This window comes from Vulpes vulpes, chromosome 12 (genome assembly GCF_048418805.1).
Source record: "Vulpes vulpes isolate BD-2025 chromosome 12, VulVul3, whole genome shotgun sequence".
Taxonomy (NCBI): domain Eukaryota; kingdom Metazoa; phylum Chordata; class Mammalia; order Carnivora; family Canidae; genus Vulpes; species Vulpes vulpes.
In genome coordinates this window covers 140,677,631-140,730,011 of record NC_132791.1, presented here as the reverse complement: position 1 = coordinate 140,730,011, position 52,381 = coordinate 140,677,631, and the positions used below count along the sequence as shown (strand labels likewise).

Sequence of the window (52,381 nt, the reverse complement as noted above, 5' to 3'; positions counted from 1 at the left end):
AGAAACAGATAGAATAAAAAAATAAATAACAAAATGATAGATACACCTAAATATGTAATTATGTTAACTATAAGTAGATTAAACACTCCAATTAAATACAAAGATTGCCATATAGATAAAAATAAGACCAAAATATGTAATGCTTATAAGAGATACATTTTAAATATATGGACACAGAAAAGTTTAAAGAATAAAAAAGAGCTATTCCATGTGGATTTGTTTTCTACTGCTACATAACACATTAATGCAAACAACAGCTTACAACAACAACTATTTATTAGCTTAGTGTTCTGTAGATCAGAAGTTCAAGTATAGCATAATGGATTCTCCACTCAGGTTTCAAAGTTTGAAATCAAGGAGTCAAATGAGTTGAGTGTGTATGGAGACTGGAGAAGAATCAATTTCCAAACTCACTCAACTTGTTAGCAAAATTCAGTTCCTTGAAGTTATAGGACTGAGGTATCTTTTCATGGTAGCTATCAGCCACAAAACGCTTGCTGTTCCTAAAGAATGGCCACATTCCTTGTAACATACCCGTCTATCTTTAAAGCCAGCAATGTAGAATTTTTCTCATATTGAATTCCCACATATCAAAACTCTTTCACCGGGAAGAGCCCTATGCTTTTTAAGGTCTCACCTGATTAGGTCAGTCCCACTCAGGGTAATTTCTTTATCTTTGAGTCAACTGATTTGGGACCTTAATTATATCTGCAAAATCTTTTCACAAAAATCACCTAGATTGGTGTTTAACTGAATAACTGGGAACTGCTTGTATATGAGGGGCTGGGCATCTGGGGATCATTTTAAAATCCTGTCTACCATACCATGAAATCACTAATCAAAACTATATTAATATCAAAAAAGTAGAATTTATAACAAAGAATTACTAGGGATAGAGATGGATACACTAGGGTAAACTCAAGAATGTATAACAATGCTAAGTTTATATGTAGTGAATACTATAACTTCAAAATATATAAGTCAAACATTGATAGAAATAAAAGAGATGAGTTCCCAATCAGAGATCTGAAGACAACATTCTTAGTAGTTGATAGAACAAGCAGAAAAAGTCAGAATATAGAGTTGAAGAACACTACTTTTTTAAGATTTAAAAAAAATTATTTATTCATGAGAGACATACAGGGAGAGGCAGAGACATAGGCAGAGGAAGAAGCAGGTTCCTCACAGGGAGCCCAATGTGGGACTCGATCCCAGGATCCCAGGATCAAGCCCTGAGCCAAAGGCAGACGCTCAACCACTGAGCCACCCAGGTGTCCTAAGTTGAAGAACACTACTAACCACCTTAATCTAACTAGTATTTATAGAACATTACACCTAACTGCAGGAGTTTCAAGTGAAAACTCTTATTTCCACACAATTTTCATGTGATCATCGAGCATTTACCAAAATAGATCACAGGCTGGGCCAGAAAGTATCAACAAATTTCCAGTGATTGAAGTAATACAGTGCGTTCCTTAGTCATGGTGGAATTAAACTAGAAATCCAAAGTAGATAAATAAATAATCCACAAATTCTTTAAAATTAAACAATATATTTATAAATAACCCAATTGTAAAGGCAGAAGTTGCATTGAATCTTAGGAAATATTTTTTAAAAATATATTATTTTATTTATTCATGAGAGACACACACAGAGAGAGAGCAGAGACACAGGCAGAGGGAGAGGCAGTCTCCCCGCTGGGAGTCTGATGCAGGTCTTGATCCCAGGACCTCGGGATCATGACCTGAACCAAAGGCAGGGGCTCAACCACTGAGCCACTGAGGCACCCCATAGGAAATCTTTTTAACTGAAGGATAATAAAAATACAACACAGCAAAATTTGTGCACAGAAAAATTAACTCAAAATCAATCATAGTCCTATGTATAAAATCTAAGTGATACAACTTCTAGAAGAAAACATAGGAAAGAAAACTTAAGGACCTTAGAGTAGGTGAATATTTCTTACATAGGATCCAAGAAACATGACCTATAAAAAAGAAAGCTAATATCCTCCAATATAAAAAATATCTGATCTTCAAAAGACAACACTAACAAAAATTAAAAAGAGAAGCTAAAGACTGGGAGAAAATATTTGCGACACATACATCTCATACAGGACTTGTATCTAAACTACAGAATGATAATAAATATAACAATATTATTATTATAACAACAACTTAATTTAAATGGGAAAAAGGTTGGGGCACCTAGGTGGCTCAGTTGGTTGAGCAACTGACTCTTGATTTCAGCTCAGGTCATGAGCTCAAGGTTGTGAGGTTAAGCCTGGTGTCGGGCTCTGCACTGGGCATAGAGCCTGCTTGCAAATCTCTCTCTTCCTCTCTCTGCCCCTTCCCTCCCTGCCTCCAAAAAAAGGGGGGGGGGGCAAAAGTTTAAACAAATACTTCACAAGAGAGAGATATCTGTTAACCACATGAAAGATGTTCAACACAATTAAATCAGAAAAATGCAAACTAAAACCACCATGAAGTAGTACTAGGGACATTAGAATCAGTAAAATTAAAGAATGACAATGCCACAAGTTGCAAGACTAGGAGTAACTGAAACACACATACATTGTTGGTGGCTTGCAAAATGCTACCAAGCACCGGGGAAAACAACTTGGTGGTTTCTTATAAAGATATACATGCATTTACCATATGACCCAGTAATTTCAAACCTAGGTATTTATACAATAAAAATGAAAATATTTACACAAAAACTTATGCATGAATGTTCATAGCAGGTTTATTCATAACAGTCTCAACAAACTGGAAATAGACCAAATGTTCATCAATGGACACATAAATAAATAGTGATATATTAATACAATAGGTTGCAACATAATACACACAATAAATAAATCTCAAAATTTAAGCTGAGAGAAAGAAGGTAGGCACAGAACAGTATATACAATGTAATTCCACTGGTAAAAATTCTAGAAAAGACAATTCTCACATACAGTGACAGAAAGTAGATTAATGGTTTCTTGGAGTCAGAGGTGAGGAAAATTGTCTGGGAATGGATACAGGACATTTTTGGAGTGATGAAAATGTTATACTTCTTGATTTTAGCAGTAATTATATTAGATTGTATATTTACCCAAACACATAAAAAATGTAAAGTTAAATTTAGTGCAACTTATTGTATGTAAATCATGTCTGAATAAAGGTGATAAAAACCCCTACTGGATGCAGTTTGATGGGTTCTTATGAGAAATTCAGACTGTTAAATGAAAATATTAGCCAAAAACAAAGGTTGAAAAAAAATCAGTTATCTAAGATTTAATTTCAAGAAGCTAGAAAAAAACCCCAATGGATTAAATTCAAATAAAGTAGATAGAAACAGTCTTTCATGTGTTTATTTTTTAAAAGATTTTATTTTTTCATGAGAGACAGAGAGAGGCAGAGACACAGGCAGAGGGAGAAGCAGGTTCTCTCTGGGGAGCCCAATGTTGGACTAGGTCCCAGGATCCTGGGATCACGACCTGAGCCAAAGGCAGATGCTTGACCACTGAGCCACCCAGGTGCCCTCTTTCAGGTGTTTAGTGGTCACTTCTAACTCTTTTGTGAAATATTTGTTCAAAATTTTTGCTCATTTAAATTAGGTTGCTGTTATTATAAAAGAGCATGAACCAGTGAAAAGGAAATCAGCTATATAGTAAAGAAGTGCCCTTTTGAAAAGATTAATCAAGTGTTAAATCCTGAAAATGCCTAATCAAGAAAACAGAGGCTACACAAATTATCAATACTGAGACAGAAAAGAGAATATTGCTTTAAATTCTACAGATATTAAAAACACAACAAGCAGATACAAATAATTTAAAGGTAATATTTAGATATTTCAATGAAATGATATGGATAAATGAAAAATACTAAAACTGACAAAAGAGATAGAAAATATCAATAGTTCTAGGTCTATCAAAGTAATTGAATCTATTATTTAAAATTTTCCTACATAGAAAACTCCTAGCTCAGATAGTTTTACTGGTGATTTTCATAGAAAACACTTATGGAAAAATAATACCAATAATGCATAATCTTAGACAAACTCTTCTGAGGGAGAAAAAGGGGAAGTGATTCTCAGTTAATTTTAAAAGACCAGCATTATTCTGATAATAATCCCTGAAAAGGCTACTACAAGAATGGAAACATACAAAACAACATGGACACAGACATAAAATCCTATATAAACATTTAAAAATGGAAGTCAATAATATATTAAAAAGATAATATGCAATGCCTAAATGGAATCTATTCTAGGAGTGGAAGGCTGCCTTAATTTTCAAAAATCAATCCTTCAGATGAGCTTCAGAACATTATGCTACATGAAATAAGCCAGTCACCAAAGAACAAATATTTATATAAGGTACCTAACAAATTCACAAATAAAGAAAATAGAACAGTAGTTCTCAGGGGCTGAGGGGAGAGGGGATGGGAAGTTATTGTTTAATGGGTATTGAGTTTCAGCTTAGAAAGATGAAAAGGGTTTTGGAGATGGATGGTGGTGATGGTTGCACAACAATATCCATGTATTTATAAATTTATTTTTTTATTGGTGTTCAATTTGCCAACGTATAGAATAATACCCAGTGCTCATCCCGTCAAGTGCCCACCTCAGTACCCATCACCCAGTCACCCCCACCCTGCCCACCTCCCCTTCCACCACCCCTAGTTCGTTTCTCAGAGTTAGGAGTCTTTCATGTTTTGTCTCCCTTTCTGAATATCCATGTATTTAATTTCACTGAACTGCACACTTAAAAATGGTTGACAGGATAAATTTTATGTTATGTGTATTTTACCACAATTTTTTAAGTGAAAAAAATCAATTCATATAATTCAACCACATTAACAGAATGAGAAAAGCCATATATATGGTCATCTCAATAGATGCAAAATATGTATTTGGTGAAATTCAACACCTTTTCATTATAACAAATCTCAGCAAAGTAGGATTTGAGGAAAACTTTCTTAATCTGTTAGAGATTACCTACAAACAAAATTACACCTCATATCACACCTAATGGTAAAATATTTAGGGTTTTCTTTTAGATTCTGGGGAAAAGGTAAGGATGTCTACAATCACTACCTCTGGAGGTCTTTGCCAGTGCAAAAATGCGAGGAAAAAATGGTATAAAAATTGGAAAGGATGAAGTAAAGAATTTTACTTTTTTGAAGATGACATTTTGTATACAAAGTCCAATAAAATAAACTATTATAATTAACAAGTGAATTTATCAAGGCCAATGGATAGGTCAGTTTGTATTATAAAGTTTGTTCATTTCTTTGGGTATGATATATATCCATTATATGTTAATATATAATACTATAGTAGAATACATATATTATACCCTAGAAAATATAAAATATGTGTATAATTTAATACAGTTGGCCCCTGAACAATGTGGTTGTTAGGGGTACTGATGTTCCCCAGTAAAAAACCTACACATAACTTTTAACTCCCCAAGAACTTAACTAATAATAGTCTTTTATTGACCAGAAGCTTTGCTGATAAGATAAACTGTCATTTAACACATATTTTATATATTATATGCATTACATACTATATTCTTATAATAAAGCTAGATAGAGAAAATAAAGTGTTAATAAAATCATAAGGAAAAGAAAATACATTTTAGAGAACTGTACGATAATTATTGATACTCTAAGTTTACATAGTCTGTTTACAAGATGAATTATCTGTCAGTACCTACATCATTACTGTCTTATGATACAAAATACTGTGGTGCTATATATATTACTTAACAGTAGATCTCAGCAATGAAAAGATACTGTGAAAAAATGTACATTTATTTACAGGTATTACACATCACTCATTGAAAACAAAAAAAGGAGCAATATGATTGCTTTATGGTAGCCTAGTCTATATACCAATGAATAAATTGTTATAACATTTTTATGGCATACTATATTACAGTCATATTCATAATGCAGTATTGGAAACATTGTTAAATTTTTTGAAAAATTACTTACCTATGATGATAAACTGATAGGCAGTTTCTCCAGCAGGACTTTATCATTTCAGGAGTGATGGCTTCCACAGCTTTTTCCATAACAATAATGGCATCTTCAGTGGTGTAATTGTTCCAGACTTTTTTGATAATCTGTCAGGGCTCTCCCATCGATTTGATCATTCTTTCCATAGAGTACTATGTGAAGTGAGAGTTAAAGGTCCTTATGACCCTGTGATCTAGAGGCTGAATTAGAGATACTGTGTGGGGCAAACAGACCACTTTGACACATTCGGTGTTGAACTCATGAGGTTCTGGGTGGCCAGGGACATTGTCCAGAACTTTAAAAGGCAGTTCCTTACTTGCAAGGTATTTCCTGACTTCAGGGACAAAGCATTGTTGGAACCAATGGAAACAAAGTTTCTAAAAAACAGCGGAGCGGTTGGGGGTGGTGGTGGCTGTGGGGCATAGTTGGCAGTTCTTGTTGTCTAGGCCTTCTTGTATAGCCCAAAAGACTGGCAGCTGTTAAATAGCTTTTCAAGAGTTAGCAGCTTTATTTTTTTACTGGCAGCTGTTAAATAGCTTTTCAAGAGTTAGCAGCTTTATTTTTTTTTTAATTTTTATTTATTTATGATAGTCACACACACACAGAGAGAGGGGCAGAGACACAGGCAGAGGGAGAAGCAGGCTCCATGCACCAGGAGCCCGACGGGGATTCGATCCTGGGTCCGCAGGATCGCGCCCTGGACCAAAGGCCGGCGCCAAACCACTGCGCCACCCAGGGATCCTGAGTTAGCAGCTTTATAGAGAAGGGCAGCCTGAGACCAAAACCCCAACTACATTTGCACAAAATGGTAGCTAGCTTTATCCCTTGATGCCTTACATTTTGGTACTTTCTGCTCTTTCTAATAAACGTCCTTTGTGGCATTTTTTTTTTTCTTCTGGAATGAGGCACTTTTGTCTGCACTAAAACCTTTTTCAGACTGATAGTCTTTCTTCTTAATGATTTCCTTAATGGTGTCTGGGAACTAATTTGCTACCTCACAGTGAGCAGAAGCTGCTTCTGTTGACATTTTAAAAGCCAAACCTCTAAAATTATCAAACCAGACACTGGTGGCATTAAATCCTCCAGCTTTAGATACTTCATCTTCTTTTTCTTTTACAGTTGCCATATAGACTTCACTTTTTCTCAAATCATATTAGTCTATAGGTATGCCTTACTTATAACAGTTCTGCACCTGCATAAAAGCTGCATTTTCAGTATGATAAAACAGTAGTTCATAAAGTGCAAAATTTTCATGCCTGCTCATTTAGTTAGCTGCAGTAATGGCTTCCTATTTTTTTTTTAAACAATGATCTTTATACTGGATTCATTTATCTTGAAATGGCAGGCAACAACTATAGACCTCAATCTATGGTACATATCAAGCAATTCAACTTTTTTTTTTTTTAAGATTTTATTGATTTATTCATGAGAGACACAGAGAGACTGGCAGAGACACAGGCAGAGGGAGAAGCAGGCTCCTTATGGGGAGCCCAATGCAGAACTTGATCCCAAGACCCTGGGATCATGCCCTGAGCCAAAGGCAGATGCTCAACCACTGAACTACCCAAGCGTCCCAACTATAATTTTTCTTATATTATCACAAATCCTCTGCTCCTAGGGAGCACTTCCATCATCATTAGTGGCATTTCATATGGATCCTGTGGTGTTATTTGAGGTTTATAGTATTTCATTAAACATGAAAAATATGTTAACTGTTGATGGATGACTTTTTACTGTAATATACAATTTATCAGAGATGAACTGCTCCTTGATGATCAGTGTCACACAGTGTTTTAAGTGGACACAACACTTGAACTTAAGGCAAAAGCAACATGGCTACAAAATTATTATAGTACAGTATGTACTACAGTTAATTTTCATTTACTGCTGCATCTTTGTTTACATTTGTCTCAAGTGCAAATGGTGTCACGTATGCTCTGCTTGCTTGCATGCATAAGTTTTGACAAATTTTAACTTTTTATAATAGGTTTGTGTATGTCTTACGGTAGTGATAGACTATTATCTACATAAATTTTGTGCATTCATGATATACTTTCCCTAAATTTTCAATATTTCTAGCCTACGTGGTTCAGTTTTTCAAATTGTTGCAAATCTTCAGTAAGTTTTCCAATGTATTTATTGAAAAAAATCCGTGTATAAGTGGATCTGTACAGTTCAAACCTGTGTTGCTCAAGGATCAACTGTATATATTTGAAATATATTTGAAATTCAAATAAATTGAATATGTTGGTAGAAATCAGTAAACTAAATTAATAGCATTTATAACATCAAAACACTAAATACATAGGACTAACTTAACAAAAATGTTAAAAATTTCTACATTCAAAAAATACAAAAATTCCTGATTAAAAGATGTATCTAAATGAAAAGATGTAGCATGCTCATAGGCTGGATGTCTAATATTGTTAAAGTGTTCATTATTCCAAAATTATATATTTGATGTAATGCCCATTAAAATCTCAACTTTTTCAGTATGGAAGAATTGAAAAAAAAAGATTAAAAAATATATGTGAAAATGTCAAGGACCTAAAATTGCAGTGACAATTTTGAACAAGAAAATTAGATGATGCATACCACCAGATGCCAAGACTTACTATAAATCTGTTTACACTAAGAACATTTGGTGTTAAATGGGATAACAGAATAGTTTAGAAATACAGTCCCACATATTATCATCTGACTTATCATAAGAATATCACTGCAACACAAGGGAGAGGGGAGAAAATGGTCTTTTCAATTAATGATGTCAAATACATTATGTATTTGTATGGAAAATATTAATTTAACCTCTACCCCACACCACACATAAAAATTAACTTTACATGGATTATAGACCTAAAAGTGAAAAGTAAAACAGTGGACATACAGAAGAGAATGTAGGAAAATATCTTTATGACTTTGGATTAGGAAAAAAATTTCTTAAACTGAGCACAGAAAACACTAATCATAAAAGTTGACCAGTTGTTCTTCATTAAAATTAAAGGTTTCTATTCATCAAAGGATATCACGAGAGAGTGAAAAGGCAAGCTGGAGATGGAGAGGTGATGTTTACAACACAAGTATCTAAAAAATACCTTGCACCCAGAATACAGAAAGAATACTATAAATGAACAAAGAGTTTCCAATGAAAAAAACATGGACCAAAGTCTCGAAAAGGCACTTCTCAAAAGAGGATATTCAAAAAGCCAATAAGCACCTAAAAGGAGATTCAGTATCATTAGCCACAAAGGAAATTAAAATTAAACCTATAACGAGATATTGCTACACACCAGAATCAGGTTTTTTCGCCTTTCCTCTCCATTGAAATTGCTCTAGTAAAGGTGGTCTCTGTCATCTCCATCCCCTAACCCTGTGGACACTCTTCAGTTATGTCATTTGAACTTGCTGACCATGCTCCTCTTGAAATGCTTGGCTTTAAGGCAGGGAAGAGAGTTTTATATATAGTGAGGGTTAGGAGGTAGAAAGGAGCAGATAATAGAGTAGGCATCAAATCATGTCAACTCTTTAACAGCAGAGTCTCTTACGGGTAGTATTTCATGGTTTAACTCTCAAACTTTCCAATCAGAAACTGGTATATTACATCCAAAGGAGGAAACTCTCTTGGTAATAGTTCATATATTCCACTATTAAAATTCAACCAGAAATGGTCATTTTAAAGCATCAAATTATTAACTTGTAATGGGAGGTAGCTTGTATCTTTTTCCAATATCCCTATCCCAATATTAAATAGATACATATATTCTAACATTATGGGAGGGGTACTGGATTCTCTTTTCTTCAGCCTCCACTGAAACATAGCTCATTGTCTTGTCCTTTTTGGATATCAGGTCCATGGTCTGTTAGGGTTTTCTGGTATCAGGGCTGCAGCCTCTAGGTTCTCATTTCTGTTCTAGGACTCTTAGTATTTCCAGAACTTCAGACTTCATTTATGGACTTGGGTATCTTTGGCTGTCTCCCCTATAATCAATCCATCATGCAACATTCTGTGAGGCTGTACATGGAACTTTTCACCATTGTGACCTTTTTCTCAGTGCCATGTTGAAGGTGGAATTTCTCTTGAGGCTTACAAGGTTCTGGTCTATATCCTGGACACAAGTTCCAGACACCCTTGGATACTCTGAAATTACTTCCTTCTCCAAATGAAACCAAGAGGGTGGGGGGGAATGAGGTGCTGGATAACTTCTTTGGAATCATCAGAACCATCAGAACCAATTCCCATGCTCTTAGATTCCCATGACTGTCCCTACCCTGACAATATATCAGGGTAATTCTTGGTACATAACAGGTATCCAGTAAATTATTTCCACAAGTAAAATAGGCTTTTCCTGTTTATGTAAATATCACATGCTCATTGGAAAAAAACTTTTGAAATACAGAAAAGTGCAGAAGTCAGACAAAAAATACTGGATACTCCACCAACTCTAAAACAATCATTAACTTTTTGAAGACCATCCTTTCATTCATGGTTCTCAAAAGTCTAAACAAATAGTTTTACATAGAGTTTTGTATCATACATGCTGCACTTACATTAAAAAAAATTCCAGTCTTTCCCCCCACTTCTCTCTCTACTCCTCTTTTCCCTCTCTTAAGGTAACCAATAACAACAGCCTGGTATATATTCTTCTGGTATATATACTTGTTTCCATGCTCATCACAGACGCACATATATACATAAGTGGGTGTGATCATCAACAAAAATGAAATCTTGTACACATAAAGTTCTGTAATAAAGCAATTGGTTATCAAAAATTGTTAAGATACCTTGAGATCAATAGTGTAAATATAACTAATTTTAAAAATTACTCTCATGCTGTTCCAGAGTGGCTATATCACAACTTATTCAACCATTATCCCATTATTTGGCATTCACTTTATTTCCACTTGATTTTCAACTTTGCCTCTGTAAATGACACTTCAACAAAACTCCTTATTGTGTGTATTTTTGTGTACTGATGATGTTATTTCTGTGGGGGCAGATTCCCAAAGTGAGACTGCTAGGCCAAAGTATTTTAATTTTAAAGTTAAAAAATTTTAAATATATACTACTGAATTGCTGGTGGAAATACAAGTTGATATAAATAACCTTTTTATGAGTTTTTTAAAAAAATAAGAGTTGATATAACCTTTTTATAAGAGGTTTTCCCCAAATCCACTAGCAAAAGATCACTTCATTTCTGCCAACTCCATGAAGTGGAAGTTACATCTTATTGGTTGTTTTAATTTGCATTTCCCTTAGTACTACTTAGGTTCATAACATTTTCAGAGATGAATGGCCATTTACTCTTCTATGATTAGCCATCTAGTCCAGACAGATTAGACTTTAATATAAAAAATAACCAAAATCTTAGAAACAAATTTAGGAGATTATTGTATAGCCTAGGGATTAAGGAGAGCCTTTTAACTAAAAGAGCAAATTAACAATCTAAAAAGGAAAATATATAAATATCTCATTATGAAAAATTAAAATGTTAATTTTCTTTTACTATAGAAAAAAGCATAAAGACAATCACTAGATTAAAAAATTGGCAACACACATGACAAAGGATTAATATTTCAAATATATAAAAAGCACCTCCAGATTTATAAGAAAGACAAACCAATAGAAAACAGGCAAAAAATATATAGGTAATTCTTTGAAGATAACTTTTTAAGTGAATAAAGTACGAAATCTGGATGAAGACTTTCATTTGTCTATTATTTTTCTCTATCGTGAATTTTATTAGAACTAACATTTATATGACTGTATGCTTTACCACATTCTTATATTTCTAAAGTATCTTTTCCAAAAAAATTTGAGAGTATGAGAGTACGAGCAGGGGGAGGGGCAGAGGGAGAAGCTGACTCCATGCTGAGCAGGGAGCCTGCTCTGGGGCTCAATCCCAGGACCCCGGGATCATGACCTGAGCCAAAGGCAGATGCTTAACTGACTGAGCTATCCAGGTGCTCCCTCTCAAGTATCTCTTAAGTGTGTATTTTCTGGTGAATTACACATGAAGGTTTTCCCACATTCATAAAAGACACAGTTTATGATTCCTCCTGTGGAGTTAGCATCTGGATGAATGATTTATTAATCTTTATATTAGCTGAGTTTCTCTTTGATGTATTCTTTGATGTACTGTAAGGCTTGAGCTACTCCTAAAGGCTTTTCCACATTCATTACATTTATAGGGTTTTTCTCCAGTATGCATCCTCAGATGTACAGTAAAGTCTGAGTTGGTTCTGAAGGCTTTTCCACATTCTTCACATTTATAGGGCCTTTCCCCAGTATGAATTCTCTGATGTAGAGTTAGCTGCGATAGAGTGATACAACCTTTGCCACATTCCTTACATGTATAGGGTTTTTCTCCAGTATGTGTTCTCCAATGCACTGTAAGGTATGAACCCCTCCTAAAGGCTTTTCCACAGACATCACATTTATAGGGTTTCTCTCCACTATGAATCTTCTGATGTTCTGTGACATGTACCATCTGGCTAAATGCTTTCCCACAGTCATTACATTTAAATGGTTTTTCTCCAGTATGTGTTCTCTGATGGGTATTAAAGCCTGAGTTACTTGTGAAAACCTTCCCACACTCATTACATTTATAAGGTTTTTCTCCAGTATGCCTTCTTTGATGTACAGTAAGTTGTGATGTATTAGTGAAAGCTCTCTCACATTCATTACACTTATACGGTTTTTCTCCAGTATGGGTCCTTTGATGTACAATAAGGTATGACTTAGTCCTGAAAGATTTTTCACAATCATAGCATTTATAAGGTTTCACTCCAGTATGAATTTTCTGATGCTCTTTGAGATTTACCATTTTGGTAAATGCCCTCTCACAGTCAGTACATTTATATGGTTTCTCTCCAGTATGAATCCTCTGATGTACAGTTAAGTGTGACTTTATTCTGAAAGATTCCCCACATTCATTACATAGGTAAGGTTTCTCTTCAGTATGAATTCGCTGATGTATAATTAGGGATGAAGAACGCATGAAGGCCTTTCCACATTCATTACATTTATAAGGTTTCTCCCCTGTATGCATTCTGTGGTGTACAGTAAGGCATGAATAATTAATGAATGCTTTCCCACATTCATTACACTTATAGGGTTTTTCCCCTGTATGAATTCTTTGATGTTCTGTGAAATTTGCTATACGATTGAATGCTTTCCCACATTCATTACATTCATAGGGTTTTTCTCCAGTATGAGTTCTTATATGTACAATAAGGCTTGAATTACTTCTATAGGCTTTCCCACATTCATTACACCTAAAGGGTTTCTCTCCAGTATGAATTCTCTGATGGACATTAAAAATTGTGGTATTCTTGAAAGATTTCCCACACTCATTGCATTTATATGGTTTCTCTTCAGTATGGGTCTTCTGATGTACACTAAGATATGACTTATTCCTGAAGGCTTTCCCACAATCATTACATTTGTAGGGTTTCTCTCCATTGTGAGTTTCCTGATGTCTTGCAAGTTTTGACTTATCACTGAAGGCTTTCCCACATTCACTACATTTATAGGGTTTCTCTCCGGTTTGAATTCTCTGGTGTTGATTAAGGCGAGCACACTGGCTAAAAGATTTTCCACAGACATTGCATTGATAAGGTTTCTCCTTAGTATGAATTCTCTGATGCACCATAAGTGATGAAGAAGCAATAAAAGCTTTTCCACATTCATTACATTTATAGGGTTTTTCTCCAGTGTGAATTTTTTTATGTTGACTAAGATATGAAGGCTGGCTGAACATCTTCCCACATTCATTACATTCATAAGGTTTTTCCTTAGTGTGAGTTCTCTGATGTTGAATGAGTAATGATCTATAACGAAAGGACTTTTCACAAGTGCTACATTTATAGGGTTTTTCTCTATTATTGTATTTTTTCCCTAAAGTAAGTTCTGAAGTAGGCCTTACGGCTTTGCTGCTCTCTGTATCCTTGCAAATTTTCTTCCCCAGATGGGGATCTGTAATCAAATCTAAATTCTCAGTGAAATCGTCATGTGTTTGGCATTTGCTGTGGAGTTCTTCTGTGATAACTCCTGCTTCAGGAAAAAGAATAGATTCAAATCTAAAGCCTCTTTGACCAGAGGGAATTTTCTTGTGAGTAACTATTCTTTGATTCAAATGATTTTCCTGACTATTTTGCAATCTCAATATCCTTTCATTCCATTTCCATAATCCTCCTATTCTGGAGTTCCACAGACCATTCTCTGTGAGCTTATCTATTATAGTCTCTTGTGATACATTTTCAGAAATATCCTCTGTTGATACAGCATTCTTGGTTGCAGGTATGGTCTCCAATTCTGGTGGGGAAAGAGATAAATCAAATCAAATGATTTCTATTTCCTAAGTTAGGAAGATCTCAGTAAACAGGATAGTAAAAGGGAAACCTCAGCTGATAATGAATATAAAGTTTTAACTGCTTGCAAACTTGGCCTTATTTTCTAAGAAGAAAGTGGTAGGGTTGAGGGAGGCTGATTGAACCAAGAATCAAAGTAGTAAATTCAGAGAAAAAAAAATCATTTATAGTAACCCTCCTAGAACCCAAGTATCTCAAATACTTTTCTCATCCCCTTTACAGTTAATATTTTTTTCCAGACCACTCTTCATAAGTTGTGACTCCTTCCTTGCTTCTCATTTACTCTACAAACCAGGCATTTGTTCCCAACCATACTTTCTATTTGTTCTCATTCTTTGCTAGATTTTTGTATGAGGGCTTTCTCAAATTTCCCTGTCAGATCAGCTTACTGAAGTCTTTGTATATACTTTTATTTTAAAAAGATTTTATTTACTTATTCATGAGAGACAGAGAGAGAGAGACAGAGAGAGGCACAGGTAGAGGGAGAAGCAGGCTCCATGCAGGAAGCCTGACGTGGAACTTGATCCCGGGTCTCCAGGATCAGGCCCGAGGCTGAAGGTGGCGCTTAACCACTGAGCCACCCTGGCTGCCCTGTACTTTTTAATCAAACGTTTATGGAAAAAAATTTTGATTTTTCAGAAAGTACGTTGAACAGCATATTAGTCAAAATTAGTATTTAGTTACTAATATTTCAAATAGTGATTATCAATGATAGTTTTGCAACCTTTTTATGTTTTTTTCTGTACATTTTTTTATTGGAGTTCGATTTACCAACACACAGTATAACACCCAGTGCTCATCCTGTCCAGTGCCCCTCTTGGTACCCGTCACCCAGTCCCCCCGTCCACCTCCCTTTCCACTAATCCCTGTTCGTTTCCCAGAGTTAGGAGTCTCTCATTGACTTACTTCACTCAGCATAATACCCTCCAGTTCTATCCACGCTGAAACACACGGTGGGTATTCGTCATTTACAACCTTTTTATGTCTTAACATTCCTGAAGGTCATGATCTCACAAGATTGAACCCTTTGTTGAACTCCATGCTGAGTATGGACTCTGCTTAAATTTCTCTCTTCCTCTCCCCTCCCTCCTGCACTCTCTTTCTCTCTCTGTCAAATAAATCATTTTAAAAGAGAGAGAGAAAAAAGAAAAGAAAAAACTCAAGAGAAAAAAAAAAACATAATAGAAACAGACCTAAAAGGTATCCAGATAGTTGAGGTCTTAGACATAAGCTTAAAATAATCATGATTAGTACTCAAGAAAATAAGACCAATAATTTCACCAAATAATTGAAAAGTGTAAAATAACTAAATGGTAATTCTAAACTGGAAAGTAAGAACTCAAAAACTAAAAGCACAGTAGGTATGACACGGGAGTGTCAACAGAATGGAAAATAGGTCAGTAGAAAATATGCATATGAAGTACACAATAATGAAAAACTTGAAAAATTATTTAAAAATATTAAAGACATATAGGATAGCATGAAAAGGTCTATCACAGATGTAAAAGTCCCAGAAGTCTAGAAAGAGAAGTGAGACAGAATGAGATGAAATCAAATTCAAAGACATAACACCAAGCATTTTCCAAAACAGATAAAAAATACCAAGCCACATATGTAGGAGCCAAATGAATTCCAAGTAGGAGAAATACAAAGTAAATATAGAAGAAACTAAAAGATTTCCATCAAGGAGCAACAATCAGATCACAGGTTGCAAACTACAGCCAAATCTGTTCTACTACATGTTTTTGTATTACCAGTGAGAATAAGAATATACATTTTTAAATGGTTGAAAAATATACTAAAAGGCTAATACGTTGTGACATACTAAAATTATATGGACTTCAAATTTTATTGTCCATAAAGGTTTTAGTGGAATATAATCACATTCTTTGGGGACGCCTGGGTGGCTTGGTGGTTAAGTGTCTGCCTTTGGCCCAGGGAGTGATCTTGGAGTCTTAGGATCGAGTCCCACATCAGGCTCCCTGCATGGAGCCTGCTTCTCCCTCTGCCTATGTCTCTGCCTTTCTCTCTGTCTCTCATGAATAAGTAAATAAAATCTTAAAAAAAACCACATTCGTTGGCTAGTATTTTGTCTTTGGATGCTTTTGTGCTTATAATTGCTAGATGGAATAGTTGTGACAGACCTACCATGTTTCCACAAAGCCAAAAATATCTACTTATCTTACCTTTTACAGAAAAGATTTTCTGACTCCTGAATTAAACAGATGGTTGACTTGTCAACAGATTTGATGTAAGACAAAAAACAAAGGAATGATACTTTTGAAATACTGAAAGAATATAACACAAACCTAGAAGTCAAACTTGCCAAAATATTATTCAAAAATGAAGATTAAAAATATTTTTAGATGAAAAGAAAAATGGAGAGAATATGATACTGGCAGATGCAAATAATGTTAAATATTAGAGGGTATTCTTTAAGCAGAAGAAAAATAATCCTAAGGAGAAGCTTAGAAAATAAGAAAAAAATGAAGAGAAAGTTTGGGCAAAAAAATCTAAATGAATGTTGACTGCATAGAACATAGTCTAAGAGATATGACATACAGATAGGATTAAAATACGTAATTCAACAGATAGGATTAAAATACATAATTTCAACAACATATAAATTAGGTTCAATAAGTTGTTCTAAGATCCTAGTGTTGTTTGGGAAAAGAGAAAATCTAAGACTGCTGTATCAATGATGAATGCTTTATTTATTTTTTTTTTTAATTTTTATTTATTTATGATAGTCACAGAGAGAGAGAGAGGGGCAGAGACACAGGTAGAGGGAGAAGCAGGGTCCATGCACTGGGAGCCCAACGTGGGATTCGATCCCGGGTCTCCAGGATCGCGCCCTGGGCCAAAGGCAGGCGCCAAACCGCTGCGCCACCCAGGGATCCCTGATGAATGCTTTAATCGCAAAGTTAACCACTATGCAAATAATTTTAGAAATTTATGATTACCAAGTGATTAGAGGGGGACACAAAAAAATAAAAGATAATAAAACTAAATGCATGAATGGGGAAGAAGAAAACATGGAACAGGCAAGACACTTTCAAAGTTAGATGACAGATTTAAACATTATGTTACTATATTATGTAAATATGCACTAAATACTCTGAAAGATATGGACTGTCTCTCAGGTTATTTAGAAGTAATTTTGTACCATCTGGGTTACGAACAAAATCTGTTTAAAACAAAAATCTAACAACTGTTTAAAGCAAAAATCTAATAATAATATGCTACTTATAAGAGAAAAAAGATACAAGGATATATAAAAGATGACAGTGAACAGAACTAAAATGAGGTGCCATATAAACAATAACTTAAAGGTGCTACAGTGTTACTAGTACAAGGCAGAATAGACTTTAGGGCAAAAGCCATGGGACGCCTGGGTGGCTTAGCGGCTGAGCGTCTGCCTTTGGCCCAGGGCATGATCGTGGAGTCCTGGGGTCTAGCCCCACATCAAACTACCTGCATGGAGCCTGCTTCTCTCTCTGCCTATGTCTCTGCCTCTCTCTCTCTGTATCTTATAAATAAATAAATAAAATCTTAAAAAAAAATAAGGCAAAAACCATTATGGAGATGAAGAAGACACTTCAGAGGAATAAAAGGTACAATTCAACAGAAAGATATAACTTTGTATTTACCTAATAACACAGCCTCAAAATACATAAAGCAAAAATGAAAGTAACGAAAACAAGGAACAGACCAATCTACAGTCTTACTGCAAAACATTAAAAAATATTTTTCAATAACTGACAGAATAAGCTGACAATAAGTATATATTTTAACAACCTAAAGAGCTTGATACATCTAGGGTGCCTGGGTGGCTCAATCAGCTAAGCCTCTGACTCTTGATCTTGGCTCAAGTCATGATCTTGGGGTCGTGATACTGAGCCCTGCATAGGGCTCCATGCCAGGTGCAGTCTGCTTGCAATTCTTTCCTTCTTCCTCCATTCCTCCCCGTGCTTGCATGGTCTCTCTCAAATAAATAAATAAAGAAAACCTTAAAACAAAAACTTGATATATGTAAAACTGCACTCTATAATATTTATAGGATACACAAGTGCACACAAAATGTCTTCAAAAATTGTCCATGTGGTGAAGCAAAGTTTAAATTTATAAAGACTGAAATCATACACAGCATCTCTGACCACAGGAAAAATTAAGATGGCAAGATTACTAGAAAATCCCCAGATGGTACAGAATTAAGAAAAATACTTCTAAATAACATGAGGGACAAAGACATCATGATGGAAATTATCAAATGCTTTGAACTCAATAATTTTGAAGTTGTTACATAAAAAAAAGTGAGATACAGGTTTATTTTTTGCTTATTGTTGTTATTTATTTATTTATTTTTGGTCATTTATGGGGTGTGATGTGGTCTAGATTGCTTTGAATGAGTTATAAAAAAAGAATGGCTGAAAATCAAGTGATATAACTTCCTGATATCCAACTCAGGAAGTTAAAAAAGATCAGCAAATTAAATGGTAAAAAAGGTTAAAAAGAAAATAAAGAGAAGAAAGTAATGATATAGAAATCAAAGGTAAAAAAAGGTCATTTATTTTACTTTTTAAGATTTTATTTATTTATTTATTTATTCATTCATTCATTCATTCATTCATGAAAGACAGAGAGAGAGAGAGAGAGAGAGAGAGAGAGAGAGAGGCAGAGACATAGGCAGAGGGAAAAGCAAGCTCCATGCAGGGAGCCCGATGTGGGACTCTATCCTGGGACTCCAAGACCGCGCCCTGCGCCAAAGGCAGGTGCTAAACCGCTGAGCCACCCAGGTCCCCAAAAAAGATTCTTTAAAAGCTAAATAAGATTGACAAGCCCTAGGCAAGACTGATTAAAAAGAGAGAAAAAAAATCAACGGAGGAATGAAAACAGAGACATCACTTCAGATCCATACAGACACTTAAAAGAGAGGATAGGTAGTATGCCATTAATTTAAATTTTAGATAAAATGGATCAATTGCCAGATAAACATAATTTACTAAACTGAAACGACAAAAAATATTAATAGTCTTATAACAACAGAAAGAACAGAAGCTATAAACAAGTTCCAAAATAAAAGCATAAGGCCAACATGGCTTCTACAGTGAAATCTATGTATCTTAAAATATGTATCTTTCCCTCTCTCACAACTCTTTCTTCTCCTCAATATAAACTGATGGCTTTGCTTCATATTTTACTTTCAATTCAGAAGCTATTATAATAGAATGCCTTGATCTTCCCACCATTGACCTATTATCTGCACCCGCGTTCTCCACCTTTCCTAGGGTTATAGCGAAGTGGCCTCTCTCCTTATCAATGGTGAATCTTTCCTTTTCCTTTCTTGAGTTTATTCCGTTTAACCTTCTTACACACTTTAGTTTTAGCTCTTCAGTGATCCCATCAATATGCCATAAAAACTCCCATTTCAAATATAAAACAAAAGAGTTTTGTTCTTCATTGCATACTTTCCTGTAGCTACTGCCCCATTTGTCTTTCCCTCTTCATGGGGGTGGGGAGCCTTCTCTAAAGAGTCCTCTAAAACTGTCTCCAATGCCTACTTTTCATTCACTCTCTTAAAAATATATAATATTTTCAACATTCAATGTTAATGAAAAGGACTGAAGATGATACAAATGAATTTAAACATACTTCATGTTCATGGACTGGAAGAACCAATATTGTTAAAATGTTCATACTGCCCAATCTACAGATTCAATGTAATTCCTATCAAAATACCAACAACATATTTCATAGAATTAGAACAAATAGTCCTAAAATTTGTATGGAACCACAGAAGACCCCAAATAGCCAAAGCAATCTTAAAGAAGAACAGGGATGCCTGGGTTGCTCAGTCAGTTAAGTGTCTGACTCTTGATTTCAACTGTCATGATCTCCATCCTCTTTCTTAAAAAAAAAAAAAAAAAAAAGGCAAGAGAACAAAGCTGGGAGTTTCACAACTCAGATTTCATGATATATTACAATGTGGCAATAATCAAAACAGTATGGCACTGGCTCAAAAATAGACATAGATCGGGCAACCTGGGTGGCTCAGCGGTTTAGCGCCACCTTCGACCCGGGGCATGACCCTGGGGACCCAGGATCGGGTTCCGCATCGGGCTCCCTCCATGCAGCCTGCTTCTCCCTCTGCCTGTGTCTCTGCCTCTCTCTCTCTCTCTGTGTCTCTCATGAATAAATAAATAAAATATTTTAAAAAATGGGTAGAAGACATGAAAAGACATTCTTCTGAAGACATACAGAATGGCCAACAGAGACAGGGTAAGATGGTAAACATTACTACTTATCAGGGAAATGCAAATTAAAACCACAATGAGGTATCACCTCACACCTGTCAGAAAGGCTGAAATAAAAATACAAAAAATTAAAAATGTTGGTGAGTATGTGAAGTAAAAGGAACCCTCGTGCACTGTTGGTGGGAACGTAAATTGGTGCAGCCATTGAGGAAAACTATAGAGACTCCTCAAAAAATTAAAAACAATTATCATATGATCCAGTAATTCCATTTCTGGGTATTTACCCAAATAAAACAAAAACACTAATTTGAAAAGATACATGTACCCCTATGTTTATTGCAGCATAATTTACAATAGCTGAGATATAGAAGCCACCTAAGTGTCCAGTGACAGGTGAATGGATAAAGAGGTGGTATGTATATACAGGAGAATATTACTTGGCCACAATCAAGAATGAAATCTTGCCATTTGCAACAACATGGATGGCACTGGAGGGTCTTATGCTAAGTGAAATAAGTCTGTCTGAATGTAATATAGGAAACAAAGCAAATGAACAAAGAAAAAAAGATTAAAAAACCCCTGGACTCTTAAATAGAACAAACTGGTGGTAATCAGTGAGGAGGTAGGTGAAGGATGGGTGAAATAGGTGAGGGGGATTAAGAGTACACTTATCTTTTTTTTTTTTAAAGATTTATGCATGTTTGAATGAAAGACTAATTATGAGGATCATGTCCTCAAGAAAGCAAAGTAGGATGGAATGGGAATTAAAAGTAGAGAATAGAGAGAGGAGAAGCAACAGGAGAAGGAAAACAGATGAGAGAGCAAGGGAGGGAGTGAATTTTTCTGAGATAGTTTTGAACAAGGATACTCCTCAAAATATTTCAGATGTTTTGCTCCATCCATAACCTATGAACTTGAAATAAATCCAGTCCTCTTGGTTCTTATTAACTCACCTGGATAAGGGGTTCTTGCAAGTTCTCTTACTACCACCCATGGTCCTTTTCCATCCTCCAAATGAGATATCATGTCTGGTTTGGAAACTGCAAGGCCTGTGCAGATAAAAATCAGTAAGACTTGACTGTGTCTGAGTAAGAACTATTGCCAAATTCAGTCTCAGCTTTTAATCTTCTGTGCAGAGTGGCTATTTTTGGGAAGCTCTAGAGATGCATTGTCTAATACAGTTGTCAACAGCCCAATGAGGCTATTTAAATTAGTTAAAACTTTATAAAACTTAAAATTCAGTTCTTCAGTTGGACTAGCCAGATTTCAAGTTGTCAGTAGCCTCAAGGGGCTAGTGCCTGCCATATTGGACAGCATAGATACAGAACGTTCACAGTACAGCAGAACATTCTATTGTATGGTGGTGTTACAGACGATTACAGAGAAGCTCAACACTATGACTGCAGGTCTTCTAGGATAATAGATCATCGGAATAATCTGAGTTTAGAAAGAAAATGAACACATTTGTCCTTTTCTTTCTGGAGGTACTTATAACTCCCATTTGTAAAAGTGATCAGAAAAAACTTTAGTCCTAAATGTGGTGGACTGTTAACAATCTCCAAGATTCCAATGAAATATGTATTTCTTACTCTACAATGGGTGGGCCACTTAATTAAGAGCAAGGGATAGCATGACTCCCAACAACATACACCTAAAAAGAGATTTTAATGCCTGAACTCTAACCCCAAGCTCAGTTAAGTACTTTAGAGGCTCTAGATCTTCAGCAAACCTGCTCAAATGGATAGATATATGGACACAAGTTATTCTTACCCAGGGAGGCAAGATTCCTATAATTCTCTAGCATCACGTCCTTGTGTAGGTTCCTCTGTGAAGGGTCCATCAACCTCCACTCTTCTAAAGTGAAGTCTATAGCCACATCTTTAAATGTCACAGAATCCTAAAATAAATACACTGTGATCACCCAGGGACTATATACAATGAGACCTGTTGGGCAGAATAATACTTATAAAGCTGGAGGAATACTCCAGAAATCAGAATCATCAAATGACCACAGAAGTCAATCAGTTCAACTCTTTATGGATGAATGAATCCCTCCAGTGATAAGAACTTAAAACCATAAGAGAAAGCCTATTCCATTTCCTGAGTTTTACTTGAAGTAGGATTTTCTTTTCAGACTAATTCAAATCTGGCTTTCTCTAACTTTGAAATATTGGTCTTCCTATATTATCAGGAGTCAAAGAGCATGGTTTATTCCTTCGCTAGAAAGTCTTAACATTTGGTAACAGCTAGTAGTTTCTACCCAAATCATCCTTTCTCCCTCAAACTGGCTTATCTATAATATCTGCTCTTCCTCAGTTCCAAATCTACAGAATATGACTTAATAGAAAATACAGTTTATCCTTCAGATTGTAGATAAAGGATATTGTAATCTCTGTCTTTGAGCAAGAAAAATAAGAAATCATAGGGACTTTGGAGAACTTCTTTGGTCAAGATATGAATTATATATGAGCTTGTATAATAAAATGTAAGAATGAGCCATAAATTTTTTTAGTGGTTACCTGTTAGAGGAAAGAGGGAGTAGAGAGAAAGGAGAAGACTGGAATTAGAAGCTAGACTCTTTTGGATATTTCTTATTTTGTGGATTTTAGTTTTGAGCCATGTAAATATGTTATAAAAGAAAAATTAAAATAAAAAGTCATCCCTAAAAATTAAAAGGAAAATGAAACCAAGTTTAAGCATAGGCATTCATCAAAGATGAAATATTTTAAGTGACTTTATAACATAATAATTTTGTGTATTTTCTTTGTGAAACATGCCCCAAAAAGAAAGAGAACTGCAAAAAACCAAAAACTATGTTTTCAATGAATTTTCATACTGTTGGTGGTAGTGATAAAAATGCTATTTTGTAACTGCTGTGCATGTAGTGTTTGATAAGGCAAATTAAGTATATCAATGCCACTGAGATCAAATAAATGTGGCAGGAAGAATAAGATATAAATAAGATATAAATGCAATATTGGTGAGATTATGTAATAACTCCACAGATCCAAATTTGAATTGGAAGTATCAGTATAAACTCATTAATTATTTAAGGGAAAAAAATGAATTTTCTAGTTTCATCCATGGAAAAGGCCAAAAAAGAAAAACAATAATTAGTAAGGTAACACTATGCAAGCTAGACTATAGCCTCTAATTATTACTTTTCACTAAAAGGAATCAGGGCCTGGAACATTCTGTGATACCAAAAGGCAAGGAAGCTATCAAAGACTACTAAGATCATACCTAAGACATAAGAGACAACTTAAAGAGGCTCCCACTAGTTAATAATAATGGGACAATTTGAACATCAGTGAGGATAATAAATACAATGGGTTTCAGAAACACACATTTAAATTCATGATTTCATAATACTACTATAAAAATACTCATTGATTTTTTTTTTAAGAGGATGCCTGGAAACTAGTAAATAAACAGAGTTAACCTTTTGTCCTTTTCCTATGTAAAATATATAGGGCTTGTATAGTAATCAAGTGTCATCACATAGTTAATGAGAGATTTCTCTTTAAGGAAGGATTCCAGCTAATGCATGAAAAGAACTTAAAAAATTAGAATATCATCATTTTGCAATCTCTAATGAATTAAAGAGTCATCAATAGCTGCTAATATATCAAAGAGGCCTCAACTAGGCATTATGTGCCTTCTGGTGGTACACATCAGATACATAAAATACTACTGCCAAAAACAAGTGAAATAATATTATTTAGCCTAATATATGTGCAATATTATAATGTGAACATACACTAAATGTAAAAATTATTAATGAGGCACTATCTTTTGTACTAAGTCTTTGAAATATGATGTGCATTTTAAATTTACAGTGCATCTCAGTTTGGACTATAGTTACATATCCAGTGCTCAAGAGCCATATGTAGCTAGTGGCTACTATATTGGACAACACAGCTTGAAACTACAAATAACTTGGTTTCTTCAATGAATTATTACAAGGGGAAAAAAAGAGGGAGGGGGAAAACTTTAGCTTAAAAGTGACCTAAGAGACAATACTAACTAATCGTAACATAAGAATCAACTAGTGAAACAAATACCAAGTCAACATTTGTTGATATTAAGACTTTCCACTGATTTTTTAGCTGAAACCATGGCAATATATTTTACATCAAAAAATATGTTATAGATATATAATGAGATATTTATAGATGAAATAATATAATGTCTTATACAGATTCAAAATAATTAATGAGAGAGTGTAAGATTACAAATGAAATATGATTGGGACTCCTGGGTGGCTCAGCAGTTGAGCATCTATCTGCCTTTGGCTCAGGGTGTGATCCTGGAATTCCGGGATCAAGTCTCACATTGGGCCCCCTGCATGGAGCCTGCTTCTCCCTCTGCCTGTGTCTTTGCCTCTCTGTGTCTCTCATGAATAAATAAATAAAATCTTAAAAAAAACCTAAATGAAATATGATTATCCAGGGGCTGATAACTGCTGAATATAGGCATTAGGTACAAAGGGATTCATAAAACTACTCTTTCCTTTTGTATACCTATAGTGCATATTTATCAGGTATGATCTAACAGCTTGTTATGTAATGACAAGGTGCTAATAAGAAAAGTGAGGCATCTTCCACATCTTGCCCAAGTTCTCAGAAAAGGTAAAGTGTAGGTTCAAATTCAGCTTGGTTCCAGAATTCAAACTCATAATCACTAACTCTATGACTTAGTAAACTAAAAATCCTAGTTAGCTGACTAGGCAGGCAAAGGTCTCAAGTTATATTATATTTGGCTAAGATTTGCTCTATAGCATAAGAGACAGATTTCCTCTGGGGTGTTTTCCTGCCATATAGATACGAATGCTTGTCAGATCGCTTAAACCTTTTTATCTATTTGTACCTGAAAGTTCATGAAGCAAACTTTCATTCTGCTAAGAATAAAATATGGCTAATATGGGAGATAATGACAGTACATAAACTTTACTGTTAATCACTTCTCATGTCACTCATATTATAATGAAGTTACTGGGTTTTATTTTCTTTTTCCATCAAGAGCTAAGTCCCAGGAAAAACATAAGAAGGCTGTCAGCTCTTACCTTTGGCTTACCTTGAAGGTCTGTGCAAGCAAGAGTTATGAACTGCCTACTTAAGGCTAGGAATAGAAGGTATGCCCACCACATACAAAAACCTCTTGGCAAATGCTAGAAGACTTGCCGGTTTAAGGCATTTAAGGGAATCTTTTTTTTTTTTTTTTTTAAGATTTTATTTATTTATTCATGAGAGACACACAGAGAGAGGCAGAGAGAGAAAGAAGCAGGCTTCCTGTGGGGAGCCTGATGCAGGACTTGATCCCAGGACCCTGTGATCACATCCTGAGCTGAAGGCAGATGCTAAACTGCTGAGCCACCGAGACGTCCCTTAAGGGAATCTATGTCCAGTCATTAATCACTATGTTGACCAAGCAGAGATTTCAGAGAATGTATATAACAAAGAATACAAATGTGATTGAATTAGTCCAGAAAAGTCACTAAATAAACAAAGCACAGCAGTAGCAGCAAGAACAAACCTTGGGGAATGTTGAATCTGATTTCCAGAGTTGCCGCATTGTTTTATTTAAAATATTTGTCCTGAGAAAAAGTTTCAACATACATAAAGAAACAAGAAAGCATGGGACAGAGTTAAAAACAGTCAATGAAAAGTGTCCTTAAGGAAGTCAAGAAGTTGTATTTACTAAATGAGTACATTAAATGAGTATTACAAACATATTCAAAAACCTAAAGAAAAACAAATCTAAAGAATGAGACAAAATTGTGAAAATGGTATCTCACTAAATAGAAATTCCATAGTTTTTCATAATTGAAAAAAAATCCACTAGAGAGCTTTAGTGAAACAGCAATTGAGCAGCAGTATATTCTGAATGTTTGTGTCTGCTTTTCCTCCACCCCATGCACCCATGCATATGCTGAAATCATAATGCCCAATGCGATGACATTAGGCAGTGGGGCCTCTGGGTGATGCTTAAGTCATGAGGGTGCCCTCATGAATGGGATTAGTGCCTTATAAAAGTGGCTCCAGAGAGATCCCTAGCTCCTTCTGCTGACAATACAATGAGACTGTGACCCAGAAGAGAGCCTTTATCTGGCCACACTGGCACCCTGGTTTCAGACATCCAGTCTCTAGAAATATGATAAGTAAATTTCTGTTGTTTACAAGCCACCCAGTCTGTTGCATTTGTCTAAAGAAGTCCAAATAGACTAAAATAAGCAGGCAAAAAAAAAAAATGGTGAACTTTAAAATAGATAAAATGAGATTATCTAGACTGAGGAACACAGCAAAAAAAGAATGAAAAAAGTTAACATAATGGCAAAGATCTGTGGGACAATGAGAATAACAATATATGCATAATGGGAGTCCAGAAAGGAGAGGGGAGAAAGAGGCAGATAGAATATTTAAATAAGTAATGGCTGGGGCATCTGAGTGGCTTAGTCTGTTGAGTGCCTTCAGCTCAGCTTGTGATCCGAGGATCCTGGGACACAGCCCAGGATTGCACTTCTTGCTCAGTGGGGAGCATGTTTTCACCTCGCCCTCTGCCCCTCCTCCCCCACTCATGGTCTCTCGCTCTCTCTCTCTCAAATAAATAAAAAAAAAAAAAATTTAAATTATGGCCAAAAAACTCCTCAAATTTGATGATCATTAATTGAGAAGAAGCTCAAGGAACACCAAGTAAAATAAAATCAGAGACACATGCCTAGATATGTCATAGTCAAATGAATGAAAAACAAAGTGAATCTTGAAAGCAGCAAAACAAATGGGACACCTTATATACAAGGGATCCTCAGTAACAATGTCAGTTGACTTCTAATCAGAAATCAATAAAGTTAGAAGGTTGTGTTATGACATATTCAGAATGCTGAAAGAAAAAGTTAACAAAGAATTCTATAGTCAGAAAAACTATCCTTCAAAAATGATATACAAAAAATGAGAGAGTTCATTGTTAGCACATCTGGCCCACAGTAAATTCTAAACATTATCTTTCAAGTAAAATGAAAGGACATTAGACAGTAACACAAGTCCACATAAAGAACTAACAAACACCAGTAAACATAACTTTGCAGATAACAATATAAATGTATTTTTATCTATATAATTTTTCTTTTACCTTATTTTATTTTTTTAAAAGATTTACTTACTTGAGAGAGCACGGATGTGGGGGAAGGAGAGGTTGAGGGAGGGAGAAAGAGAATCTTAAGCAGACTCCCCACTGAGCATGCCATCTCACAACCCTCAGATCATGACCTAAGCTGAAATCCAGAGTTGGACCTTAACCAACTGAGCCACCTAGGCACCTTTCTTCTTATTTCAAAAGACAATTGCACGGGCAGCCCAGGTTGCTCAGCAGTTTGGTGCTGCCTTCAGCCTAGGGTGTGGTCCTAGAGACTGGGATCAAGTCCCACATCAGGCTCCCTTCATGGAGCCTGCTTGTCCCTCTGCCTGTGTCTGTGCCTCTCTCTCTCTCTCTCTCTCTCTCTCTCTCTCTCTCTCTCCTGTCTTTCATGAATAAATGGATAAAATCTTTAAAAAAAAAGACAACTGCATACAACATTAATCATAAAATTGTGTTAATGGCCTTATAAGGTATAATTTGTTTTTGATTTCTTTAAAAAGATTTATTTATTTGAGAGAGAGTGTGCATGTACATGCATGCAGAGGTGGGAGAAGGCAGGGGAAAGAGCAGATGGAGAGGGAGAAAGAAACTCAAGTAGATCCATGCTGATCACAGAGCCTGACCAGGGCCTGGATCTTACGACTTTGAGATCACTATCTGAGCCAAAACAGTCAGATGCTTAATCAACTGTACCATCTAGGTGCCCCTGTTTTTAATTTTTTTTTAAAGATTTTATTTGTAAATAGTTGCTGTACCCAATGTGGGGCTTGAACTCACAACTCTGAGATCAAGAGTCACATGCTCTATTGAGCCCAACAGCACGGATAATTTGTATGACATACAAATTTGTATAATTTGTATGACAATAAGAGTATATAGGAGATCGAGGGAATGAAGCTATATTGGAGCAAAGACTTATATACTATTAAAGTTAAATTGTCATTAATCTGAAATACAGGGATCCCTGGGTGGCGCAGCGGTTTGGCGCCTGCCTTTGGCCCAGGGCGCGATCCCGGAGACCCGGGATCGAATCCCACGTTGGGCTCCCGGTGCATGGAGCCTGCTTCTCCCTCTGCCTGTGTCTCTGCCTCTCTCTCTCTCTCTCTGTGTGACTATCATAAATAAATAAAAATTAAAAAAAAATCTGAAATACATAGTTTTATGTCAAGATGTTAATTGTAATCCCCAGGGAAAGAATTAAGATAAAAACAAACAAGTATTAAAAAAGATAAAGGGATACTACAAAATATCTAACACAAAACAAAACAATAAAGGAAAAGGAAATTTTAAAAAGCTATAAGACATAGAGAAAATAGCAAAAAGGAGGACATCAAATCCTACCTTATCTGTCATTAAATTAAAAGTAATAAACCAAACACTCTAATCAAAAGGCAGAGATTGGCAGAAGAGAGTTTTCTTAAAGTGATACAAATAAATGCTATCTACAGAAGACACACTTTAAAGCCAAAGACACAAATAGGTTGAATGTAAAATATAGAAAAAACATACTATGTAAACAGTACACAAAAGAGAGCTAGATTAGCTGTATTACTAACAGACAAAATAGACAAAAATTATTCTTAGAAGCAAACAAAGGTATTTTTAATGATAAACTGTTAATTTATCAGTAAGACAGAAAAAAACTTAAACATATATTCACTTAAAAGAATCTCAAAATACAAGAACCAAAATTTATAGAATTGAAGAAACAAAAAGATAATTCAAAAATAGAGACTTCAATACTGGATAGAACAACAAGGCAGACGATCAACAAGGAAACATGATTTGAACAGACATCTCTAGAACATGGAGGTACCCAGTAATAGCAGAACATATATTCTTAAGTGTACATGGAATATTCTCTAAGATTGACCGTATGTGAGGCCACAAAACAAATCTTAATAAATTTTAAAAGACTAGGATCATACAAAGTATCACTTCTGATCACAACAAAATGAAACTACAAATCACTAAGAAAAAAACTAGAAAATTCAAAAATATGTAAGAATTAAACAACAGACTCTTATAAAACTAATGAGTCAAAGAAATCATTAGGTAATTTAGAAAATACTTTAAGACAAATGAAAATAAATCACTCTATCAAAACTTGTGGGAAAAAAAAAAACTTGTGGGAGACGGTAAAAGCACTGCTCAGTTAGAAATGTAGAGCTGTGAATGCCTATGTTAAAAAAAAGAAAGATATTGGGGCAGCCCCGGTGGCTCGGCGATTTAGCGCCGCCTTCGGCCCAGGGTGTGATCCTAGAGATCGGGATCAAGTCCTACCTCGGGCTCCCTGCACGAAGCCTGCTTCTCCCTCTGCCTGTGCCTCTGCCTCTCTCTCTCTCAATCTCTCTCTCTCTCCGTATCTCTCATGAATAAACAAATTCTTAGAAAAAAAAGAAAAAAGAAAAAAAAAGGAAGATATCAAATCAGTAATCTAAATTTATACCTTATGGAAGCAGGTACTGTACTACACCCGTTCTGTGAAAACTATACAACTTTGATGAAAAAAAAAACTGAAGACAACACAAAGAAATGGAAAGACATTCCATGTTTATGGACTGGATGAACAAATACTGTTAAATATCTATACTACCCAAAGCAATGTACAGATTAATGCAATCCTTGTTGAAATACCAAAAGCATTTTTCACAGAACTAGAAAAAAGAATTCTAAAATTTGTATGGACCCACAGAAGACTTGGAATAGCCAAAGAAATCTTGAAAAAGAAAAACAAAATGAGGTATCACAATTCCAGACTTCAAGTTATGTTACAAAACTATGGTAACCAAAACACTATGGTACTGGTGTAAATACAGACACATAGATCAATAGAACAGAATAGAAAACATAGAAATAACCCCACAATTACATGGTCAACTAATCTTCAACAAAAGAGGAAAGAAGATACAATGGAAAAAAAGTGTCTTTAATAAAGGGTGTTGGGATAACTGGACAGCTACTTGCAGATGAATGAAACTGGACGACTACTCACACCATATAGAAAAATAAACTCAAAATGGATTAAAGATCTAAATGTGAGACCTGAAATAATAAAAATCTCAGAAGAGAGCACAGGCAGTAATTTCTCTGACACTGGCTACAGTAACATTTTTCTAGATAGATCTCCTGAGTCAAGGGAAATAAAAGTGAAAATAAACTATTGGGGCTACATCAAAATAAAAAGCTTCTGCAAAGAGAAGGAAACAACCAACAACCTAAAAGACAACCTACTGAATGGGAGAAGATATGTGTAAATGACCTATCTGATAAAGCATTAATATTTAAAATATATAAAGAACTAACAACTCAACACCCAAAAATCAAATAATCCAATTTAAAAATAGGCAGAATAGGATCACAAACCTCACGTCTGGGTGGCTCAGTGGTTGAGCATCTGCCTTTGGCTCAGGTCGTGATCCCGGAATTTTGGGATCAAGTCCCACATCGGGCTCCTTGCATGAAGTCTGTTCCTCCCTCTGCCTGTGTCTCTGTCTCTGTGTGTCTCTCATGAATAAATAAATAAAATCTTAAAAAAATAAAAATAAAAATGGGCAGAATACATGAATAGACATTTCTCTAAAGAAGACAGATAGCGGGCAGCCCGGGTGGCTCAGTGGTTTAGTGTCCCCTTCAGTCCAGGGCCTGATCCTAGAGACCCAGGATCGAGTCCCATGTCAGGCTCCCTGCATGGAGCCTGCTTCTTCCTCTGCTTGTGTCTCTGCCTCTCTCTCTGTGTGTCTCTCATGAATAAATACATAAAATATTTAAAAGAAAAGACAGAAAAAAAAAAAGACAGATGGCTTGGGATCTAACCGCTCAGCGGTCTTTCGCCCAGGGTGTGATCCTGGAGTCCCAGGATCGAGTCACACATTGGGCTTCCTGTATGAAGTCTGCTTCTCCCTCTGTCTGTGTCTCTGCCTCTCTCATGAATAAATAAATAAAATCTTAAAAAAAAAAAAGAAGACAGATGGCCAACAGACTCATTAAAAGATGCTCAATACCATTCATCATTAGAGAAATGCAAATCAAAATTACAATAAGATATCACCTTGACCTGTCAGAATGGCTAAAATAAAAAATACAAAAAACAACTGCTGGTGAAGATGTGGAGAAAAAGGAATATTCGTGTACTGTTGGGAATCCAAACTGGTGCAGCCAGTGTGAAAAACACTATAGAAGTTTTTCAAAAAGTTAAAAATAGAACTACCTATGACCCAGGAATTATACTACTGGTTATTTACCAAACATATATGCACTCCTATGATTACTGCAGCATTATTTACAATAGGTAAATTATGGAAGCAACCCAAGTGTCCATCAAAAGATTACTGGACAAAGAATATCTGGTGTATATATACATACAATGGAATGTCATTCAGTCATAAAAAATGAAATCTTGCCATTTGCAACAACATGGATGTATCTAGAGAGTAAAATGCTGAGCGAAATAAGTCAGTTAGAGAAGGACAAATACCATACAATTTCACTCATTATGTGGAATTTAAGAAACAAAACAATTGATCAAAAGAAAAAAGAGAAAGAGACAAACCAAGAAACAGATTCTTAACTATAGAAAACAAACTGATGGTTAGCAGAGGGGAGCTGGGTGGGAGATAAGGGAATCGGTGATGGAGCATAAGAGTACAATTATCCTGATGAGCACTGAGTAATGTACAGAATTGTTGAATCACTCTATTGAACACCTGAAGCTAACATAACATTGTATATACTATACTGGAACTAAAATAAAAAATACAAAATAAATATGTACCTTAAGGAGAACTAGAAAAGGAGGAGTGAATTAAAATTTTTCTAAAGCAAAAGGAAATAACAAATATTAAAATGAAAATAAAATACAGAATAGAAAAACAATAGAGAAAATCAACAAATGCAAAAGTTGATTTCTTGAAAAGATTACCAAATTATAAACCCTTAGCTAGAAAAGAGAAAAGACTCAAATTGCTAAAATCAGGAATGAAAAAGGAGACATTACCACTGACCTTACAGAAATAAAAGGATTATAAGAGAATACTAGGAACAACTGTAAGCCAACAAGTTAGAAAATCTAGGCAAAATGGGCAGATTCCTAGAAAGACACAAACTACCAAAACTGACTCAAGATGACATAGAAAATATGAATAGATCTATAACAACCTCCGCTCCAATAAAAACCCAGGTTCAGATGTCTTCACTGAATTCCAGCAAACATTTCAAGAAGAGTTAATACCAATCTTTCATTAACTCTTCCAAAAAATAAAAGGAAACAATTCTTAACTCATTCTCTGAGGCCACTATTATGAAAGCAAGATAGATGTAAAATTTAAGGAAAAGTCAGACAAATTAATTCAGTCTGATTCAATTTGAATTCAGCAACAAAGAAAACATAATATATGCCACAGCCAAATGGGATTTATCCCAGGAATACAAAGTTCACTTAATATCTTAAAATTAATCAAAGCTATATACCATATTAATAGAATAATGAACAAGACCCACACAATTATCTTAACAGACTAAAAAAAAAATTATGTGACAACCCAACAAACAAGAAATAGAAGTAAACTTCATCAACATGATAATGACCATCTATAAAAACACAAATCTAGCATCATACTTAATGGTGAATGGCCATATGCATTCTTCTTATGATCACAAACCTCACAAAATGTCCTCTCTCCTCACTTCCATTCAACACTGTACTACTATGAGTTTTAGCAAGAGATACTAGAGAAAGAAAACAAATAGAAGGTATCTAGATGGGAAAAGAAGTAAATTTCTATTTGGAAATGACAAAATCTCTATTTACAGATGATATTATCTTGCATACAGAAAACCCTGAAGAATCCACACACATGCAAGTGTAAAAAAACCACAATCCCTTCTACAATGAAACCAGTTCAGCAAGGTTTAGGCCACAAGATCAATATACGTAAGTCGACTATTTCTATACATTAGCAATGAACATTCCAAAAAAAAAAAATAAGGAAAAAATCCATTTAAATTAGCAAAAAATACATTTAAAGAATAAAACACTTAGAAATAAATTTAACAAAAGATATTCAAGATACATAGAGAAAAAATGATAAAACATCACTGAAAGAAACTAAAGAATAACTAAATAAGACATTCTATATTCTTCGGATTAGAAAACTTAATATTAACGCAGTAATTCTTCCCAAATTGATCAACAGTTTCAACACAAGCCCTATGAAAATTCTGCCCTTTTTTGTAGACATAGAAATGTTAAATATTACCATTAAAACATTGGTTCTACTCAAATCAAAATTAAACAAAACTAGGGGCACCTGGGTAGCTCAGTTAAGGACCCAACTCTTGATCTCAGCTCAAGTCTTGATCTCAGGGTTGTGAGTTCAAGCCCATGCTAGGCATGGAGACTACTTAAAAAAAAAAAATTAAACAAAACTGAGCTCAGTACTTATAAACAGGATGCAGAATTTAAGAAAGAGCCAGACAGAATTAATCTTCTGCCAAGGACTTTCTGTCAGAACAAAAATAAATCACATGAATTATTCATCATGTCAAAAATAATGGTACTTTCCTACAGTTCATGATTCAAAGTCTGAAACTATTATTTTCACCTTAAAATTTTAAGTCTAAACTGTCATATGTTAAAGGACAATTTTAAGAATGACTGGCTCAACATTAAATTTCAAAAAAACTATATAAAATTATGTGTAAGACTGAGTCTCAGAATGTATTTTCTTATAAAAGCAAAAAGAAAAGCCCAGCTTTACACAAAATATTTTTGGAATAAAACCAACTTCCAAAGTGTAATTTTAAGAAACTTAAAACATAATTCTTAAAAAAAAAAAAGCTGAACTTCAACATACTCTTTTTTTTTAAAAACCATAATTATCTACAAGAGAGGAGGCAAGAATATAAATGGGGGAAAAGATAGTTTCTTCAACAAATGGTGTTGGGAAAACTTGACAGCTCCATGCAAAAGAATAAAACTGGATCACTTTCTTATACCATACACAAAAAAAGTAACAATGAATTAGAGAGCTAAATGTAAGACCTGAAACCATAAAACACCTAAAAGAAATCATATGCAGTAAACTCTTGGACATTGGCCTTAGCAACAGTTTTCCAGATATGTCTCCTCAGGCAAGGAAAACAAAAGCAAAAATAAACAACTGGAAACTTAAGCGCTTTTATACGATGGAAGAAACCATCAACAACACAAAAATGGGAGAAGGTATTTGCAAATGGTATAACTGATAAGGGGTTAATATCCAAAATATAAAAACGCACACAATGCAACAACAACAACAACAACAAAAAAAACAAATAATCCAATTGAAAAGTGGGCAGAGGACCTGAATATACATTTTGCCACAGAGGACATATGGATGGCCAACAGATAAATGAAGGGATGCTTATCGTTAATTATCAAAGAAATGCAAACCAAACCACAATGAGAAATTTATAGTTGTCAGACTGGCCAAAATAAAAAAAGAAAAGAAATAGCAAGAATTGGCAAAGGTATGGAAAAAAGGGGACACTTGGGCACTGCCAATGAGAATGCAAGCAGGTGCAGCTGCAATGGAAATCATATGGAGTTCCTCAAAAAATTAAAAATAGAATTATCATATGACTTAGTAATTCCACTGCTGGCTATTTAACCAAAGAAAATGAAAATACTAATTCAAAAAGATATACACACTCCTGATTATTGCAGCATTATTTACAATAGCCAAGATATAGAAGCAACACACGTATCAATAGGTGAATGCATAAAGAAGAGATATACTACATATACTACTCATTCAAAAAAAGGAAAAAAAATCTTGTAATTCATGGTAACATTGATGGATCTAGAGGGTATTATCCTAAATGAAATAAATGAAAGACAAATACCATATGATTTCACTTATATGTGAAATCTAAAAAATAAAACATGAACAAACAAAAAGCAAAATCAAACTTCATAACTGGTGGTTGCTTGGGAGGGAGGGGGATGAGTGAAATAGGTGAAGGGGATTAGGATGGAGAAACTTCTTATTATAAAATAAATAAGTCTTCTAATTATAAAATAAAATAAGATAAAAAGTATAGCATCGGGAGTATAGTCAATAATATTGTAATAACTTTTTTTTAAAGATTTTATTTATTTATTCATGAGAGACACACACAGAGAGAGAGGCAGAGACACAGAGAGAGAGAGGCAGAGACACAGGCAGAGGGAGAAGCAGGCTCCATGCAGGGAGCCCGATGTGGGACTCAATTCCGGGACTCTAGGATCACACCGTGAGCCAAAGGCAGACGCTCAACCGCTGAGCCACCCAGGCGTCCCAATATTGTAATAACTAAACTTACTGTGGTGAACACTGTAATGTATAGAGCTGTCCAATTACTATGCTATACACCTGAAACTAATGTAACCTTGTATGTCAATTATATTTCAAAAACTCTTTAAACCACAATTCTAAAAGTTATTGTCAACACATGCAGAAGATTTGTTTAAGTCATTAATGGGAGATTAACTGCTTGACAAAGTTGGTTCAAGGGAGATTGAAAAACAGCTGTCTATTGATAGCAGAAAAAGGAATGCCAGAATAATACATGTCTAATATGACACTGAAAAGGCATACATTTATCTCTTGCCTTATTTCTAAGTTTTAGATATTTTTTCTTAACATAATTCATAAATTTCTAACTTTGATATTTTATGGACAAATCAGGTAGATACTATACTCACAAATAAAAAAGTAAGCTTAACAAATATAATGAAATAAAAATAGCTAAGCTAATTTTAACACATCTTAGGAATGTTTCCACTCACACTGATGCATTCTTGGTATTTTTAATGGCATTGAGTCTTATAATGCAAAGCAAAAATCAGAGGATGTGATATTGGATACTTTATCAATTAGAAATTATGCTGTGACTATCTGCCACATTAGGCTTGTCACCACCGAGAGAAATGAAATCTGCCAAACTGATGGTACCACCCTGGGGTTACTACAGCTATTTAGCATGATGGTATTCACTGTGAACCTGCAATCAACTAGGAACATTAAGAACCAGGGTCAGTTTAAGTGGCCCTTCTCGATCCCCTTACATACATGTTAAGTATTACCTTTACCAGTTCTGGTTCTTCTGCCTTAAGGTGAAAATCTTCTTCTGGCTGGGAATCTTCAGGATTCTGAGGGGATACAGGATAAGATCATTCAGTGACAGGCTGCCCATGATTTACAGCAGAGTCTCATCAAGCAACATCAGTCCACCGTGGATGTGGCATATATGAAATAACCTCTTTTATTGTTTTACTTAGGGCTGAATTAAGGTCTCATAATAACATCTATCTAATCTTTGACCTTGTTTTTTTTTAAATATTTTATTTATTCATTCATGAGAGACACACAGAGAGAGGCAGAGACACAGGCAGAGGGAGAAGCAGGCTCCATGCAGAGAGCCCGATGTGGGACTTGATCCTAGGACCTGGGATCACACCCAGAGCCAAAGGCAGATGCTCAACCACTGAGCCACCCAGGTGTTTCTTATGCTATCCTTCTATTAGTATTTAACAATTTTAGGTTTTGTGTGTGCCATTTTAAAAAGTATGGGTAATACAACTATTAAAAGCTCATTGAGAAAAAAATGCTACCTTAGTTCTCCCAAGTTCTTATCTAAAAAATACAAATATTCAGCTTCCAGAAAATGTGGTAATTAGGGATGAGTTTGACCATGTCAATACTAGACAAACACTTTGGATCTACTGATCAAGTGCAACGTTTTGGTTCTTTTTTTTTTTTGGTTCTTATTTTCTCTCTCTCTCTCTCTCTCTCTCTCTTTTATTAAAGTAGGCTCCACACCCAGCATGGACCCCAACGTGGGGCCCAAACCCAAGATCCTGAGATCAATATTTGAGCTGAGATCAAGAGTTGGATGCTCAACTGAATGAGCCAGCCAGGCGCCCTGTATTTATCTTTCAAGGGTATGTTTTAAGGACTATTTACATTGTACATCCCAACTAGAAAGAGTAGAAGATCACAACTGCAGGTTACTGCAGATTATTATTAGAACAAATGATATTTGTTGCTATCATCGTTCTTTGGAATCTCCTATTTCAGAAAATCACTGCTAAAATACAGCTTTTATCATGTTAACACCTATCTCAAACACATTCACACACACACACACACACACACACACGTATACTGAAATGTCTTCAGGGAAACATTAAACAATTCAGCTTAAATATCCCAGTCCTGTCTTTCATAACTTTCTAACTGGAATCCCTAGCTTACCCCACTGTTCTCTGCCACAGAACCTTGCCCTTGAACTCCCTTCTCGCCTGAAGCACCCTCATAAATACTTTATGACAATTTAAATCCCACTTGTAACTGGATACCACCTTAAGTCCAACTGTCCTCATGGGCTTTCTGTCTTTTTTTTTTTTTTTTTTTTTTAAGATTTTACTTATTCATCACAGAGAGAGAGACACACACAGGCAGAGGGAGAAGCAGGTTCCATGCAGGGAGCCTGATGTGGGACTCGATCCCGGGTCTCCAGGATCACACCCCCGCTGAAGGTGGTGCTAAACCACTGGGCCACCGGGGCTGCCTCCTCATGGACTTTCTGTGACAAATTTTGCCCATACTCATGTCCTATTTCTTTTCTTCCATAGCACTTTATCATATGGCTAAGTAACTATCATTCACCTAAATAAATTATGTAACTCTTTCTTTTGTATATGCTTTACCTCAATGAGACTAAGCTCCCTACATCCAAGCACTGTGACTTAAACATCTTCTTTCTCTCCATCTCATCTATTAAGTTTGGTCACTTCTTAATGGGTAGTAAAAAGATCACTGAGAGTGGGCACAAGGGGAAGGGTCCCTCTTAATTAAAGAGGGTGTGTGGTGGGTGAGTCTATGTGCATATGTATATATTTTTCCCAAAATTTCCTACACAAAATTTCCAATTTAAAATATTCCATTCTTCTACCCCACAAATAACTGAAATTTCTGGGAACAATACAAATTTAACATCAAAAGTAAATTTCCTAGACTGCCTATTTATCAAAAATAGCAAAAGTATTTTTTGAAAGATTATGTGTCTTGATATTTGGTTCAACATGTATAATGAATCTTCTTATAGATTATAAGCTTTACTATGATGAGCCCAATTTTCAAGGGTGAAACAATTTGATTCAGATACCAGAAGGGATGTGGGTAAGATATGGAAGTCACAGACTTCAGGAAAAATGGACATGCTCTTAAAACAAGAGGCAGGTGAGGACCAGAGGAAACCCCAACTTACCAGAGGTCCAACTGAAAAAACCATAGCAGCCATAGTCTCTTCCTCTGTGTTCCCCTCTCTGGCAAGAGTGGAGTCCTACAAAGGCATTCTGAGAAAGAGAAATAAGCTGTGAAAATCAATCCTGCCTTGGAAATCTCAGCCTTATCTAGTTGCAATCCTGACATTACAAGTAAGTATGACTTCCCTAAAGAATACAAGATTAAACTCCAAGATCAGTGAGGAAAAAGACATCTTTGTTCCTGGAAATTTTGGCTTTTTAATTAAGTGTGGTCACAGCTAGCAGGCCAGACATTGTATAAGGAGCTTTTAGTTTGAACTTCACATTAATCTAATGGAAATTATATTCTCATTCCACTGATCAGGAAAATGAGGCTTAGAAAAATTACACTATTAGCCAAGGCCAGGTATGACCCCAAATTGGTCTAATTCCAATGCCCACTTTTCCATTAAATCAACTTGCTGTGTGATGTGAAAGAAAATAATTCAATCTTTCTTTGCCACAATCACCTACTCATCTAAAAATGAAACATTCTAAGAACCTCTTTTCCTGTCTTTCATTGATGATCAATTTGTAACATTTTCAGAGATTTCAGCTTCATGTAAAGAGAACACCACAACTCTCAGAAGAAGCTCTGACATGCCTCCCTCAATCTCATATTCAAATAGATCTATCTACTCATTCTATAGCAGGCAAATCCAAAGAAAAAGGAAGCAGGAAAAAAAAAGTGCTGAGTTTGGTTACAAAATAAGACTGTTATGTTTGTAAATAAGTGCATAATCGCAGAATGATGCTGTAAGACACATAAAAGGGCAGTGGAGCAGTAAGAATTAAGCTTCCCAGATTTTGAGAAATTCTTTTTAATGACAGTTTCCTAGGAAGTCTGACATTCTCACCATGCAGTAGGGCTTTTGGGGCCCAAAAGAATCTATGCAAGATTATGCTGAATCTGTCTCTGCCTTACATAGATAATTTACATCTATGAGGAATTCACATCCAAGAGCTTTGTATTCAAAAGTGTAGTCTGAAAAACAGCAGTACAAACATTACTGGAGAACTTGTGAAAAATGCAAAATCTGAGGTACAAACTACAGAACCTATTGAATCAAAATCAGCTTTTTAATAAGATCCCCCTAGCTGATTCATATGAACATATTAAAGTTTAAGACAATATGGATCTAAAAAAGATCATGCCAACAAATGGGCATCCTAGAGAAATGAGTAAATTCCTAAAACATACAAACTACCAAGATTGAATCATGAAGAAAGAGAATATTTGACAGACTGGTTACTAGTAAGGAGATGGAATCAATAATAATAATAATAATAAATCCATCAAAAAACAAAGTCCTGGACTAGGTAGCTTCATTGGTAAATTCTATCAAACATTTGAGAAGAATTAATACCAATCCTTCTCAAACTCTTCTAAAAATCATAGAGAAGGAACACTTCCAAACTCATTTTACAATGCCACCATCTTAATACCAAAACCAGGCGAGGACACCACAAGAAAAAAAAAATTAGAAGTCAATGTTGAACATAGATGCAAAATTCCTCAACAAAATATTAGCAAACCGAATTCAACAATATATGAAAGGATCATATACAATAATCAACGTGGGATTTATTACAAGGATGCGAAAATGATTCAATATCTGCTAGCTAACCAATGTGATATATGCCATGTTAACAAAATGAAGAATAGGGGTGCCTGGGTGGCTCAGTTAAGTGTCTGCCTTTGACTCAGGTCATGATCCCAGAGTCCTGGGATTGAGCCCTATATCGGGTTTCTTGCTCAGCGGGGAGTCTGCTTCTCCTTTTGCTCCTCACCCCCCTCATGTTCTCTTTATTGCTTTCTCTCTCTCAAATAAATAAAATATTTAAAAAAATGAAGAATAAAAATCCTATGATCATCTCACAAGATGCAAAAAAAAGCATCTGGCAAAATTCAGTATCCTTTCATGATGAAAACTTTCAACAAAGCCATGTATACTCAATGGTGAAATGATAATTTTTTTTTCTAAGATCAGGAACAGAATAAGACAAGGATGCCCATTCTTATCATTATATAGAGCATAATATTAGAGGTCTTAGCCAGAACAATTAGGCAAGAAAAAAAAATAAAAGGCATCCAAATTGGAAAAGAACTGTTACTATTTGCAGATGACATAATATTATATATAGAAACTCCTAAAAACTCTGCCAAAAAAACTATTAGAATAAACAAATTCAATAAAGTTGCAGGATACAGAATCAACTTATAAAAACAAGTTGTTTCTATACACTAATAATGAACTGTAAGAAAGAGAAATTAAGAAAATAATCTCATTTACAATTGCATCATGAATAAAAAAAAGAATAAAATACCTAGGGATAAATTTAACCAAGGAGGTGAAAGACCTGTACATTGAAACCAAAAGACATTAAATGGAAAGATATTCTGTGATCATGGATTGGAAGAATTAGAATTGTTAAAATGTCCATACTACCCAAAGCAATTTACAAATTTAATACAATCCCTATAAAGTACCAACGTTTTTTTACAAAACTAAAACAAATCATACTAAAACTTCTTGAAAGTTTCCTTAAAAAATTAAAAATATTACTATATTTTCCAGCAATTCTTCTGGCATTTATTTGAAGGAAACAAAAAAAAAATGAATTCAAAAAGATATCCACAGCTATATGTTCACAGTAGCATTAATTATAATAGCCAAGGAATTGAAGTGTTTGTTGACAGATGAATGGATAATGTGATACACACAGGATTATTATTCAGCCACAAAACAGAAGGAAATCTTGACATTTGTAAAAACATGAATGGACGAAGAAGGCATTATGTTAGGTCAAACAAGTCAAACATCTGTAGATAAGTATCATCTTACTGTTATGTGGAATCTTAAAAAAAAAAAAAAAAGCCACCCTACCCCTGAAACTTGAACTCGTAGATACAGAGAAAAGATGGTTAGAGATGGTTGCCAGAGGCAAGGTTGACCAGTGGGCAAGATGGGCAATTGTGGTCAAAAGCTATAAATTTCCAGTTATAAAATAAGTCCTGGAGATGTAATGTACAGAACAGTGACTATAGTTAACAATACTGTATTATATAAGTTAAATAAGAATAAAACCTAAAAGTTTTCATCACAAGAGAAAAATTTGTAACTATGTGTGGTGATATCCATGTTAACTAGATTTTCCATGATCACTTTGCAATATATACATATATTGAACCATGTTGTATACCCTAAACTTATGTGTTAATCATATTTCAATTAAAAGTGAAATAATAAGTATCTTTGTGGATAAAAAAAATAAAGCTAGCTCTCACTACAAACAAATACACAAAAATAAATCATCATGCCAGTGGGTTGCCTGGGTGGCTCAGTTGGTTGAGTGTCTAACTCTTGGTTTTGGCCCAGGTCATGATCTCAGGGTCCTGGGATTGAGCCCCATGTGGGGTTCTGTGCTCAGAGGGGAGTATGCTTGTGGTTCTCTCTCTCCCTCTCTGCCCCTCTCCCTGTTCTCACATACTCTCTCTTTCTAAAATAAAATAAATAAAATATTAAAAAAAAGAAGGAAAAACTGGATTCATGACATTCTCTAACCAACCATGATGTAGTAGAATTATAAATGTATGTCTGGAGGGAGAGGGAAAAAACCCAATCACCAGGGAATTAAAACAGACCCTCCTGAGAACTTATTAAGTCAAAGAGAGAACTTAAATTGCCAATAAATTAGAAAATGGAAGAATTATAGATTAAAAATTCATGGGTCAATGCCAAAACTTTAAAAAGATAAAATTTATATCTCTAAATATATTCAACGAACATTTTTAAAAGAATAAAAATTTTAAATATTCAAGTAAGAAAAATAATTAACAAGCAAACCATAAATTGGAAATAATAAAGAAACTAATAAATAAGAAAACAGTTGACAAAAGCAGGAGCTGATTCTCTAAATAATGAAATATATAAGCCACTGGCCAAAGAAGAAAAAACATAATAAACCAAAATTAGAAACAAGAAAGGGGCTATAACATATAAATCATCTTAAAACTGTATGCCTATAAAATAAAATTTCCCAAAGAACAATTTTTGCTTAAAAATTTCCTAAGACTGACTCAAGCAGTAGGAAACATAAGTAGGCCAATGTAGCAGATTGCCTTCCAATAGCCAGTCTCCTCTTCCACTTGACAAAGGCTTGAAATCTCAGCCAGACATAAGGTCACCCAGCTAGAGACATTTCCCAGCCACCATGCAGGCAGGTATGCCCATGCGACCAAATTATAGTGAAAGGGATTTGAGTAAGAGAGGTGATGTTACATCTTTACAAGGGAGCTGCCTGGCTTCCAGATCTTCATTTCCTCCTCCAAAGGCCTGGAATGCAAGGAGACTAGAGTGAGCCAGCTTCTACCATAGTAAAGATAACACCCCCAGCAGGTGGTGAAGCAAAAATGTGAATGGACCCTGGGTTTCTAGATGACCTAATGGATGAAAGTCGCCTACCCTTATCACTGCCCACAACCTAACAACTCAGACTTTTATATGAGAAAGAAATGTCTTTCTTGTTCAAATGACATGGACTCTACTAAATCTGAAAAGTTGAATTCCCAATTAGTAGAATGAAAGGTCATGCAAGAAAAATGTGAAGTTCTCAGGTAAGGAGGGGAGAGTAAGGATTAGTTAAATCAAGAAAACATGTGATTATCAGGGTGCCTGGATGGCTCAGTAGGCTAAGCATCCAACTCTTGGTTTCAGCTCAGGTTGTGATCTCAGGGTCATGAGAGTAAGTCCCTGAGTAGGGCTCTGCACTCAGGACAGAGTATGGTTCAGATTTTCTCACCCTCACCCCACTCTTGCTCGTACCCGTTCGTGTGTGCTCTAACAAATAAAATCTTAAAAAAAGAAAAACATGATTATCTTAAGACCGTAATGTAGACCATTTTTAGGTAACCAACTTGAACAATGGAAACCTGAGTGAGATATAAGAGCCCACAGTGACCATGGGGCTGAATTCCGACAGGCCCAATAGACAGCCCACTTCAAAATATCCATAAATAATGGCTGATGAATGGGGTACTTACACCTGGATACAGGTACCAGTAAAGGAACATTCCATACATTCCCATCCCCCCTCACATTCCCCATTAACTATACCCACCCTCCGGGGGGGCAGACAGTCTCCCCTTTGCTGTCCTGCCTGCCCAGGCTCCTTTGCAATGCATTCAGTAAACTTCTATCTCCTTCGTTCCACCTTGGATGAATTCTTTCATGGCCTCACAGCTGGCCTCCACCTGATCAGGTCACCCCACATTTGGTGGCTCCCCCTATCCCCCTATCAGGAGACCCTCACATGTAATTTGTTCCATGACCCTGGGGTTTCACTATGCACAATGAAAAGATTTTTTTGGTGAGAAAGAAATAAGAAGTTGAAGGAGGAAAAACATGGTGTACTGCGAAGAGAAGACTTGAATAAAGAATGAAAAACCTGAGAGGATTCTTATACCGAAGTCTCAAGAGTTACTAATAACCAGTGTTTCTTTCTTTTCTTTTCTTTTTTTTTTTTTACCAGTGTTTCTCTACATTGTTTTAGGTCATGAATTCCTTTGCAGATCTAATGAAAATGACTCTTCTACCAGAAAACTTCTAAATATAGGGATCCCTGGGTGGCGCAGCGGTTTGGCGCCTGCCTTTGGCCCAGGGCGCGATCCTGGAGACCCGGGATCGAATCCCACGTCGGGCTCCCGGTGCATGGAGCCTGCTTCTCCCTCTGCCTGTGTCTCTGCCTCTCTCTCTCTCTCTGTGACTATCATAAAAAAAAAAAAAAAACAAAAAAACTTCTAAATATAATTAGAAAACTCCTGTATCTTAATTATATTTGAGGATGCAAAAAGATCACTAGGCATGCTTTTTAAAATTTTTATTTTATTGTTATTTTTTTTTTAGAGAGAGGGAGAGAGTATGCTAGAGTGGGGGGGGGGGGTGGAGACCCGAGGGGCAGAGGGAGAGAGAGAATTTAAGTAGGCTAGGAGCCCAAGCATAGAGCCAATACCAGGCTTGATCTCATGAGCCTGAGATCATGACCTGAGCCAAAATCAAGACTCAGACACTTAACCAACTGAGCCTTCCAGGTGCCCCGAGGCATGCTTTTAGAAAAGAAAATCCCTTGGGGACGCCTGGGTGGCTCATCAAGTCCCACATCGGGCTCCCTGTGTGGAGCCTGCTTCTTCTCTGTGTGTGTCTCTGCCTCTGTGTGTGTGTGTCTCTCTCATGAATACAAAAATAAAATCTAAAAAAAAAAAAAAAAAAAAAAAAGGAAATCCTTTGTCAACATTGTCAACAAGTACCTAAAGTTTTTACCTTGAGAAATATTGTTCTAAAGCTACCTCCCAAACCCCACATTAAAGAGTCTTCCTTTGACATGTGAAAATACAATTGAAATGTTTCACCAAGGCGATTCTAGAGCCCAGGCAAAGCTGGCCCTATTACTAGTTCCCTTAGCTGAGTTTCTGCTTCAAGCCTGGTACTTCCTTTTTTTTTTTTTTTTTTTTAAGATTTCATTCATTCATGAGAGACACACACAGAGAGGCAGAGACACAGGCAGAGAGAGAAGCAGGCTCCATGCAGGGAGCCCGATGTGGGACTCGATCCCGGGACTCCAGGATCACGCCCTGAGCTGAAGGCAAATGCTCAACCACTGACCCACTCAGGTGTCTCAAACCTGGTACTTCTTAAACCACTCTTCACTTCAGTTTAGAAACATCTGTAAGGCACTTGGGTGGCTCAGTAGGTTCAGCATCTGCCTTTGGTTCAGCTGGTGATCCCAGGGTCCTGGGATCCAGCCCCATGTCTGCCTCTTCCTCTCCCCCTGCTGTGCTCTCTCTCAAATAAATAGATAAAATCTTAAAAAGAAAGAAAGAAAGAAAGAAAGAAAGAAAGAAACAAACAAACAAACAAACAAACAAACAACACTTGTGGCAAATTCCAACACAGTTTAAAACAGTAATTGAAACTTCTGGGGAGCCTGTGTGGCTCAGTCCATTAAGCATGTGACTCTTGATTTCGGCTCAGGTCAAGGGTCTCAGGGTCATGAGATTGTGCTTTGTGGGGAGTCCACTTGAGATTCTCTCTTCCTCTCTCTGTGTTCCTTACCCCATTCCATTGTTCCTCCCCTACTCTCCCTCTCTCTTTAAAAAAAAAAAAAAAAACCCAAAAAAAACAAAAGGAAGAAAAACAAACTATTCTAACAAATAGTAACAATGACTGCACATCAACACCTGTAGATCTTAACTTTGGGAGTTACAGATCTATTTCAGAATTTGACCTTGTCCACAGAATAATGCACATGTATATGATGTTGCATAGTATTTCAGGGAGTTTGAAGATTTGACTTCCACCTCCAACCAACCCATACTCAACCTCAAGTCAAGAAATCCAGTTTTACAAGGCCGAAAGAAAAATAGGCTAAGAGAAATAATAAATAAAACCATTTTTTCCCAAAACACAAAAGTGGACCTACAAAGACTGACTTAAGACATTTTTTTTAAAAAAGATTTTATTCATTCATTCATGAGAGACATACACAGAGAGACAGAGAGAGAGGCAGATACACAGGCAGAGGGAGAAGCAGGCTCCATGCAATGAACCCAACACGGGACTCGATCCTGGAACTGCAGGATATGCCCTGGGCTGAAGGCAGGTGCCACACCGCTGAGCCACCCAAGGATCCCCAAGACATTTTCAATTTCGAAGAACTATAGTAGTCACTTTCTGCATCTTTAAAATGAATTAAGGATGACCTGAGTTATCATTTCTTTTTAAATTTGCAAAGATTGGGGCACCTGGGTAGCTCACCATCTGCCTTTGGCTCAGGCCATGGTCCCAGTATCCTGGGATTGAGTCCTGCATCGGGCTCCCCATAAGGAGCCTGCTTCTCCCTCTGCCTCTGTCTCTGTATCTCTCATAAATAAATAAATAAAATCTTAAAATAAATTTGTAAAGATTAATAAACTCCTCCCTGGCAATATGCTATATAGATAATGCTAGCCAAATATGTTTAACACCAAACTGCAATAAACATCTTTTAAAATTGTATAATCAGAATAACCAACGCTATTTAAAATATTCAGCTTGATCTCAACTATGTAAGAATAATGCATGAAGAAAAAGAAAAAAAAAAAAGTGAATAAGCCAAAACTCCACTATGACCTCTGAGACCTGGGTCTGTGATGTTTACACTTTCTTCTACTTTTCTGCATTTTCCAAGTAGACAAGTAGAAGGATCTATGTATACATAGGAGTTTGGTGTAGGAATAAATTCCGCAGTGGCTGTCCGCATCCCCAGGTTCTAACTTTGGTTTGGCTACTTTGGAAATACATCCATCGGCAAATCACTTGAACACAAGCTATTAGCAAACGATGCTTACCACACTGTTTTCTCATTCCACCTCTAACATTATGCAGGTATCTTTCTACAGGCCAACACTTCTCCAAAGTCGTAATTTCCGAGATACTTTTTTTTTTTTTTTTCTGGATAGTGTGACTCTCCCCTACCCTTCCCCCCGACCCCCAACCCCGTCTTCCCAAGACTTGAGAAATTTCACTTGTGGGTGGATCCTAAGCCAGCTTTGTGGTTTTAAAATAATGAAGGGGGTCCACGTTCTTGCTGAGAACTTCAACGCCCTGGACCCGTCCGGCATCTCCCAATGACAGCAATGATGCCATTATTCCGTCCAGGGGAGACGAGCGATTTAAAAGTGACTCTCTGACATGCTATAAAAAGAGGCAGGGGGGGAACAAAAAAGCTGCCTGCGTTACCGAAGGACAGGCGCTCATCCACCTGTCGGGTCACCAAGTGTGAAGCCATCCCTGCCGGTTCAGACGCCGGGACGGAGACTCTCCTCCCTCCAGCCTCGCCCCCTTCCCCTAAGTGCGCTCCGGGGGCACCCCCCTCCCTCCATCCCAGGCGCGGGACCGGGAAGAGGCAGGCCAGGGGCCAGCCGGCGCTGGTCGACCCCTCCTAGGCGGGGGCCCCGCTCCCGAGGCTCCCCGACCCCAGCGCCGCGCCGCCGCCCAGCGCACCGACCGCCCGGGAGCCAGGCCAGGGCGAGCCCCCGCCGCCGGCCAGGCAGGAGGCCCAGCCCCAGTCGCCTCTCGGGTGGGCGTGTCGGCTCGGGGACCCGGGCGCTGCAGGGAACGGCCACGCCCCGGACGCCGCCAGGAGCCCAGCGCCGTGGGAGGGGCGGCGGGGAACCGGGGCCTGGCGCCGGGGGCCACGAGTACCTGGCTGCCGAACTGAGGACAACTGAGGGCACTCGCAGAGCAGGGCGGGAACGCTTCCAGCGATGGCGCCGGCTCGGCGGGGCTGGCCTCCAGGCAAGCCAGTGCGCCTGCGCAGCCGGGGCGGCCGAACTACAGCGCCCAGAATCCTCAGCGCGGAGGTTTTTGTTTTTTTCCTTTTTCATTTATTTTTTTCTCCCTTTTTGTCTGCATTTAAGAGGGAATTGTCTGTGTTTATCGACAATTTGGGCGACCTAAAAAATACAATCAAGTTGGCAAACTTGTATGGAGAGGCAACATTTATATATCAAGCACTAGCATGAGGTAGGAGCAGCGCAAAGGATGACACTATCCCTTGACACTGAACATTTCAGTGTGAGTACAGAAGTAAAGTCATTGATGGAAGACACAGGCTGTCTGTAAATTATCTAAAGTCTCGGATGCCAGTAGACCTGGTTAGAGCGTGTGCACACTTATGCGGGTCTTTCAAGTTCTTTTTTTTTTTTTTTTTTAATTTTTATTTATTTATTTATGATAGTCACAGAGAGAGAGAGAGGCAGAGACATAGGCAGAGGGAGAAGCAGGCTCCATGCACCGGGAGCCCGACGTGGGATTCGATCCTGGGTCTCCAGGATCGCGCCCTGGGCCAAAGGCAGGCGCCAAACCGCTGCGCCACCCAGGGATCCCGGTCTTTCAAGTTCTTGACTGAAAAATCAATAATACTTTCATGATAATGTTTTTTTTTTTTTTTTAAGACTTCATTTATTTATTAGTGAGAGACACACACAGAGAGAGGCAGAGACACGGGCAAAGGGAGAAGCAGGCCCCACGCAGGGAACCCGACGCAGGACTCGATCCCATGACTCAGGATCACGCCCTAGGCCAAAGGCAGATGCCCAACCACTGAGCCACCCAGGCGTCCCAATCTCTGGGGTTTTGAACTAGAAGTTTCTTCCCTCAGCTCATCCAGATTAAAACATAATTAATATTTATATTAATTTATACTGATATTTTAATATGTTGTTTATATTGATATTTATTATCTTATTACATATTATATATTATAAAGCATATTTTCCTTTGCCTCAATTCCCTGATATTTATTTATTCATTTATTTTAAATTTATTTTATTATTATTATTATTATTTTTTTAATTCCAGGTTTTAATATCCAGACCATACTTTCCATAGTGAAACAGACTCTGTAAGGGCTCTAGGGCAGTTTCCCTCAATGAAACCATTTCCTCCCTAACCCACTCCTACTCTGTGTGGATTGTCTGCTGCTGTAATTGTGTATGAGACCCACATTGAGTGAGCCCCCTACCTATGGCAACCACTAGCCAGGACCCTGCCATGGGGAGGCGACCTGCCCACCCTCCTGCCCACCGTGTGCTTTGTCATTGGCTGGAGAAGGGTCTTGGTGTGAAGGTAGGGGTGGCTGGCTCCCTGCACCCCTCACCTGCGTACTAGTCTGTGAGACACATACAGAAAAGGGCCAGTTTCCTGGGCAGGGGATCCCAAGGGGGAAAGATAAAGAGCCAGTCCTCACTCATCTCACCTCTCCCCAGCCACTGAGCTCAAGGAAGCTGTCATCATCATCTTCTACCATCTCCTTGGCAAACTCCAAGTCTTTCTACTCTTGTTCACACTGTTCCTCTGCAGACTCTAACTCTTTGTATGATTTGGGAGGAAAGCTCAGTGAAACTGAACAATGTCAAACTGGGCTCTTGGGATTATAAAGAGCCAGTGGATACCTTTAAAGGAGAAAGTATTACATAACCCAGTGACTCCTGAACTATGAAAGGAAAATAATATGTTGGGTTTCAAACTACTAGAGATAACAAATATATCTGAAACAACAAAAAGAACCCCACTAGATTAGACTAAGAGCAGATTCAACACTGCAAAAGGATCATGTATTCAAAGATGCAGAAATAAAAACTGTTCGAAATGAAAAACAGGGAGAAAAAAAGAATGACTGAACAGAGCAACAGTGAGTTATGGAACAATATTAAGTAGCCTAATTATGTGTAGCTAAAATCCTAGAAGGAGGGGAGAGAGTGAGGAAGTAGAAAAATATTTGAGGAAATAACTAAATACTTCCAATTTTTTTTAAAGATTTTATTTTATTTATTCATGAGAGACACACAGAAAGGAGAGAGAGAGGCAGAGACACAGGCAGAGGGAGAAGCAGGCTCCATGCAGGGAGCCTGAGGTGGGATTCGATCCTGGGTCTCCAGGATCAGGCCCTGGACTGAAGGTGGCGCTAAACTGCTGAGCCACCCAGGCTGCCCCAATACTTCCAAATTTGATGAAAATTATAAATCCACAGATCTAAAAAGCTCAGAGAAATTCAAAGAAAACACATAAAGAAAATTACACCAAGGCACATCACAATCATGTTGCTACAAATCAGTAATAAAGGAAAATCTTAACAACAGCTAGAGGAACAAAGATATCTGTTTATTGCATTCAAAGATAATTTATCAGAAAAAAGAAAGAAAGAAAGCCAGAGGACAATGGAGCACTTTTAAAGTACTGAAAGAAAAAAAAAAAACCTGTCAGCCCAGAAATTGATACCCACCAAGATATTGTCATAAATGATAGTTGGGTGAGATGGAAAAGGCACACTTCTTTCTGTATCTCCCACTAATTACAGCTAAAAGCTCTTGATGTTATATATGTAATACAAATTGAGAAGGCATATTAAGGTTAGACAGAAAGCAGCCCAGCTAGGGATCTTGCAACCTGAGGAAAGACGCAGTTGTAAGTTTTCTTCATTTTTGTTTTGCCTCATATACCCCGACCTGGGTGCTGGAGGAGCTGGCAACCCATTATGCTAATGGGCACAGACAAAACAAAACAAAACAAAACACAAAGAAAAGAAAGACAAAAAGCAAACTCTGAGGAAGCCTGTCTTTCTCCAACCAAAAGACCAAGAAAACGGCAGCCTAGAATATCAGAAAACCTTTAAGAAAAAACTGGTCCCACCTTATCCCCAACATCATAGACTGAAATGGGCCCCCCTCTCCCTGTAGGGATAGTGTCAGAGAAGGCAGTGTGGGAAGCTGCAACTTTTATTCCCACCCACCTAGTAGTATTGAGCCTCCTCACACACAGTGTCAGTAACAGCTATATGGAAGTATTAAGGGAATGACTCTCCCCTCCTAGACAAGGTATTTTTAATGGTGATGGCCTAGTGGGGAGCCTGAAATTCTACCCCTGCCCAGCAGTAGCAAGAAATTCCCATCCCCAGAGCTATCAACAGAAGCTGAGTCCCTTGGACTCCCATTTGTACAGAATAGCACAGTAGTGAACTTCCTTCTGCCACCAGAGTGGTGTCAGGGAAGGTCTGCTAAAACACAAGATTCAGATGAAAATCTAGAGTGTCATAGTCCTCAAAGTGTCTCCAAATGTGACTAAAGACATAAATCTTCACATTCAAGAAGCTAAGAAAATGCTAACTAGGATAAACACGAAGATGTGTAGTCTAAGATGATAATCAAACTCCTGAAAACTAAAGATGAAAAAGAATCCTGGAAGCAGCAAAAGAAAAAGGACAACAGACCAGCAGCAGAAAAACAATTCGAATGACAGCAGACTTCTCTTAAAAAACTGTGGAGGCCAGGGGCACCTGGGTGGCTCAGTGGTTGAACATCTGCCTTTGGCTCGGGTCATGATCCTGGGGTCCTGGGATCGAGTCCCACGTCAGGCTCCCGGCCTGCTTCTCCCTCTGCCTATGTCTCTGCCTGTGTCTCTCATGAATAAATAAGTGAAATCTTTAAAAAGAAAAGAGGCCAGAAGGAGCTGAAACAAAATTTTTCAAGTGATGAAAGTAACTGTAAACCCAGAATTTGAATTTAATCTGTGACAATGCAATGAAAATTCTTCCCATCATGTTTCTACCCTTGTACTGCAATTTAAAGGTACATCAGAATGAGAAAATACGTCGATATAAAATTCATTTTGAAGATGAACCAAAAACTATTTGATGATAACAATCAACAATTTAAAGCAGAGACACTGGAACAGAAGCTAAAA

The 52,381-nt window shown here is 36.7% G+C and overlaps 1 protein-coding gene across 4 annotated transcripts; it reads right to left on the bottom strand.

Annotated features, from left to right (window-relative positions):
- Nucleotides 1-7,406: 7,406 nt before the first annotated feature.
- Nucleotides 7,407-48,483, bottom strand: ZNF624 (zinc finger protein 624). Of its 4 annotated transcripts, XM_072730412.1 has the most exons (7): nt 48,344-48,394; nt 39,065-39,152; nt 36,879-36,944; nt 26,174-26,234; nt 22,409-22,535; nt 21,592-21,687; nt 7,407-14,328 (listed from the first exon to the last, which is right to left on the bottom strand). In XM_072730412.1, exons 4-7 carry the CDS (start codon nt 26,210-26,212, stop codon nt 12,110-12,112), a joined length of 2,481 nt encoding a protein of 826 aa, XP_072586513.1. In that variant the 5' UTR covers nt 26,213-26,234; nt 36,879-36,944; nt 39,065-39,152; nt 48,344-48,394; the 3' UTR covers nt 7,407-12,109. The 4 variants fall into 4 exon arrangements, with proteins under 4 accessions (XP_072586513.1, XP_025861334.2, XP_072586514.1 ...); XM_026005549.2 differs by lacking the exon at nt 26,174-26,234 and having other exon boundaries at nt 48,344-48,483; XM_072730413.1 differs by lacking the exon at nt 26,174-26,234 and having other exon boundaries at nt 36,865-36,944; nt 48,344-48,427.
- Nucleotides 48,484-52,381: the final 3,898 nt, after the last annotated feature.

Excerpts from the sequence above, each read along its gene's own strand:
- ZNF624 (XM_026005549.2), bottom strand. The coding sequence starts at position 39,097 with ATGGCTGCTATGGTTTTTTCAGTTGGACCTCTG. Across the intron at positions 36,945-39,064 it reads TTTTTTCAGTTGGACCTCTG|AATCCTGAAGATTCCCAGCC; the intron begins GTAAGTTGGGGT and ends GTATCCCCTCAG. Across the intron at positions 22,536-36,878 it reads AAGAACCAGAACTGGTAAAG|GATTCTGTGACATTTAAAGA; the intron begins GTAATACTTAAC and ends TATTTATTTTAG.